This window comes from Sorex fumeus, unplaced genomic scaffold, assembly GCF_029834395.1.
Source record: "Sorex fumeus unplaced genomic scaffold, SorFum_2.1 ptg000093l, whole genome shotgun sequence".
NCBI lineage: Eukaryota > Metazoa > Chordata > Mammalia > Eulipotyphla > Soricidae > Sorex > Sorex fumeus.
Window position 1 is genome coordinate 8,602,189 of NW_026606150.1, and position 68,705 is coordinate 8,670,893.

Consider the following 68,705-nt stretch of genomic DNA (forward strand, 5'->3'; position numbering starts at 1 on the left):
AGGCCTACAGTGCCTTGTAGATCCCTTCAGACCAGAATTTAGTTTGTAGCAACAGTGGGCAGGGGTTAGAGTAACCGTATCAGGGCAGGAAATATCCAAGCTGCATGTACTGCTGCAGCGATTACACTGACTGGACCTCTGAAACTCCACACTGGGGAGAGGGGCTGCAGCTGGGAACATCCCCTGATATTGCAGGACCTGGGGCTGGCGCCCTTTCTAGTTTCCCGAACTGGGGTCAACGGCTGCATCAAAACTGAAGCGACAATCTGTGGCCCAGTGATTTCCCCTCTTACACCGGGGACAGGGCCCGGGAGGTGCAAGTCTGGCTCTGCAGTCTCTGGCCCAGTGGTTTCCCTTCTTACGCCTGGGACACAGGGCCCAGGAGGTGCTCTCACAAGAGCATGATCGGGACGGGCCCTGCAGTCCTTATGAAAGTGGCCTGGTTTTCCACAATTAAAACATCTTTTAACTAAGCTTGTTTTTGTGCGGTATAGACCTCAACAGGCTTCAGAATCTGCACCTTCCGTTTAACAGAACCAACATTTCCTGTACACTTTCAGTACCCCATTATGTCTTCCTTCTCTTTGATAGGGCGCAGAATGGCCTGGCAATCCTCATTAGCATTTTTTATTTTTTTTTGTTTTTTTGGGTCACACCTGGCGATGCTCAGGGGTTACTCCTGGCTTTGCACTCAGGAATCACCCCTGGCAGTGCTCGGGGGACCATATGGGATGCTGGGAATCGAACCCCGGGTCGGCCAGCTGCGTGCAAGGCAAACACCCTACCCACTGTGCTATCGCTCCAGCCCCCTCATTCGCATTTTCAAAGGCCAATGGTTTACTCAACTGTTTCCTTACCCTTAACCTGCATTTCAGTGGCTTCCATCAACCTTCCTATGAAGTCTGCATAAGGTCTGAGGCACCCTGAATAATCTTTGTAAAACTTCCCTGAAATTCCGCATCTGCATCAATCCTCTCCCACGCACTCGGGGCTGCAGCCCGGACAAGAGCAAAAGCAGCACGAGGCAAGGTGACTTGCCTTTTTGGGTTGCGCCATTTCCCTTCACCTATTAACATCTCATTCGATATGCCAGACACAGTAACAACAAAGTCTCCAATGGAGACGTTACTGGGCCCGCTCGAGCAAATCGATGATCAACGGGAGGGCCTTTATTTTACTTATTTTATTATTTATTAACATCTCATAAGTCCATTTAATTCCTGAAATTTTTCGTCCAGCACGGCCTAGGCCCTGAAGCTTTGCCTTGGCCGCATCCCTGAACCACATCCTCCACTGCAGGTACTGAGAACGGCTTAAGCACATCTTAGCAACCACGTGAAAGTCTTGAGGTACCCAGTAAGCCTTTTCACTCCAGTATGTAAGATACTCCTTACAGTACAGAGCTGTAGGCCCGTATGAGGCACAGGCCTTTTTTTTTTCTTTTTGGGTCACACCCGGCGATGCACAGGGGTTACTCCTGGCTCATGCACTCAGGAATTGCTCCTGGCAGTGCTCAGGGGACCATATGGGGTGCTGGGAATCGAACCTATGTCGTCATGTTGGCTGCGTGCAAGGCAAACGCCCTACCCGCTGTGCTATCGCTCCAGCCCCAGCACAGGCCTTTTTGAAACAACTGAGAGAATCTATTCTTAACCTGTGATAAGATGGAGGCTGCTTCTTCTCCGCCTGGGCTGGGCAGTTGGGAGCATGTCCCAAGCGGTCTGGAGGCCACTTTGCTGGGCTATTCTCGGACTCAGAATCCCAGGGAGAGCCAGCAGACTCATAATCCGCATCACTTTCATCTGATGCACTGAACGTGGAGCTATATTCACCAGCCTCAGATTTTTTTTTGTGTGTGCTTTTTGGGTCACACCCAGCGATGCTCAGGGCTGACTCCTGGCTCTGCACTCAGGAATCACTCCTGGCGGTGCTAAGGGGACCATATGGGATGCTGGGAATCGAACCCAGGTCGGTCGCATGCAAGGCAAACACCCTACCCACTGTGCTATCGCTCCAGCCCCTGATAAATATCTTTACTATGAAAACCCTAACGAGACTTAGATACAGGAGGAGCTGAGTCCGCACTATTCCTAATATTCTCCTCCTCCTCAACCGTGCTTTTCCAAAACAGGAGAACAGAATCAACAATCTCCCACGTAACCCAGAATTCCACGGAGATCTTAGTCCTTTCCTTAGATGCCTTATAGACATTTTTCTTAACTTTTTTTCCAAATCTTGGTCTCTAGAGTCCCTTCATCCGGGAACCCTGGGTTTACCTCATAAACTACTTTAAAGCAGGACCGGAATTGTCCTCTGGAAATGCAGCGTTCCGGGTCTCCTGTTCTGCGGGAGAGACACTGAATCAAATCCATGAATGGCTTGGCCCGTTTAGTCTGGCTCAAGAAACTATGAAAGGTCCTGGGAAGGCCCAGAATCTGCCCCAGCTCAGTGGGGGATTGCTGAGGATTCTAGGATTCTAACTCCCAGCACAGGATAAAATCCTGTTCTCCACTCACTTTCTAGAGTGAGGGTGCACTGAACACTATTCTTTTTTTTTTTAATAAATCATTAAGTTTTTTTTCCTCCTTAATTTTATTTTTTTCTTTTTTTAATTTAATTTTATTTTATTTTATTATTTTTTTGCTTTTTGGGTCACACCCGGCGATGCTCAGGGCTGACTCCTGGCTCTGCACTCAGGAGTTACTCCTGGCGGTGCTCAGGGGACCATATGGGATGCTGGGAATCGAACCTGGGTCGGCCGCGTGCAAGGCAAGTGCCCTACACACTGTGCTATCTCTCCAGCCCCTATTTTTTAATTTTATTTATTTGAACACTATTCTTACCTTCAGTTGGTAGTTCATGCCCACCCAGGGACACCAGCTGTATAATAATCTCCAAGCAGCCAGGGGAGGCCCCGGCAGCTCTCTCCCTGGCCGCCCAGGTTCAGGGGGGTCCTGGGCCACTCGCCCAGCTGGGGCTGCCCGGGTCATGGGGCAGACGGTGGACAAAATGAGGGCCAAGCCGTTTGATTGATCAGATGCCTTTTAGTCCATCTCCCATCTCACACACTCATCCTTCCTGGCCTCTCATTCCTGGGTACCATCTCTCTGATTCTCCTCCCAACTTGTCTCTCTCCCCCTGGCCCTCTGCGCCCATGCCACACCAGTCTGGTAGCAAAATCAACATAAGGAAGCCCTTCCTGAGGGCCCACCAGGTTCAAAGGAAACACCACCTGGGGGTATTCCAAAACCCTTCCAGACTGCCTTGGGCAAAATACCTCCTAAGGTGTTTTTCTCCTTTCCTCAGACCAATAACTATCAACATCTTAATACTAGTTCTTCTTGTATGGACACAGTAAGAGATACATTGAGGCTGGCAGGGCAGCTCTCCTGGGGACATCTTGCCACAGACTCAGACTACAGTGCTCAGGCCAGAGTAATCGTTCCTATCCCTAGCAGGGTCCGAATCTAGTTATTACTTTTTGGATCATGACAGCATTTGTCCATGACCAAGCTCTTAACTTGTAGTTAAGCATTATGGAGCTTTGGACAGGCCCACCTCGATGCCAGGGTAGCACAGAGCTTCCCGTTTGCCCTGGTTCTATCCAGTCCCTCGTGGGACCCTGCTTTTGGGGGTGCTAGCTCGGGTGCTAGCAGCTGAGGCTTAGGTCAAGAGAACAGATGCCCAGGAGGAAAATAACACTGAGAGCCACATTACAAAAGCATACTGTCTTCTTGTATCCATACAAAAAGGACATTGCTCTGAATAAACTATGCAAAAGACTTAGAGAGAAGAGAAAACTAATATTTACAAGTCAACAGAGCACAAAGTCTACAAATAAACACAGAGGAGTGGGAGCACTGTGATGGGAGCAACCCAATAAACCTAAGCTACCTGAGGCTATGCAGGAAGGACAAAACTGTTATCCTACAGCTGTCCACCCGCAGACAAGCCCCAGGAACCAGCCCAGAAGGAGTGTCCCAGAGGCCCTCAGTGCTCAGGGCGGCATCTGCCAAAGGTTTTAACTGAAATCAGGGCAGGGGCTGCAGGGCAGAAGCCACGGGCCTGCTCAGCACTCCCCCACCCGCTCAGCACCCCCACACCTCGTGGTCCTCAGAGCATCGCCCTGGAGACCCCCAGGACCACCGGGAGACCCCAATGCTCCCCAAAGCACAGGGCTCGAGCAGCAGCACAACCCGGAGCCCCCCTCAAATCCAGTCCAGCTACCAAGTACCCAGAGGAGTGGTGCCTAGAACCCTCACACACACACACACACACACACACATATATACCCACTCACACACATGCACACATACCACTCAGACATACTCACACACCTACACACTCACACACATACACCACTCACACATACTCACACTCCTACACACTCACACACACACTTGCACATAAACACACTCGCACACACTTGCACACATACACACATACACACTTGCACACTCACACATATCCAGTCTCACAAATTCACACACTCACCTGCATTCACACCTACTCACAATTTCATGCACCTACATACACTCACGTAGACACACTCATACACACATTCATACACACTAAAACACAAGCACCGAGGCCAGCTAGGAAGCCAGGACCCGGGGCCAGCAGGGGCCAGTCAAGGGTCCCTGGGGAAGCGTCCGGTCTGGGAACACCCCCAGCAGCCCAGACCAGCACCCCAGAGCCTGCCCACCCGGGCCCTAGGAGGGGGACACTGAGGCACAAAGAGGCGAGGTCACTCTCAGGGACGTGTGTGGCTCCCCACCCCAGAGCCGTCCCTCCCATCCTGGCCTGTGTCCGGGGCCCGGGACTGGCCGAGGAGGAAAGGGCAGGCCTGCCCCTGACAGTCAGTGAGCTCACCAGGAAGCAGGCGGACACTCTCCCACTTCCAGGGAACTGGCCGTGGGGCCCAGGGGACACGCAAGGATTTAAAGCCAGGCGGAGCCCCGAGGCCAGCACTGCCGAGAGGGTCGCGCGGTGGACGGGAAGGGCCCATGCCAGCCCCATGGTCCGAGTGAGGGGCACCCCTACAGGTCAGACGGGCAGGGGAGCCGGGGTCTACCAAAGGGTCAGCCGTCCCCTCTGTCTCTGCCCCTCTCTGCTGTCTGTCTCTGCCTCTGTCTCTGTCTCTTTCTATCTCTGTCTCACTCTCTCTCCATCTCTGTGTATCTCTGTTTCTGTGTGTCTCTGTCTCTCCATTTCTCTGTCTCTGTCTCTGTCTGTCTCCCCATCTCTCTGCCTCTGTCTCTCTCCTATCTTCGTCTTTGTATCTTTGTTTCTGTCTGTCTCTGTCTCTCCATCTCTCTGTCTCTGTCCATCTCTCTGTCTCTGTGTCTCTGTCTCTGTCTGACTCTGTCTCCCCATCTGTCTGCCTCTGTTCCTGTCTCTGTCTCTGTCCCTGTCTCTGTGTGTCTCTCTCTCCCTCTCTGTGTCGGCTTTGCTGTCCCTCTCCTCTCTCCCAGAGGCAGGGTCCCGTGGGCCGCCGGAGCCGGGGGTAAGGCTGCTCCAAGACTGCGAGGTACCCACACGCAGCCCTACCCCGGGGAGAAGGTCCGGGCGGGAACCAGGCCCGGCCCCCCACCCTCCCCACCCTCCCCACCCTGGGGCAGAGCGGCCCCCTGCTGGGGGCTCCCAAAGGCGAAGCCCCGACAGCCGCTTGGAGGGGAGCTGCGGGGACCCTCCACCCTCCGGGCCCCCCACCCCATCCTCCTCCTCAATCCCATCTGCACAACCGTTTCCTTTGGGCCCCTGGGTGCAAGCAGGAGTGAGGTCCAGGCCCCCGGGCGTCCCCTCTGTCTGCAGATACCTGGAGGCCACGCTGACAGCAGCTCACGGCGCAGTCCCCCTAGACCCTCTGGCCAGCAGTGGACGGAGACTTTGAAGCAGCCAAGCTGGACAAGCTCATCAACCCCGACAAACTCCTCAACCCCAACACCCTGTCAACGTTAGTGCCCAGGCCCCGTGCCCCGGGATTAGGGGTGGGGGTGCGGCTCCTGATCCTGTGTGGCTGTGCCACAGAACCCGGGTCGACCCCCCTTTCCCCCTGACCACTCGCCCTCACTCCATGGACACGCCCCTCGTCCTGTAGCCACGCCCTCATCTCCTCTGGCATTGCCCTTCCCGTGACCACGCCTCCATGGCACATGACCACGCCCCCTTCTTATTCATGCCTCCGCCCCTCCCGTGGCCACGCCTCAGCAACAACACGTGGCCACGCCCAACTCCTTCTTTGGCCACGCCTCTCAGGTGGCCACGCCTCCACCGCGCGTGGACACGCTCCATCTCCCCCTATAGCCACGCCCTCTTGTGGCCATGCCCCCGCAGCACCTGGCCACCCCCTCAAATAGCCACTCCCTCCTATGGCCACGCCCACCCCTCCCATTGCCCCGCCGCGTGTGGCCACGCCCTTCCTGTGGCCACGCCCCTGCCCTTTCACAGCCACGCCCACCCCTCCCATGGCCACGCCCCACCCCTCCCGTGACCACGCCCCTCCTATGGCCACGCCTCCGCCGCGTGTGGCCACGCCCCCGCCTCCCTCCCTGGGCCCGGGTCCCCAGCGCCCCAGCCTGACCAGTGTGGACTGTCACCCACAGGATCTTCGGCCCGTTCAAGATGTTCGGGCTCTGGGACTCCTTCAACAACGTGGTCTTCTACCTCATCCTGGTGGTCAGCGCCCTGGGCGCGGTGGCGAACGGGCTGGTGGTCTGGTACCTGGGCTTCCGAATACAGAAAGGCGCCTTCTCCGTGTACCTGCTGCACCTGGCCCTGGCCGACTTCCTCTTCCTCGCCTGCCAGCTGGGCTTCCTGGCGCAGGAGCTGGCGCAGGGCTCCCGGAACGCGCTCTACCAGGCCGTCACCTTCCTCTGGTTCTCCGTGGGGCTCTGGCTGGCGGCCTGCTTCAACGCCGAGCTCTGCCTGTCCGCCTTCCTGCCCGGCTGCTACAAGACCTGCCGGCCCTACCTCGCCTCGTGGGTCGTGTGCGTGCTCGTCTGGGCGCTGACCATGCCCGTGGTGCTGCTGCCCGCCAACGCCTGCGGCCTCCTGCACCAGAACACGCAGTTCTTCACCTGCCTGCGCTACCACACGGCCGGCGTCACCTGGCTGTCCATCCTGGCCGCCGTGACCTGCGTGTCCAGCCTGGTGCTGACCTGCTGGTCCCACTGCAGCCCCCCGAGCCTGCTCCCCAGGTTCTGCAACGTGGCCCAGAGCTCGGGCTTCCTCTTCTTCATCTGCGGCCTGCCCTACCTGGTGGTCTGGGCGCTGCGCCGCCTCCTGGGCTTCCTGCTGCCGTCCTTCCTGCCGCCCCTCTGCACGCTGCTGGCCTGCTTCTACTGCAGCTACCGGCCAATCACCTACTTCATGCTGGGCCGCCAGCCCGGGGCCTGCCAGACCCCCGGGATGATGCTGCGGCGGTCCCTGGGGGAGGAGGCCCCGCAGAGGGCCCGGGGCTTCCTGATACCCCTGCGCCGCCTGTAGGGGCCACCGGGCGGCCCCTCTCACGCCGCAGCCCAGGCCAGGGGGACAGCGGCTGCCCCGGAGCCCGCGGCCCGGCTGCAGAGGGAAGCGTGGGTGGCGCTGCCAGGGAGGAGGGCGCCGATGAGCGGAGGGCGGCGGGCACCCCGCAGGCAGTCGGTGCCCGGCACACTCCCGGCCTGGCCACGGCTCTCAGGACTCCGCACAGGGAGAAGCGGACGGTGGCCAGTCCTGGGCGCCCGGCCTGCAAGCGCCTCTCGGGCCACCAGATGGCGCCGTGCGTCCACCCAGCGCCCCAGTTCCAGGCAGAGACTCTAAGGGGGGCTCCTGGGATGACCGGCCATCCCCAGCCCCATGCTCGCCCTGTCCCCTTCCCTTCCAGGAGCCTTCGCTCGCTTGCCCTCCACCTCCTCACTCCCCGACACCCGTGCAGACCCTCCGGTCCCCCTCTCTTGAGAAATGGGGGAGCCTCGCTTTCAAAGCACAAGTCACTGCAAATGCCATCTGATGCCTCCGAGTCACTGCAAATGCTTTCTGATGCCCCGGAGTCACTGCAAATGCCATCTGATGCCTCCAAACACCAGAGATGATCCTTTGTTCCTTGGTTTCTGGTTCCTCCTGTTTGTTTTCCTCCTTGTGCAGGGATCAAACCTCAGGCCTCTCATGTGCAGGCAGGTGCCTCAGGCAACGTTCCCAGCAGGAATTGCCTGTTGCCCTTAAACACTCAAGCAGAAAAGCAACAATGATAGTGGCAGGCAGCTGGAGGCACCTGATGCAGAACCTGTTTTTGTTTTGGCCCTAAGGAGACCCTCATGCACGTGCAGATGGTCAGCACAGAGTGTTTCCAGACACCCGCGGTTCCACTCAGGCTATTTCCCTTTCTCACCCCACTCAGGGTGTGGCTTTATGGGAATTTGGGGGTCACTCGGAGCAGGAGGAGAGGGGCAGGTGGGCTAATCCCGAGGCTAGGGGCTGACCCCGGTTCGATCCCAGGCACCACTTAGGGGCCCCTGAGCACGAGCCAGGAGTCCACCCACCCTGAGCACTGCTGGGTATGACTCAAAACCGAGAAAGGGAAGAAAGATCTAAGAAGAGGACTGGGGCTGGAGCGAGAGCACAGCGGGGAGGGCGTTTGCCTCTCACGCAGCCGACCCGGGTTCGATTCCCAGCATCCCATATGGTCCCCTGAGCACTGCCAGGAGTAATTCCTGAGCGCAGAGCCAGAAGTAACCCCTGAGCATCGGTGGGTGTGACCCAAAAAGCAAAAATAAAAAGAGGGAAGAGGGACCCTCACCAGCTGCCCACCCCCCCAACCCAGAGCCACCCCAAAGGCCACCGCTGCTGCCCCCAGACTGGCCCTTGGCCTGGACTGTGTGACCAGGTGAACGAGTGCAGCAGGGAGACTCAGGTCCTCCTGACACTGCCAGACCCCAAGGACGGGCCCTCTCGGGCATTTCAGAGGCAGATGCCCGGAGGCAGCACCCACCTGCAGGGACAAGGACAGCCGGGCGGATGTGTCTGGGCTTGTCCCCCGCAGCCGAGGCTAGATGCTGGGGATGTGGGCCTCGGGGCACAGCCGGAGCCCAGGCAGCAGGCGGCTTCCAGACGCACGACAGATGGGCTGTCACAGGGCTGACCCCCGGCTGAGCCGCAGTGGGCTGAGAGCCAGGAGCCGACCTTGAGACCGTGCGTCCTCCTCTGCACACGGCCCGGGTCCCTGGGGCTGTGTCCTGCGTCTGAGGGCTCGGCGTGCCCTGCCTGTCCCTGTCCCCCTCGGGCAGGCCTCACCACCGCAGCCCCCACCCCACTCCGGGTCCCCATGCAGCTGGACACGGACACAGCTCACAGCACCCCCGAGGGTCCATGCAGGACCCAGGAGGGTGGGTGCTATTTGCCCCTGACCAGCCCCACTGATGACCTCGGCCCCTTTTCACTTGCAAGCGTGGACAGCAAATCACCCCCTGGCCCTGACATCAGGGGAGCTGAAGAGACCCCTGGTCCCACTCAGGAGGGCGGACTTCCTGGAGCAGGGGACACCTCTAGAACATTCTAGAACACCAGCAGCAGCTGAAAAAAAGAGAGAGACGCCCTCTGTTGGCAGAGGGGCTGGCAGGCCGTGAGCAGGGTCCCGAGACGAGGGGAGCGTGTGGTCTCCTGGGAGCCCCGGGTTTCCTGGGACTCTTCTCCAATAAAGGTGGATAGAGTGAGCAGAGCCTCACGCCTGGGAGTGTCGCTGGGGGTGGGGGCGGGGGGGCACAGGGAGGTGACAAGGCACTGGGGTCACCAGCCGGCACAGCCACCCACCAGCTCTGACTTCTGCAGGCTCTGTCTCTCCGGGCTTTTCCTATGTGGACTGACCTGCTCTGTTAAGTGTTATTCCAAGATCTTGGGGGCTTCTCTGTGGACTGGTGGCGGGGGCAGGGGACTCCCAGCCCTCGTCCTGGCAGTCCTTGGGCCCCTCCCTCATGCCCAGCGTGTGCATCCTGGATTGTAGAACATTCCGCCCATGTATCAGCAAGGCGACCCAGCGCATTCACCACAGAGCAGAGCACCCCTGGGTGCTGCCCCAAAGACCAGAGAGGCCAAGTGCGGGTTGCGAGCAGCCAGCGGGAAGCTTCCAGAAGGCGCGCTGACAATGTGGAGCAGGAACTGTCACCAGTGAGCCCGAGGGAGGGTGCCGGCTGCACGGTCAAGGGCAAGGGCTTAGGGGTCACCACGGACTCATAGCCACCAGCAAGACCGGGCAGGGGGCCGGCAGCACCCAGGTCACACCCAGCCACCACCGTCACCCCTACTGTCCCCCATCACTGCCATCCCCTCCATTCTTACCGGTCACATGACCCCCTGCATCAGCACCCCCCACCCCACCCCCACCCCAACCCCACCATTGCCCTCCATTCCCACCTCCGCCCTCTCACCTCCATTCCCCACCCCCATGCTACCATGGGGAGGGACCGGTAGCATCAGCCGCACCTCCAGACCTGCCATCAGCATCACCTCGACCTCCACCGTCCCTCCACAGTCTCCCTCCTCCTCCTCCTCCTCCTCCTCCTCCTCCTCCTCCTCCCCCCCCCATATCAAGGATGAAGGAGGAGAAGAGAGCGACCCTCCTGCCCCCACCCTCCCTCTGAGCCTTGGCTCACAGTCGACCCTACAACCACCTCCGAGCCCCTCAGTGCCCGCCCTGGTAGCACCTCCACCAGGCAGTGCTCCAGGACTTCCCCTAGCAATGCCTGAGTGCTGTTCCCCTCCTCCCTACCCCCTCCCCCTGCCTCCTGGCCCTCCCTCACACCTGCGCCCAACGGCCCTGTCAGGGGGTTAAGCTCCCCACACATCCACACGCACACGCACACACGCACTCACATGCACTCACACTCACATGCACTCACAAAAAGACACACTCACACACACTCACACATACACACTCACACATCACACACACTCACACTCACTCAGACATGCACTCACACACACATTCACATTCACACACTAAGACACACTCACACCGACACATACTCGCACATACACACACATACACTCAAACATACTCATACACGCTCACACATTCACACTCACATACGCTCAAACACACACTCAGACACACACTCATCAAACTCACACACTCGTACACTCACACACACTCATCCACACTCATCAAACACAAACACATCCACACCGAAACACGCATATGCTCATACACACACTCACACATAGACACACTCACATGTACACTGAGATTCACATCTACACACTCGCACACACTCAGACACACTCATCAAACACACATGCACTCGAACACACACACACTCGCACACACGCACACTCATAGGCACTTGGACACACACTTACCAAACTCACTCTCACATCCGCACTCACACTCACTCACACACACTCCCCACCCCAGCACCCACGGTCTCCCCAGGCTCCTGCAGCCAACAGTGCTGGGCTGGGCGGAGGGCTGCGGGGGAAGGGGTCAGGCGCGCGGGGGAGGGGACTGGGTGCAGGAGGGGACTGGGGGAGGGGCTGGGCTGGGTGCGGGGGGAGGGGGGCGCCCGCTGCGGGCCGGGCGGGCGGCGTTGGCGGCGCTGGGCAACGGCGGGTCCCGCGTCACGGCCGGAGCGTCCGCAGCGCCGGGCGCCCCGCAGTGTCCCCGCGGACGGGCGGCTCGCTCGGCCCCATGCCCTGCTGCACGGTGAGCGCGGGGGGCGGCGGGCCGGGCGCGGGGCCGGGGAACGGGCGCGGGGCCGGGCGCGGTGGCCGGGCGCGGTGGCCGGGCGGGGTGGCCGGGCGGGGGCGGGCGCGGGCGGGTCGGGGGCTGCGGACTCGCCGCTTTTCCTGCCGCTTCGGCCGCGTCCCCGGGCGACCCCCGTCCGCGCCACGTGGCGTCCCGGCCACTCCCCCTCCCCAGGCCCCCGCCGCGGCCCGGGGGCGCCCCTGGCCCGCTGACCCCGGCTCCCGCGCCCCTCGGGAGGCCGGTTCTGGTTTCTGCGCCGTCGCGCTGGAGCCGCCGGGCAGGGGTCCGAGGGCGGTTCTGGGCCAGAGAGGGGCAGGGCGGGGGCTCGCCGACCCCCGGAGCAGGGTTGCTCGCGGTCCCGGCCTGTGTCCCGGTCTCCAGGGGGTCAGCAGGAGGTGGGGTCCCCCCCTCCAGCTGCGGGTACTGGGGAGCGGCCCTCACTGCTCTGCAGACACCCCACGCTCCAGCCCTGAGCCCGGACCCTCCCGTGAATCGCAAGGTCCGGCTGGGCGTGGGTGACCCAGCGGCCTCTGAGCGGTCAGCTCAGGGGCAGGGACAGAGCCGGGGCCCCCCGCCCTCTGGGGAAGCCTGGGACTGACCACCCTGTTTGACCTGGACACGGGTGGGCAGGGACACGGGCAGTCAGGGGCCATGGGTCAGGCAGGGGACACAGGGGAACAGGGTATGCTGGCGGACACGGACAGGGGTGGACAGGGACACGGAGTGGCCTTCCGGCCTCTGCCCCTGTGCTTCCTTGCCCGGCCCGCAGCTTGGGGTCCTGGTCGCGGCCTCCCTCTCCCAGTAACTCGGGTGGACAATCTCGTGTTGTTTGTTTGGGGGCCATACCCGGTGGTCCCCAGGCCTGAGTCCTGGCTCTGCGCTCAGGTGGGCTCGGGGGACTCTGTAGGGTGCTGGGATCAAGCCCAGGTCGGTTGCCTGCAAGGCGAGTGCCCTGCCATGCACCACGGGGGACCGGAATCCAAAAGCCCCACCCGGACCCCAGGCCACGGCCCTCAGCGCGGCCCCCCACGCTCGCCCGGGGCCGCTGTCCCACCTGGCCAGAGGGGATGGCCAGGCCGAGACTGGGCCGTCAGGAGAGACCCTCCCCAGCCATTCCCTCCACACTGGTCCCAGCAGACCATGAACAGCACCCTAAAGTGGGGGTTCAGGCGTGTGCCCGGCTGCCGTGCCCACCTCGTCCCAGCCTGCAGGCTGGCGTTCTTGGGCTCAGCAGTGGACCTGCACGTCCTGGGACACCACAAGACCACCCCCCGGGGGTCTGCACAGACCCCCCCCCAGCCCGTGTCCTCATGGGTGTGGGTGCGACACATCCCCAAGGTTCCACTCAGAGGAGGCCACGGCAGAGCCTCAAGCAAGGGGACTCCGAGCAGGAGGGATGGGGGACACTGGGCAGGACGGACGGGGGACACCGGGCAGGGACAGTGGGCAGGCAGGATGCTGGGGGTCGGGTGTGGTGCCGTGACTACGATGAGTCCCAGGGAGGGACTCACGGGGTCTGAACCTGCCCTGTGGCCACCTGGGCACCAGCCTTCCGACTCCCTGATGTCACCGTGTCCCTGCCCTCTCTGCCCCCCCTCCAGGGGAGGCCCCCTGTCCCACCCCCTCTTCCTCCTGCTGGGGCACTCACTCCCAGGGGCACTGCTCTCAGCCACCCCCTGCCTCACCCTCCCAGACTCCTGGCCCTAAGGACGGGCCCGAAGGACATCTTCAAGGCCGCGGAGGGCGGGGGGGGGGGGGGGGGTCCACCTGCCCAGTGCCCAGCAAGTCCCTCCCTTCCTAGCAGGGGGCGCTGCAGGGCCCCGTTTGCTTCTGCCTGGGGCTGCATCTGCGGTCCAGTATGGCAGGGGCAGGGGGGGCGGCAGGCGAGCGAGACCCAGAGTGACCATCGGGGTCCCGGGGCAGGGGTGGCTGCAAAGAAATCTTGCTGTCCAGGTCCACGGTGGCACTGCCCTGGGCCACTGCTCGTCTGCACCCCTGCCGGGGAGGGGCCCGGCTGGGGCTACTCTGTGCTCAGGGGTCCTGGCAGGGCTCGGGGGACACTATGCGTCGTCCGGGACCGGACAAGGGCGAGCTGGGTTCGAGGCAGCTCCCTCCCACCCGTCTCTCCGGCTTTACTTGGGGTTTCTGTGAGCGGGTTGGGCTTAGGGCCGCACTCAGCGGTGCCCCCATGCCAGGCTCTGTGCTGGGGGTCGCCCCCAGTGATGCTCAGGGGCCACGCGTGGCCGGGGGTCAGGCCAGCCGCACGCCTGGACCCTGCCCTCTCTCCAGCCCCAGGGAAAGTGTCTCGATGTCCATCTTAGGGACAGGGTGGGGGCCACTGAGTGAAAACCAGGAAGGGCCACAGCCCCTGAGTGGGCTTCTAGCGGCGTGGGGACCCCCTCATGCATGAACCGCCCTCCCTCTGTCCACCTCTAGCCCACGGCCACTCTGCAGGGACAGCTCACTCGTTCCCACTCAGCCTTGGGGGTTCCGGTTCTCTCAGGAAGGCGAGAGTCAGTGCAGCGGGCAGAGGACAGTGGCCACTAGGCCCTGGGGGAAGCAGGGAGACCCGGTGGCAGTGGCCACTAGGCCCTAGGGGAGTCAGGGGCCCAGACGGAAGCTGGGGTGAGTCGGGGGACCGTCACCCACACCCAGGTAGACAGTGGGAGTGCAGAGTTCAGTGCGTCATCCTGGTCTCAGGGGTCCGTCCAGGCCCACCCGGCCGAAGGACGAGGGCAGAGCCTGCTGGCTCCTCCCAGGGGTCCCTGCACCCAACTCGGCTCTGTCACCAGCTGCTCTGGCAAAAGGGCATGTGACGGAGGGCACGGGGGTCCCGGGCTGTGGGTGCAGGGTCGTGGCTCCAGGGGCAGGACGAACACAGGCTCAGGATGGTCCTGCCGCCCCCAGCCCCCGAGGACACGCCCACCCCTGCCTCCCCCCTGCTGGGGACCCTGGTGCCCGCTGTGCAGTTCGGCGCAGGTTGAAGGTCAAAGAAGGGCTCCTGCTCCGGCCCAGAGTCTCTGGGGTGACCGGCTCGGGCCCTGGGCTGGCCGGGGGACACGCGGCCCTGCCACGCCACGCGTGCTCTCGAGAAGGTCGCCTCTCTCCCCTGCGGGCCCCATTTCAGAGAACCCCCCCAGGTCTCACGCCCAGCCAGGGAAGACCATACGCATCTGGGTGAAGGCATCTGCACGTGTGCAGGAGTGGAGTGTGTGTGTGTGTGTGTGTGTGTGTGTGTGTGTGTGTGCATGCAGGAGCAAGATGTGTGTGTACAGGAGTGGTGTGCATGTGCGTGCATGCAGAAGAGGGGTCTGTATGCGTGCAGAAGCAGTGTGTGTGTGTGTGTGTGTGTGCAGGAGCGGGGTGTGTGTATACAGGAGCAGTGTGTGTGTGTGTGTGTGTGCATGCAGGAGCAAGATATTTGTGTACAGGAGTGGTGTGCATGTGCGTGCATGCAGAAGAGGGGTCTGTGTTGTATGCGTGCAGAAGCAGTGTGTGTGTGTGTGTGTGTGTGCAGGAGCGGGGTGTGTGTATACAGGAGCAGTGTGTGTGTGTGTGTGCATGCATGCAGGAGCGGGGTGTGTGGGTGTACAGGAGTGGTGTGCGTGTGCGTGCATGCAGAAGAGGGGTCTGTGTTGTATGTGTGCAGAAGCAGTGTGTGTGTGTGTGTGCAGGAGCAGGGTGTGTGTATACAGGAGCAGTGTGTGTGTGTGTGCATGCATGCAGGAGCGGGGTGTGTGTGTGTACAGGAGTGGTGTGTGTGTGCGTGCATGCAGAAGAGGGGTCTGTGTTGTATGCGTGCAGAAGCAGTGTGTGTGTGTGTGTGTGTGTGCAGGAGCGGGATGTGTGTGTGTACAGGAGCAGTGTGTGTGTGTGTGTGTGTGTAGGAGCGGGATGTGTGTGTGTACAGGAGCAGTGTGTGTGTGTGTGTGTGTGTAGGAGCGGGATGTGTGTGTGTACAGGAGCAGTGTGTGTGTGTGTGTGTGTGTAGGAGCGGGATGTGTGTGTGTACAGGAGCAGTGTGTGTGTGTGTGTGTGTGTAGGAGCGGGATGTGTGTGTATACAGGAGCAGTGTGTGTGTGTGTGTGTGTGTAGGAGCGGGATGTGTGTGTGTACAGGAGCAGTGTGTGTGTGTGTGTGTGCAGGAGCGGTGTGTGTGTGTGTGCATGCATGCAGGAGCGGGATGTGTGTGTGTGTACAGGAGCGGTGTGTGTGTGTGTGTGTGTGCAGGAGTGCTGTATATACAGTGCAGACACAGTGATGTGTGCCTGGTGTATACTCAGTGTGCATATGCATGCAGGGACATGTATACTGGTGTACACGCAGGGGTGCAGAGGTGTGTGTACTTGAGTGTGTGTGCAGGGCATGTGTACTGGTGTGTGTGCATACCCCTATGTGTGCAGGGGTGTAGGGACCTGTGTACGGGGGTGTGTGCAGGGGTGCAGGGGCGCAGATACTGTATACTGCTGTGCGTGCACATCACATTCCCGTGGCCTGTGAGGGTCCGGCTCGCGGGGCAGCGGGGGATGCAGGCAGTGGGGTCCCGGGCTCCTGGTCCTGATGTCGCGGGGGGTTGGGAGGGGACACAGCCTCATGGAGCCCCGTCCTGTGAGCCCAGGAGTGAGCGCCCCGCGTGTGAAGAGAAATCTCCCCGGGCTCCACCTCAGCTCCCAGACCCACTGTCTGCAAATGTGTCACCCCACATGGCGCCTGCGTCCACAAATGTGTCACCCACGTGGCACCTGCGTCCGCGAATGTGTCATTCCATGTGGCGCCTGCATCCGCGAATGTGTCACCCCACGTGGTGCCTGCTGGCTCCAGGGGAGGGTCTCGTGCACGTAACCGGCGGGCACCCGCTTATTTGGGGGGTGCTGAGTTGGGGCGGTGTGTGAGAGGGTGCCGGAAGCTGGGGTCAGGAGGCTTTCCTTGCCCTCAGGCGTGGAGCAGGGCTGGGCCCGTGGGCCTGGAGCTGATTTAGAGGGTGTGAGTGGCCCTTCCCACGCAGGGTCACGTCTGGGCTCCGAGCCCGCCCCTCTCCGTCACGGCTCGTCACTGCAGTGGCCTCCAGCTTGGCCCACTCGAGGCTGTTTTCACCCGTCCCCGCCTTGGGAGTCCACGTGGCTGTTGGTGTTTGTGTTGTCCCAGAGCGTCCCTGGGAGCTGAGTCACTGGACAGACTGCGGTGGCCGTGGGGAGATGGCCGGGGCCCTGGGCCCTGCGCCCGTCCCGCCTGCCCCTGCGGGAGTGGGGCCATCGTGCCTAGCTCGGGACACAGGTAGTAGCCTTGGGGTGACACACCCACACCTCGTTGGTCTGCAGCTCCTGGGAGGCAGAGACAGGGGAAGGAGCTGGCCTTGCAGGCGTCCAACCCAGCAGCACACATGGCCCCTGAGTCCCCCAGGAGTGAGCCCTGAGCACAGAACTGGGAGTCAGCCCTGAGCACAGAGCCAGGAGTCAGCCCTGGACACAGAGCCAGGAGTCATCCCTGAGAACAGAGCCGGGAGTCAGCCCTGAAAAACAGAGCCAGGAGTCAGTCCTGAGCACAGAGCCGGGAGTCAGCCCTGAACACAGAGCCGGGATTCAGCCCTGAGCACAGAGCCTGGAGTCAGCCCTGAGCATAGAGCCGGGAGTCGTCCCTGAGCACAGAGCCGGGAGTCAGCCCTGAACACAGAGCCGGGATTCAGCCCTGAGCACAGAGCCTGGAGTCAGCCCTGAGCATAGAGCCAGGAGTCATCCCTGAAAAACAGAGCCAGGAGTCAGTCCTGAGCACAGAGCCAGGAGTCAGCACTGAGCACAGAGCCTGGAGTGAGCTCTGAGCACAGGGCTGGGAGTCAACCCTGAACACAGAGCCAGGAGTCAGCCCTGAGCACAGAGCCGGGAGTCAGCCCTGAGCATAGAGCCAGGAGTCAGCCCTGAGCACAGAGCCGGGAGTCGTCCCTGAGCACAGAGCCGGGAGTCAGCCCTGAACACAGAGCCAGGAGTCAGCCCTGAGCACAGAGCCAGGAGTCAGCCCTGAGCACAGAGCCTGGAGTCAGCCCTGAGCATAGAGCCAGGAGTCATCCCTGAAAAACAGAGCCAGGAGTCAGTCCTGAGCATAGAGCCAGGAGTCATCCCTGAGAACAGAGCCGGGAGTCAGCCCTGCGCACAGAGCCGGGAGTCAGCCCTGAGCATAGAGCCAGGAGTCAGCCCTGAGCACAGAGCCGGGAGTCAGCCCTGAACACAGAGCCGGGAGTCAGCCCTGAGCATAGAGCCAGGAGTCAGCCCTGAGCAGAGCCGGGAGTCGTCCCTGAGCACAGAGCCGGGAGTCAGCCCTGAACACAGAGCCGGGAGTCAGCCCTGAGCATAGAGCCAGGAGTCAGCCCTGAGCAGAGCCGGGAGTCGTCCCTGAGCACAGAGCCGGGAGTCAGCCCTGAACACAGGGCCGGGAATCAACTCTGAGCACTGCTGGGTGTGGTCCCAAAGCAAACCAGAACAAACCAAAGCGAAAGTGGTGGTCAGTGAGGGAAAGAGGAAGTGGAGCGGCGGGTGTGGTGAGCGGCTGAGAGGCCTCGGGAGCCCTGGGCGGCCTGTTAGTCGAGAAGGACAAGGAAGGGGGGCGGGGAGAGCGGCAGGAGACCCAGCAGGCCCTTGGGTTGGGGTTTGTTTTTCTGTTTTGTTTGTTTTGCGTTTTAGGACCACACATGGCTATGCTCAGGGCTTACTCCCGACTCTGTGCTCAGGACTGACTCCCAGCTCTGTGCTCAGGGCTCACTCCCGGCTCAGTGCTCAGGGCTGACTCCTGACTCTGTGTTCAGGGCTCATTTCTCTCCCCGTGCTCTTCGGGCCCACCTGCAGTTCTTTTTTTGTTGTTGTTTTTGCTTTTTGGGTCACAGCCGGCGATGCTCAGGGGTTACTCCTGACTCATGCACTCAGGAATTACTCCTGTCGGTGCTCGGTGGACTCTATGGGATGCTGGGAATCGAACTCGGGTCGGTCTCATACAAGGCAACGCCCTCCCCGCTGTGCTATCACTCCAGCCCCAACCACCTGCGGTTCTGACCCTGCTTCCTGCCCTGACATCCACACCTGCCCCAGCCCCCTTTCCCGGTCACAGGGACTGGAACCAGCTTCTCCCAAGTCTGGTTGCTGTCTGGCCCAGGCCCTCCTCCCGGCCTCACGAAATTTCTCCAGGGTTGCGGAGGTGGCCGAGGCGTTCCTTATCGCGCTGTGGTCTCTCCTGTGAAATGTCTCTCCTGCACGAGGGCCTGAGGGCCTGGGTGTCCCGGGCCCCGGCAGGATGATGCCATGTCACTTAATCACTTAATCACTTAACTTGCCGTTAGTCGTCGATTTGCTCGAGCGGGCGCCAGTAACGTCTCCATTTGTCCCTGTCGCGTGCTAGTGTAGCCCAATGGCATCTCTTCGCTCTGGGATCATGAAGAGCCTCAAACCGACCGTTCATGATCTTCACGAAGAAAGATGCCATGTCGGGGGAGGAAAACTGGGCTCATTCTTCGTGCCCGGCAACCGCGAGTAGCTGACTCCGCACTGGGCCCCTCATGCCGAGGAGAGTGTCCTGTCTCCAGTGGGGGCTTCAAAGGCTGCGGGCAGGCCACGGGGAACCCAGCCTGTCCCCGCACTGCCTGTGTTTGAGGACCTAGCTCAGGCCCTGGTGACGCAAAAGAAAAAAGATTCCATTTTAAGTAAGCTGTGATAAACACATTTCTAAAAACTATATATATATGCTTTTTGGGTCATGCCTGCCTGGCAGTGCTCAGGGGTTCCTCCTGGCTCTGCACTCAGGAATTACTCCTGGTGGTGCTCGGAGGACCATATGGGATACTGGGAATCAAACCTGGGTCGGCCGCGTGCAAGGCAAAAGCCCTCCCCGCTGTGCTATCGCTCCAGCCCCTAAGAATGTTTTCTTTGTTTTGTTTATGGGCTCCACCCAGCGGTGCTCAGGGTTCACTCCTGGTAGGGCTCAGGGGACCTTGCGAGGTGCCAGGGCTCGAACCCAGGTCCCCCGCATGCAAGGACCCTGCCTCACCCGCTCTGCCGTCTCTCCAGTCCCCGCAATGAAAGAAACTTTGTTCGCTTTGGTTTGGGGTTTTCTGTGGGAGGGACGAGCACACCCCGCAGTGCCCAGGGGCCGTGCCAGGTGGTGCTGGGGGACCGGACGTGGCCCTGGGGATCAGGCCGGTGTCACAGCCGCAGTCTCACGCCGACGGGCGCCTGATGCTCAGTGCTCTCTCTCTGTAGCCCAGTTTTGTTAAATAGAAAAGAGCCTCAGTGAATCCCGCGGTAACCAGACGCGCCCTCATTTCCGGAACACGGCGGGGCAGACGCAGCCCCTGTCCGGAGCGCCCGCAGAGTCCTGGATATGAATGGGCCATGGTGTTGGCTCCATGTGGCCAGCCGTGGTGTCCAGCAGGAGGCTGGCCTGGACTCTGGAACCCCGGAACCGGCTGCCGAGTCTCCTGCTGAGCGTCCAAAAGCGCCTCTCCACCTTCCGGCGTCCACTCGCCTCTGTCCACGGCCTCGGCTGGTCCCTGCACTTGCAGTGTCCCCTGCACCGCTGCCTCTTTCAGGCCCTCCGGAGAAGGTGCTTTCTGGGCAGCAAGCCCAGAGGCAGGAAAACCGAGGACCCGCTTGTTTTTTTGTTTTTTTTTTTTTTTTGGTTTTTTGTTTGTTTGTTTTTTGCTTTTTGGGTCACACCCGGCGATGCACAGGCGCTACTCCTGGCTCTGCGCTCAGGAATTACCCCTGACGGTGCTCAGGGGACCATATGGGATGCTGGGAATTGAACCTGGGTCGGCCGCGTGCAAGGCAAACGCCCTACCCGCTGTGCTCTTGCTCTAGCCCCAGGACTCGCTTGTTTAAGCCATGGCGAGAATTCTAGTTTTGTTTTTTTTGAGTTTGGGGACCACACCTGGCAGTGCTCAGGGAGCGTGTGAAATATGGGGGGCTTAGAGGGAAAGGACAGCGGGGAAAGGGTGGGCTGCAGACCAGTGAGTGCCGGAAGGAACTAGAAAATCCCCCGTGCTCCACTGAGTCCCACGGTCTTATCCGGAGCGTAAATGGGTAAGGGCTGTGGCCAGAGCCGGAGCACGGCAGGGAGGGCGTTTGCCTCGCACACAGCTGACCTGGGTTCGAGTCCCCCAGGAGTGATCTCAGAGGACAGAGCCAGGAGGGAGGCCCAAACCCGCAGGATGTGGACCTTGGGTTCGCGGAAGGAGCAGGCAAGGGCCGCTGGGTTTCACCCTGCCGTGGGCGTCTCTCCCCTTTCTCCGTCTCGGCCGCCTAGAACAGATGTGAGCGAGGGCCAAGGTCCGTTTGACTGTCTGTCCGGATGATGTCTGTATTCTCCAAGTCAGCCACAGGGCCTGGATCCCCCAGGGCAGCACTTTCTACCCCCTACTGGAACCTTCTATCCCCTTCTGGAACCTTCTACCCCCTTCCGGAACCTGGCATGGAGTCCCATTGCTGTGGGCAGCTGTAGCTCCCTCACTCAACACCATTACTCCTGGCTCAGACTGAACACGGTGGCGTGTGCTGTCGTTTGTGAGAATCTAACCACGGTCAGCCGTGGGTCACTGGTAGCATGCACTGAGCCTGTCCTTCCTCCAGAGCATCCCAGGCCCAGTGGGGTGAGTCACTGTCATCGTGAGCTTCCGAGACTACCCTGGCTGGGGAAATGGTGCAGGGCATGGGACACTTCCATGATGAGCCGAAAGCCCAGGGCTGATTCCGAGCAACACACGGTTCCTTGAGCACTGCTGGGGAGTGACCACCCCCTCCCCGCAGCCTGCCAGGTATCTTCCCCCAGGAGAAAAGAGATCACCATAGCAGGCAGGAGAAGGAAAAAGTGTGGAGTGTCGTGAGGGTTCCTGAAGAGGGGCACAGAGGCACAGATGAATACAGAAACGCACCCAGACCCGATGGGCATGGAAGCCCAAACCTCCCATCTGCAAACTAATAATAATAATCCATATTTGAAGAAAGCAAATGACAATACAGTGAGATATGCCTCAACCATGCCTGGCACATAGTATGTGCTCAAGCAAGGGGAAACAGTGATGAGGATGGTAGTGGTGGTGATGGTGATGATGGTGATGATGGCGATGATGATGGTGGTGATGGTGGTGGTGATGATGATGGTGGTGATGGTGGTGGTGGTGGTGGTAATGGTGATGGTGGTGATGGTGGTGGTGGTGGTGATGGTGATGGTGATGGTGGTGATGATGGCGATGATGGTGGTGATGATGGTGGTGATGGTGGTGATGGTGATGGTGATGGTGACAATGGTGGTGATGGTGATGATGGTAATGTTGGTCATAGCTGTGGTGGTGATGGTGATGGTGGTGATGCTGATGATGGTAGTGGTGGTGATGGTGATGATGATAGTGATGATGATGGTGGTGGTGATGGTGACAATGGTGGTGATGGTGATGATGGTAATGTTGGTCATAGCTGTGGTGGTGATTGATGATGGTGATGGTGATGATAGTGATGATGGTAGTGGTGGTGATGGTGATGATGATGATAGTGATGATGATGGTGATGATGGTGGTGGTGATGGTGATAATGATGATGGTGATGGTGGTGACGATGATCACACTTCATAGCTGTGGTGGTGATGATGGTGATGGTGGTGATGGTAGTGGTGGTGATGGTGATGATGATGATAGTGATGATGATGATGGTGATGGTGGTGGTGGTGGTGGTGACGGCGATCACCTTCTAGCATTTTCTGCATCAGTGGGTTTCAAGCCTTCCATTTTAGGATCCTTTCTCTTTCTTTTAGCTGGGGGTGGGGTTGGGTTTTGGCTCAGTAACCTCCAGGCAGCACCAGGACTTCCCAGTGAAGAGCAGCGTTTCCTGGCGAGAGAGGGGCCGTTCGATGTGTCGAGGAACCTGTTCATCCGTCTCAGCAGAAGCCAGCTGGGCCCCATCTGCCGCCCAAAACTCTCACTGCAAGTTAGTAGGAGACGGGAAAAATCACTGTAGGGCCGGGACGGCAAACCAGGGTGTCTAACAGCTGCAGCCCTGAGCCGCCCCAGCCCCTGAGGGCTCGGCCCCCTCTTAGAGTTGCTGTCCTCCAAACTCCAAAGCCAGTGTAGACATTCTCTGCAGTGTCCAGGCTTCCTGCTGGGGCAACAGAAATGCCCCCACGTCCATGCGGGCTCCGTGCCACCTGCAGTGGGTCCTCTGGGTGCCCCATCAGGGTTCCTGGAGAGATGCTGCATGCCCTCTACCTGCCTCAGGTTCGCGCTCAGCCCCTGAGCCAAAGTCCAGCCCCAGGCTGCAGAAGAGGAACAGGGACCCAGGGAAGGCAGCGCCTCCCGGCACTCACAGGGACTCCCAGCCTCCAAGTCTCGCAGCGTCCTCTCCTCACTCTTCTTCACAGACCCTTCCAGAGAAAGTTCTGGAATCCTCAAGTTTTCTCCAAGATGGGCTGCAAAGAGCCAGTGTTTGCCCCCTCCCTGCCCTCGTGGGTTTGTCAGAACTCTGCTCCTCGGGGGCCTCAGGTGGTTGCCGGTGGACAATGGTCACCAAGCAGAGAGGCCTGAGTCCCACACCAGCCTTCCACCGTCCTCTGGGTGACCAGACCCTGCTTGAGGCTCTGGGATCAGAAGGAAAGGCAGGTGGCCAGGCCAGAGCGAGGAGGGCAGGGACGCAGGTTCAGTGCCCGCACCGCCACAGCCCCCGAGCACAGCCGGGAGTCAGCCCTGAGCACAGCCTGGTGGGGCCCAAGATTTTAATTCCCTTTAGAAGGGAAAGAAGGGGCTGGAGCAATAGCACGGCAGGGAGGGCGTTTGCCTGGCACACGGCTGACCCAGGTTCGATTCCCAGCATCCCATAGGGTCCCCCGAGCACCACCAGGAGTAATTCCTGAGTGCAGAGCCAGAGTCAGGAGTAACCCCGGTGCATCACCAGATGTGACCCAAAAAAACAAAAAACGAAACAACAAAAAAGGAGCAAGGGGCTGGAGAGAGCAGAGCGGGGGCACTGGCCTTGCATGCAGCCAACCTGGGCTGGATCCCCGGCACCCCAGATGGTCCCCTGAGCACAGAGCCAAGAGAAAGTCAGCAGACGTGGGGGAGCGCGTGTCTCTGTCTGCCCCTCCATGTGTGCTCCCCAGGGACAGCCTGCGTACGAGGGGGCACTGTGGGGAGGGGACCCCAGCCTCAGGCCTGCACAGGGCCCCAGAGCCCAGGGGAAAGTCTGCTCCCACCGTGCCCGGGGACACGGGCCAAAAGCCCCGACAGCCTCGTCTCGTCCCAGTTCCTCCTGTCTCCCGGCTGCCCCCACAGCACCCCGTCCTGCGGGGTAAGAGGCCTGCTCCTGGCCCATGGAGATGCGAGGGGACGCAGTGGGAGGCGGGCACATGTGCAGAGCGGTGGGGCGGCTTTGCTCCGGCTCATCTCAGCCCTGGCGTCCACAGGGGCGGCGCCGTCAGGGAGACTGCAGAATCTGGCACCATCTGGGCAGCGCCGCGTTCGGGCCCACTTTCCCAACTGGGCAATGCAGAGGCCTGTCCACTGCCTCACGGCCCAGCCAAGTGCAGAGGCGGAGCGTGGGAGCGTGTGTGTGTGTGTGTGTATGTGTGAGTGTGTGTGTGTGAGTGTGAGTGTATGTGTGAGTGAGTCAGTGTTTGTGTGTGAGTATGTATGTGAGTGTGTGTAAGTATGTGTGTGAGTGTGTGTATGTGAGTGTGTGTAAGTGGGTGTGTGTATGTGTGTATGTTTGTGTGCATGTGAGTGAGTGTGTATGCGAGTGTGTGTGTGTATGTGTGTGTGTGACTGTGTGTATGTGCGTGAGTGTGTATGTTAGTTGTGTGTGTGAGTGAGTGCATGTGTGTGAGTGTGTATGTGTGTGTGTCAGTGTGTGTAAGTTGTGTGAGTGTGTGTATGTGTGTGAGTGAGTATGTGTGTGGGTATGAATATGTGTATATGTGTGTGTGAATTTGAGTGTGTGTATGTGTGTGAGTGTGTGTATGTGAGTGAATGTGTGTATGTGTGTGTGAGTATGTGTGTATGTGTGTGAGTGTGTGTATGTGTGTGTGTGTGTGTTTGGAGGTGGGGTGTGTGCAAGGCACAGCCGTGCCCCCTTGTGGCCGGAAGCAGTGCTGCTGGCCCCTGGGAGGCCTTGGGGACCCTGGTGGTGCCTCTGAATGACTGGAAACTTCCCGGCCAGCCCTGGAGACGGTGCCCAGGGACGGGTTTGTTTGCCAGCCTGTCCCCTGAGGACCAGCCCCGGCAACCGGCAGGTGCCAGACTCCGGCCGCCACGCTGTGTGCAGCTTCTCTGGGGTCCCCAAACGGGTGGCACAGTCCCCCAGTGCCGAGCACCCGCAATGGCCCTGCGCCTCCTGTCTGAGCACTTCTGCATCCAGGCACCCCGAAAGGTGAGGGGAGCAGGGCCAGGCCATGCTGGGGGGGCAGGGGAGCTGGTCCCCCGCGCCGAAGCCGCTAATGAGCACGGCAGGCTCGTGGCTGTCTGTGAGGCTGGGGTGCAGGGCAGAAGGCTGGACACTGTCGGGGTCCCCACTTCACTGGCTGCGGGTGGCAGCTGGGGCACAGATGTGGAGGTACCCCCAGGCCGGGGGACACAGCTGTGAGTTCAGGGCCATCTGGGGCTCCCAGCTCCTTCGCGCCTCAGCCCACGTCTGTGGAACTGGGCTGTTTGGTGGAATTAGTGTCTTTGCTATGCAAGGGATGTTGGGAGGAGCATCAGAAAGGGGGGCAGGAGAGAAGAGGGGGCCGGAGGGAGGCGTAGGCAGCAGCTAGTGGGCAGAAGGGGGCTTCTGCAGCGCGCCCGTAGGATGTGGACAAGGACTGGCTTCCACGATAGGGTTAGAAGCGGTGGCTTCTGCATAGTGCCAGGGTTGAGGCTCTTGCACATGTGTGACCCCTGTTTGACTTCCAACACCCCTTAGGGTCCCCCAAGAGCTGCCAGGTGTGGGCCCTGAGCACAGCTCCGTAAGGCCCCAAGCCAGCCCGCTGAGGAGCAATGGGACTCTGTGGCTCAGAGAGGGGACAGCCCACTCTGCACACACAGCCCTGATGCCCCGAGTCCCGCACCCCTAAATGAGGAACCCAAGGAGGCCAAGCCCTTGGCACTGTGCACCCAGCCTGTTGCCTGTCTGTGCTCCGACCTGGCCCCTGGCCCCTACATGGCATGGGGCCCCGGGATGTGCCTGAGGGGCCAGGAACCCAGAGCCCGCTCCAGCGCGGTGGAGCGCAGCCGCGATTTGTGGGCACCGAGTCCTCCTCTGACCTTAGGACTGCCCCGCCCAGACCACGCCCGCCGGGAGGCCCCGCCCCTTCCCACAGGCCCCGCCAAGGCCCCGCCCCTCCCGCGCCGCGGCGGGCTCGTCCTCTGCCCGCGGCCCCGCCCCAGATCCCGCCCCTGCTCCAGGCCCCGCCCCTCCCGCGCCGCGGCGGGCTCGTCCTCTGCCCACAGCCCCGCCCCAGACCCCGCCCCTGCTGCAGGCCCCGCCCCTCCCGCGGCGGGCTCGTCCTCTGCCCACGGCCCCGCCCTCTGCCCGCGGCCCCACCCCAGACCCCGCCCCTGCTCCAGGCCCCGCCCCTCCCGCGCCGCGGCGGGCTCGTCCTCTGCCCACGGCCCCGCCCTTTGCCCGCGGCCCCGCCCCTCCCGCGCCGCGGCGGGCTCGTCCTCTTCCCACGGCCCCGCCCTCTGCCCGCGGCCCCGCCCCTCCCGCGCCGCTACGGCCCCGCCCTCTGCCCGCGGCCCCGCCCCGCCCCGGGCCCCGCCCCGCCCCGCCCCTCCCGCGCCGCGGCGGGCTCGTCCTCTGGCATTTCCTGCGGCCCGGCCGCCGCCAGCGCAGCCCGGAGCTCGCGGTAGGAGCGCGGCGGGCCGGGGCGCGGCGGGGCGGGCGCGCGGGGCGGAGTCCGGAGGGGACCGAGGGCCCCGCGGGCCGCAGGCTGCGGGGATGGGGCAGCCCCGCGCCGCAGTCATCACCCCCGCCTGGACCCGAGCCCGGGAAGCGGGGCGGCGGGGGGCGCGGGGAGCCTGGGAGACCCGGAGGACCTGGGGACGCGGGGATCGCGGGGGGCGAGGGGCCCAGGGGGAACCGGGAGCGCGGGGGACCTGGGGGGCGCCGGGGAACCTGGGGACGCGGGGATCGCGGGGGGCGAGGGGCACAGAGGGGGACGGGGAGTACGAGGGACCTGGGGTCGCGGGGGACCTGGAGACGCGGGGATCCCGGAGACGCGGTGCGGGGCACGGGGGGCCGGGGGCGTGGGGGGCGCGGGTGCGGGTGCGGGTGCGGCCGGGCGCGGGGAGCGTCCGCAGAGCGCGCGCCGCTGGGGCTTGGCGAGAGCAGCCGGGGAGGGGGGACAGGTGACCCCCAGGACCCGGCGTGCGTCGCCCGGCTGCGGGCGTGCAGGTGTGCTGGGCGGCCGCGGGCCGCTGCCCACGCCCTGTCCGGCACGGCTGGGGCCCTCCAGAGGGATCCAGGTGACCCCGGACTTGAGTGGCCGGTGGGGGCTCCTCCTCCCTCTCCCCAGGCCCTTCTCCGCCCCCTGGGCCGGCAGCCCACGCTGACCAGCCCGCCCCCTGTCCGCCCTGGACATCCCACCAGCTTGCCCCCTGGTCTACACGGCAGTTGTGTGCGTGCCCACCAGCTGCCCGGGTTTCAAGGTGACTTTTACTGGCAGATCCGGGTGTCCCCCTGGGACCACCCCCTGCCCAGGGGCAGCGCTGGGCATCGCGGGGACATGGCTTCCGCTCCCTGACCGTGTTCCTCAGGGAGTCTGGGTCCCAGAGGGTGGAGTCCCCGCTGCAGCCCTGTGGCTGGTGTGGCCGCCGACCGGCTCCATCCCATTGTCTGCTCCCACGTGCCGGGAGCAGCCGGCTGCCAGCGAGGGAGCGGGCAGTGCCGTGTCTGCCACCAGCTGTGTCTGGGAAAGGTGGCAACGCAGACGGGCCAGGCCAGGCCTGGGACCCGGGGCCTCCTCTGGGGACGCTGCCCAGCAGCCCGGAGCTGCCCTGCCCGGAGTGCCCGGATCCTCCTTCCTGCGTCTTCACACTTGCCCGTGGCACTCCTGAAATCTCCCAGACGCCGCCTGAGCCAGAGAATGATCTGGTGACTCCCGGGGGGAAGGGAAGGAGAGTCTGCGACAGGCCAGAGTGTGGACAGGTGGGCGTCTGCGACAGGCGTGTGTGGACGGGAGGGGTGTCTGCGGTCGCTGTGTTTGGGGTACTCGCGCCTACCGTCGATTCCACACCTCGGCACGTGAGTGCATACAGAAACGTATGCACACACACACACTGGGACATAGACACACATTTACACATACAGACGTGCTCATAGACACGCACCTGTGTGCACATACGTGGTCGCTCATGTGCACAAGTACACACAGATGTGCACACATGCACACACATTCACATATGTACATGTGTGTACTCATGTGTACATGGCACACACATGCACGGGTACGTATCCACATGGGTGCACATACATGTACACATTGCGTATATACATGTACGTACACACATATGCATCTACATACACATGTGTGCCCATGTACGCGTGTGTGATTGTGCAGGGGCACATATATGTGTATGCATGTGTGTTGTGTGTACATGATACCTGTGCGTGTGTGTGCAAAGGTACACACATGGTTAGTGCAGGCGTGCATGTAAACTTATACATGTCCATGCCTATTTGTGTACACAGGACACACATATATACACACATGTACAAATAAAAGCATGCATACACATAAGGGGAGGACAGATGTACGTGTGCATTGTACACACACATACCTACACGTATACAAATACACTCACATATGCACACAGCACACAGACAGGTGCACTGCACACACGTACGCATGGGGCAGCTTGTGCACACTTGTTGTGCACACATTGCAACTTGTGCTCTCAGGCGCATACGTGGACTCTCCGTTTCCGCACACCCGGAACATGCCTGCGTGGGCTGCCTGCTCCAGCCCCTGTGTCCAGGGCCAGAGTCTGTGCACGCCTGGGCGAGCAGACCCAGCTCGGCCTCCCCCGGTGCGAAGCGTCCGTTGGTCTCCGGGTGCCAGGGTGCCATGTTCCTGCCATCAGCGCGGCTGGCAGTGGCAGGTCCCACGTGGGCTGGGGCTGGCGAAAGCTCGGGGGACACTGAGAAGGAACTTCGGTGGGGGAGGGCGGCACAGTGCCTCTCGCTTGGGTGCTGCTGGGGCCCCTGGTGGCTGTGGCTGGTTTGGGTTTGGGTTTGGGGTGCTCAGGCCACACTCCCAGCTCTGCCCTCTGGAAGCATTCCTGGCTCTGCACTCAGGGATCACTCCCGGCAGGTTGGGGACTTGTGAGTCAGGTGTCTGGCCCATTGTCCTGTGGCTCCCACGTAGGCCACTGACCCCCAAGCCCGCCCGGGCATGAGGGGCATGAGGCCAAGGTTGGCAGTGGCCAAACAGAGACCTGACCTTGGAGTGGCGTCCTGTGAACATGTCACCGAGACGCTGGCCCAGCAGGTGGCTGGGGAGCAGCCCCCCAAAGGAGGACAGCCTGGAAGCCCCTCTGCAGTCTCCGAGGAGGGACCCCGCGGAGACGGGGGGCAGGCACATCCGGGGAGCAGCCGCTGGGCCCAGCCTGTCGAGGCGACCCCCATGCGCCCCACCCATAGGAAGCAGAGTGCCCGGGCAGGGCCTGTTCATGCCCCGGGAGGAAGCCCGGCTCCCCCACACCCACAAGGAATCTGCCGGGCCCAGCACTGCACCCCGCCCGAGACCACTGCCCAGGCCTGCCGCTGAGGCTCAGATGCCCCCAGTGCCCCGTGCCCGCCTCCGCTCAGGCGCCCCCACACCCCACATTTAAAAACAAAGCGTTCTCTCCATGCCCGGGGCCAAGGGGCCCCTTGGCGTCGCCCCGGCCGGCCAAGCCTCAGGCCTCTCAGAAAGGGCAGGAACCTCGGGCCAGCCCGGCAGCGGGCAGCGACACCCGTGGGGTCCTGGCGCCCGTGGCTGTGTGAACTTGGGTTGGAGGCCGTGGCTGTGCCAGAGCCACACATGCCCGGTGGGTGGGAGCTGAGGCGTGCTGGGTGGGTGGGCGCCCCCGTCCCGAGCATGGCATGGGAGGGAGTGGGGGAGGGGCCAGCTGGGGCCGTGGCCACACCACCAGGTTCCCCGGGCTGGGACACGGCCACGGGGACAGGGCCTGAGGGTGGGCAGGACCGGGAGACCCCCACACAGTCTGGCACTGGTGGTGTCCTGGGCCCCAGTCCAGCTCTGGAGGGGCTTCCAGCCCGGCAACCTGCCCCTCCAGCCCCATTCACGTGTGTGCGCATGGTGCCTGTGTGCATGTGTGCGCACGTGTGTTCATGCGTGTACTTGTGTGTGCCTCTTCCCTTAGGCGGGTCTCCCCGACCCTGGGTGGGGGGTCTGACCCGGGGGGCATACGTGGTTTGACCAGAGCCCAGGGGAGCCCTGCAGCTGGCCTGGAGCTCCCGGTGCAGGCAGAGTGGGGTCTGGCGGCCAGGCTGGACAGTCCTCCTGGGCTCGGGGTCAGGAATGAGAGAAACACCCCCACCCTCCGTGCTGTAGACTTCATTCCCACCTTCTAGAGGCTTCCGTGAAGGTGTTGCCCTGGCAGGGCGGGCAACTGGCCCGCAGCGGCCTGGCTGGGCCTCACCTGCCCATGCGGGCATCCAGCCCCTTCCGCCCCCGTCACTCCCAGATTGGCGTGCACACGCGTGTGCATTGCCCCCGCCGCGTTATGAACACACGTGTATTACCCCCAGCCCCCTGGCGTGAGCATGCGTGGGTGTCTGGGCCGTCAGCTCCTCTCAAGCACAGCTCAGGGCTGTCCCTGCCTAGGGCCACAGCAGCCACGCCCGGTTCCCTTCACTGTCGCTGCCCCCTAAGGGCTGCGGGGGCCGCAGGTCCCCACTGAGGGTCTGTCCGGCCCCACTTAATGCTGTGGGGGCTTGGGGGGACCCTTCCTGCTGTGGGGCTCAGAAACACAGGGTCTGGGATCTGCGCGTGGGATACCAGCAAGCAGAGGCCAGCCAGACTCACCCCACCCACCCCGGCTGGTGGGGTGGCAGCCTTGGGGCCCTGCCATCATGGGAAGCTACCTCCTCCAGGAAGCCCTCCTGTGATGCTCAGCCTGGAGCCCCCCATCTCCTTACACCCCACAAGGAGATTTTGCCCCTTTGGTCCATCCTGGTGAAGCCAAACGCCTGATAAGGAGGCTGTCGCTGAGGGGCGCGGCAGGGGGCAGCTGGGCTTGGGGGCCCAGGAAACCAGCCCTCACACCTCAGCCCACTTCCTGGGCGGTCCCCCAGGCAGGTCAGGCAGGAGCCTGGCCCAGGGCCAGCATGGCCCTACCCAGCTGACCGCTGTGGCCGCTGCCAGCCTCCAGGGTCTGACAGAGCCTGTTTCCTGACCCAGCAGGCAGGGCGGGGTGCGGTCGACTGGGTGGGGACGCCCAGAACTTTCCGGAAGTCAAGGCGCCCACATCACCCCTGGGATGACGGGCGCTGGTGGGGCTGCAGCTCTGTGAGACCCCAGGCCGATGCCCCCCCACCGTAGAGCTGGGCCCCGGGTCGGGGGTCACAGTGCTGGAGGCGGGCACAGGATAGCTGGGGCGGCAGGCACATGAGTCGGGTCCCTCCCTGGGCCCCTTCCTGGCCCGCAGGAAGGTCTGGACGGAACCCAGGGCCCCAGGTGAGCGAGTTGGGGCAGTTTCCTCCCGGCGGGTCGGGCTCCAGGCTGGGTCCCAAGAAGGGGAGCTGCCCGTGGGGTCAGCGTCAGGGGCGCTGCAGGGGTCCGGCTCGGAGCCAGGTCGCACGTGGTGAAGACGCCTGCATGGCACACAGCCGACCCATGGGACACCCCCAGCACCGCAGAGTCCCCCCAGCACCTCCGGGAGTGACCCCTGAGCACTGCCACGTGAGACCCAAAGACCAAGAAGAAAATAGAACGGAAGGACCTGAGCGGCAGCGAGGGTGGGGGCAGGGAGGGGTTTGCCTCACACCCCAGGTGGCCCCCTAGCTGGCCAGGAGCCATCCCTCAGCACCCCCAGGTGTGTCCCAAAAACGAAAGAAAAAATCTAACGGGGCCACTTTGACCCCAGGAAGCCGGGGCCTGTCCCCCCTGCCCAGTCCTCAGGCTTGCGCCTGCTGGACTTCCCAGGGGGCCATGGGGCTGGGCTCATGGATTACCCACACACCCCCCGCACCCCAGAACAAGCTTCTGAAAAACCAGAACAGTGTGTCTGTGGCCGTTCCAGAACCTTCCCGGCCTGCCTCCACCTCCACCACAGACTCCATGGCTGTTACGGGCCAGGGCTCTGGACCCTGGGGGTGGACACACTCCCCGGCCTGAGCTTCAGGGGCTGGCACCGGCCTTGGTCCAGGCCCAGCGCTCCCAGCCCAGGGAGGCGCACGTGTGCCCGCGGGTGGGGGGGAGGGGTGACGGTCTGGGCAGAGGGGATGCCTCGAGCACCCCCGACTCCCCATGGGGTCAGCAGTGACCCTGCAGGCTTGTACTGGACCCCGGGAGGGAGCAGGACAGGTGGGACCTCGTCAGGGCTGCGCTTCTGCCTGTCCTGCGAGCCCTCACCCCCGGGGGCACGTTCAGGGCAGCAGGGCCTGGCCAGGGAGTGTCCCCCGAGTGTTCCGGGCGTGGGACTGAGGCCAGCCCACAGCAGAGGGGGGACGTGCGTGACGCCGGGGGCCAGACCCGCCTCTGTGTCGGGGGTGGACGCAGAGGCCAGTGCCGGTCATGAGTGACCCCAACCGTCCGCTCCCTAGTCGGGAGCGCCCGACAGGGACATGAGGGGGACACTCTTCCAGTTGGACACGCCAGGACCCTTCCCCACGGCCGGGGCCTTCCTGGGTCGGGGATGGGGGGGCTGTCAGGGCACCGCAGAGGAGGGGTGGGCGGGGCAGCTGACCGCGGCACCCGAGACTAGCACCAGCCACCGCGCCAGCACCTGGGCCGGCTGAGTCAGCCTCAAACACTCAGGCTGGGCGCCACCCGTGCCCCTGCGCAGGGCCGGACGCTTCCTGTCCCCGCCTCCCGCCAGCCCCCTGTGGCCCTGGCCCAGGAGTAGGGGGGCTGGTGACTGGCCCCCTGGGAGGGACCTGGGTGGCTTTCTCAAAGAGGACGAGGTTCACTCCCAGGCTGGTGGGGTGGCAGCCTTGGGGCCCTGCCGTCCACGGGATCCGAGCGTGGCTCTCCGCTGCCTGCCGTACCCGGGTCCTGCCTCCCCGCCCGCACACACTGAGGGTGCTCAGGGAGGCTCATCTTTGAGCTCTGCTGTTTGGGTTGTTTTTTTGGGGGGAGCCACACCCGGCAATACTCAGGGCTCACTCCTGGCCCTGCACTCAGGGGTCACTCCCGCAGGGGACCCTAGGGGTGCCAGGGATCGAGCTCAGGCCGGCCGAGTGCAGGCCAGCACCCTCTCCACCGTGCTGTCTTTTTTTGGACCTTTTGGGCTTTTCTGAGGGGCAGATTTGGGGCTACCCCGAGCGGTGCTGGGGGCTCGTCTTGAGTCCGCTCAGGAGGGAGCCCAGGAACAGCCTGGCCGCCCTCCAGGAGGCCAGCGCCCCCTCCAGGCCGTCCTCCCAGAGGCCAGTGCCCGCCCCATGCCGCCCTCCGGCCTCCCCTGCGTGGTTTGAGTGTGGCAGCGGCCCTGCTGCTGGCCCTGCTGCTGCCCCGTGGCCAGGGCCACACCTCCCTCCCCCTTCCCGGCACAGCTGAGTCACCCAGCACAGAGGCCAGCTCAGCCCGGGTCTGCTGTGGGCCTGGACCTCACCCCACGCCTCAGGTCGCCTGAGGGGATGGGACTGGGCACACACTCGCCAGGGTCCCCCGGCGCAGGAAGGGGAGGGAGATGAGGCCAGTCTCCCATTTCCTGAGCAGGGGCTGCTGAGAGACCCCCAGAGACAGGTCCCCAAAGACAGACCCTCAGAGACAGACCCCTAGAGACAGACGCCCAGAGATAGGCCCCCAGACAGACCCCCAGAGACAGACCCCCAGAGACAGCCCCCCTGACAGACCCCCAGAGACAGACCCCCCCGAGACAGACTCCCAGACAGAACCCCGAGACAGGGCCCCCCAGACAGACCCCCAGAGACAGACCCCTAGAGACAGACTTCCAGAGACAGGCCCCCTGACAGACCCCCAGAGACAGACCCCTAGAGACAGACTTCCAGAGACAGGCCCCCCCAGACAGACCCCCAGCGCCAGACCCCCCAAATCCGGGCCCCCCAAAATCCAGACCCCCAGAGTCAGGTCCGGAGTCAGGCCGTGACTCTAGCCGGGACTTCCCTGATTCTGCCCCCCACAGTGTGCCCCCCGCACTGTGCCCGTTACTCCTGCCCTCCCCACCCGGGCTGGAGCAAGCTGGGCACTGAGGCGGGAGCTGTGCCGGGGAGCACAGGGAAAGGAGTCCACCGAGAAGAAGGGGGAGCGGAGAGGCACCCAGAACCTGCGTGTCTGTGGCCCCTCCGCCCAAAAGGGCCACAAGTCCCCGGCCTGGCAGAAGGGGGGGGTTGGGGCATTCCAGGGGCACTGGCAGCTGGGAGTGGGGGCGAGAGATTGCTGGGTGGCATAAAGGGTCTTTGTGGCCGGGAGCGCATGGGGGGCCATGCAGTGGGGGGCAGGGCCTGGGAGCACGGGCGGGGGGGGCAGCGATGCCACTGGGGGCAGGACCTGTGGGACAGAGACGCGTGTTCTGAGCCTGCTCTGGCTTCTGGGCAGGGCAGGGCCAGGGCTCCGGCCACTTGGGCTTCCCTTCCACAGCTCTAGCCCGTGGACTGCGTCGCCCAGGACTTGGGGATGTGCCCAGCTCAGCTGGCACAGCTGCAGGCGGGGGCACGGACGCATGCGTGCATGGAGGACGCAGGCACAGAGGCGCGGGTGGGTGATGCATGGACCAAGGGGTCATCGGATGGGTGAATACATGGGCCAGTGGCTTGCTGGGGGGGGCAGTGACTGGGCTAATGATGGGTGAGGGGGCGGGCGGATGGGAAGAAAGGCAGGTGGACTGGATGCGAGTGAGGACAGTCGGAGGCGGGAGGACAGCAGGGAAGGTCCCCTGTGGGCAGCAGCCAGAGAGGAACGGCTCCCCGTGACCTCCGTGCCCACCCCTCCTGTCCTGGGGGACCCTGGGCAGAGACAGCCTCAGGCTGTGAGGGGCCTTGGGGCTGCCAGGTCTGCTGGCCCCAGCGCCTCAGGAATCCCCCAGGCAGGATGACTTTGGCCTCGGGCTGGCCGGCTCTGGGGGCCGCTGCAGAACCAGGCCCAAAGCCAGTGGAGCAGAGGGCAGTGAGGGAGCTGTGCCCTGGACCCCCACGCCCGGCACAGCACACGGGAGGTGCCAGGTCGGCCAATAGAAGACCCCAAGCACCAGGGGCCCCCGCCACACCCACCCACACAGCAGGCCAGTCTGGGTGACCCCGCCCCTAGCCCCGCCCGTCCATCCAGAAGGCCAGGCTGGCTGGATGACCCCGCCCCCTAAGGCCCCGCCCACCTGCCAGTAAGCGCCCCTAGAGCCCCGCCCACCCGTCACAGAAGACCTGGCTGGGTGGCCCCGCCCATAAGGCCCCGCCCACCCATCACAGGAAGTCAGGTTGGGTAGCCCCGCCCCTAGGGCCCCGCCCACCCGTCACAGAAGGCCAGGTGGGTGGCCCTGCCCCTGAGGCCCCACCCACCCGTCACAGCAGGCCAGGCTGGGTGGCCCCGGCAGGGGCTGCTCCAGATTTGGGGCCTTTGTCCTGGTGGCTGAGCCGGAGGACACCGGTCACCAGAGAAGTAGTGGGTGGGCAGGGCCAGGGAGCGTGGTCCGGGGGCACTTATGAAGCTCCCCTCAGAAAGGAGTCAGAGCACAGGGCCAGAAGCACAGGGTGTGTGGGTGCCGACCCTGCAGGCCCTGACTGCCCACGGGCCCTCTGGCGCCATGGCCTCTTTGAAATGGACAGGGACCGCACCATCACCTGCCACCTCAGCAGCTCGGCCCTGCTTGGGGTAGGACTGAGGACAGGAGGGGGACAGCCTGGGGGAGGTAGCGGCCAGGGGCCCGTATGGGGCGTGACCCGCAGGCAGGAGGGCTGGCTCCTGGGGTGGGGAGAGGACGGGGCTGGGGCGGGCTGGGGGCTGTTTCTGCTGGCCTGGGCCTGGGCGTGGGCAGAGCCCACTGGAGCTAAGCAAGGGTGCGGGGTGCCGGGCCGGGGCTCAGGCATGGCCAGCTGGGGTCAGCGTTGGCCTCTCCCCACCCTGGGCCCATCTCACGTCGGGGACGCCTGCTGCTGGTGGCCTGCGGTCAGGGCCCCCCACCAGGCATGTCCAGTCCACAGAGCGCCCGGCCTGGGGTCCACGGGCACGCGGGGACGAGACAGGGCCTGTGCCATCACGACCCTCACTGGCCCTGAGGGGCAGAGCTGCCCCCGGTGCCCCGTGTTGCCACGTTCCCTTTGCTGAGCCAGCCCCGAGGACATCTGTGTCCATCGGGGGCCCTGCCCAGCAGCCCCATGTGACCCCCACCCCAGCAGTCCCCCCGTGTGACCCCGTGTCAGAGCCCTGTGGCCCCTTCCCCAGAAGCCCCCCGGCGGCCCGGCCATGAAGGAGGAGGCCTTCCTGCGGCGCCGCTTCTCCCTGTGCCCAGTCGCGTCCACCCCTCAGAAAGCCGAGCCGCGGAGACTCGCCCGCCACCTCCTCCTGGGCGCCGAGAATGAGCCTCTGAGTGCAGGTGAGCCGGCCGGGCGGGCGCCGCGGACTGTGCCCCCACCCAGGCCCTGCCCCGGGTCTCTCTGGGGAGCAGCTGGGTGCCCTGCAGAGGTGGGAGGAGGAACGGCCCAGCCCCTTGGGGACACCCAGTCCCAGCCCCTCGGGGACAGCCGGGTCCCAGCCCCTCGGGGACACCCGGGTCCCAGCCCCTCGGGGACAGCTGGGTCCCAGCCCCTCGGGGACAGCCGGGTCCCAGCCCCATAGGGACACCCAATCCCAGCCCCTCGGGGACACCCGGGTCCCAGCCCCTTAGGGACACCCAATCCCAGCCCCTCGGGGACACCCGGGCCCCAGCCCCTCGGGTCAGGTGGGGTCTGGCCCGGCCCGCCCTGGCACCAAGCTCCCACTGCGTCTGCCACGCAGCAGCCCCCTGGCCATCCGCCCTGGACAGTGGTTGGGCAGTGCGTGTGGGTGCAGAGACCCCATGTTACACGCGTAGGGACCCTGTGTCACCTGAAGCGGCGGTTCCAGGGTGTCCCACAGTGCCCCAGGGTGACCTCTCTGTCCCCAGGCTGCCCCCTTCATCTATGCCCGGGACCAGCCTTGGGCCCCAGTTCCTCGTGCAGGCTGGGGAGCCCAAGATGGGCTCTGGGCCCACGGTGAGGACCCCCGGCAGTGGCGCTGCTCTGGCCCCCGCCTCACCCAGCCTGGCCTTCTGTCCACCCCTGCACCCTCGGGGCACCTGTCTCCCTCCCCTCGCCCTCCCCACAGTTACAGGGAAGGACATGGAGTCCAATGGCCAGTCACTGACCAGGGACGAAGGGTTCTCAACACCGGGCTCCGCCACCACCCTGCCTCCGGTAAGAGCTTGGGGAAGGCCCCGGGGGGTGGGGGCGGTCCCAGGAAGAGGCACCCGCAGTGCAGCCCCAGGGGCTTCTGGAAGGAGGGTCCATGGGCACATGGGGGTGAGACTGGGCGGGTACTGCAGATCCAGGAGCGAGGGGCGATCAGGGAGCACCGACAAGGCACCCCTCAAGGCCTTTGCCCCTCAAGGGCTCCCCCTCCCTGCCTGGGTGATCACTGAGAGTAACCTGCCCAGTCACTGATGGGGTCCCCCCCACACCGGCCACTGTGAGCCCGAGCCCAGAGTTACAAACCACGCCCTCTCTGTCCAATTTGGGGTGGGCACCGGGCCTTGTCCTCTGTCCTTGTGTCCTCAGGAGGCTGCCGGGCGTTGCGGGGGGCCCAGCCTCCAGCATTGCCCACCCTCGCCCCCCTGCAGGAGCCCCTCCGAGATGCGCTTCCTTGTTTAAAGTCAGTTACTTACTGGGGGGCAGGGTGGGCACGCCCTGCAGTCAGGGTCACTCCTGGCCGGGCCGGGGACCCTCTGCATTGTGGGGCATCAGCCCTGGGCTGGCAGGCGCCCCCGTAAGGCCTGGAGACCACCCCGCTGAGCAGGAGAGCTCGTCTTCACTGCACCATTCCATTACGAGACTTAGAATAAAGCCGAGATAAAGACACAGTTATGGACACACGTGCTACCACGGAGGGCGGGTGTGCACGCGAACACCGCCTTACTCGGGGGCCTGGGGCTCCCCGTGGCTCTGCTCGCAAGGGAGCCCTGGCAGTGCTCGGGGCTGGCACGTGGTGGCGGGTTTGAAGCCGGGGTCTGTGGGCTGCAAGGCGAGTGCCTTAACCCCCGTACAAGCTCTTGGGCCCTTTCAGGGACTTGGTGATGCTGTGATGGTTGTCACCATGTCCCCGGCCCAGGCCCCGGGCAGCAGCTCATGCACACAGTCATGCAACCACCCCCCTGCATTTCCAGAACTTTCTCTCCCACACTGAACCTCTGGCCCAGCCAGACACTCACCCCAGCTCCCTGTCCGTCCCGAGAGTGACCCGTGGGGGCCACAGATGCATCCCAGCACCGCTGTTAGAACATCCTTGGGGCTGGAGCAATAGCACGGCAGGGAGGGTGTTTGCCTTGCATGCAGCCAACCCGGGTTTGATCCCAGCATCCCATATGGTTCCCCGAGGACCGCCAGGGGTAATTCCTGAGTGCAGAGCCGGGAGTAACCCCTGTGCATCGCCAGGTGTGACCCAAAAAGAAAAAAAAATTCTACCTCTTGAGGGCTGAGTGGGGGCTTTTTTCCCCTATTAGTCTTTCTTTCTTTCTTTTTTTTTTTTTTTTTTGCTTTTTGGGTCACACCCGGCAATAATGCACAGGGGTTACTCCTGGTTTTGCACTCAGGGATCACTCCTGGTGGTGCTCAGGGGACCATATGGGATGCTGGAAATCGAACCTGGGTCGGCTGCGTGCAAGGAAAACGCCCTACCCGCTATGCTCTTGCTCCAGTCCCTAGTCTTTTTTTTTCTCCCCCCCCCCCCACGTTGTTTCCTCTGACTGGATATAAGACAAACACCAGTTTACTTGAGTTTTCAAAGGACACTTGTGTTGCCCCATCTGAATGGCCCCTTAAGGCAAAATCCCACTGATAAACTGAGAAGAGGGAACCCGCCTCCAGGTCCTGTCCCTCAGAGCCACTGGGAGCATCCCTGGAGTGCAGACCTGCCACAGGCAAGGTCGCACTGGCCCCTCAGGAAGGCCGGAATGATAGCACAGCAGGTAGGGTGTTTGCCTTGCGCGCAGCCAACCCGAGTTCGATTCCCAGCATCTCATATGGTCCCCCGAGCACCGCCATTGGTGCATCGCCGAGTATGACCCAAAAAGCGTGACAGCCTCGCAGACAGCCAGATTGGGGATTGCCCGCCAACTCCAGTCCAGAACGTTCTCTCACCCAGCATGGCAGCACCTCCTCCCGTGTGCCTCTCTGCAGGGGGAGCACAAGCTGCACGATGGGTCTGACAAGGAGTGTGCGTTCCCCACGGCCAAGGTCACCAAGAAGGAGACGCTCAAGGTAAGCGGGCCTGGGAGGAAACTTGGGGAGAGGTGGGGGCCCGGCCCAGGGAGGGCACACAGGCCCAGAATGGGGAGGGGTGTTTGCTGGGTCTGCAGGCCCCTCCACACATCCCCCTGCCCTGACCCTGTCCCCTGGCCCAGGCACAGAAGGAGAACTACCGGCAGGAGAAGAAGCGGGCCTCAAGACAGCTGCTCAGCGCACTCACCGACCCCAGCGTGGTCATCATGGCTGACAACCTGAAGGTAGGGCCCGCCCCACCGCACCCTCACCTCAGCTGCAGACCTGCAGGGAGAGGGCGCGAGGACATGCACCCCCACGGGCTCCCCCAACCCCACCAGAGTACACAGTCCTCAGTCAAAGATGAGATGCAGGGCTGGAGCAATAGCACAGCGAGTAGGACGTTTGCCTTAAACGCGGGCAACCCAGGTTCGAGTCCCAGCATCCCATATGGTCCCCTGAGCACCGCCAGGAGTGATCCCTGAGTGCAAAGCCAGGAGTAACCCCTGTGCATTATTGCCGGGTGTGACCCAAAAAGCAAAAAAAAAAAAAAAAAAAAGATGAGATGTAGGCTGAGAGTTAAGAGCTCATCTTGCATGCCGCTGACTCTGATCCCCGTGGGGCCTCTGATCCCCACCACGAGTGATCCCTGAGCACAGAGCCAGGAGTCAGCCCTGGCCACCAGCTCTGGCCCCAAAAGCAAAGCAAAGCAAAACAAAAAAAAACATGAGCACTGTTGGATGTGGCCCAGAAAATAAGAAGGAATAAAAGAAAAAAATAAAAAGAAGAATCAGCAGTTTCAAAAGTTACCAGCCTGGGGGCTGGAGCAATAGCACAGCGGGTAGGGCGTTTGCCTTGCATGCAGCCGACCCGGGTTCGATTCCCAGCATCCCATATGGTCCCCTGAGTGCAGAGCCAGGAGTAACCCTTGTGCATCGCCAGGTGTGACCCAAAAAGCAAAAAAAAAAAAAAAAGCAAAAGTTACCAACCTGGTATGTCCCCTGTCACCCCTCCTTCCTCCCAGGACCCTGGGTCACGGTGAGTGTGGTCCTCAGCTGAAGTCTGTCCTGGGACTTCAGAATTTTTTTTTAAACAAACAATGAGGCCACGCCCCCTTTCAACCTTGGCCACGCCCGTTTCAGTCTAAAGCTCCGCCCCTCCCAGCACGAAGGACCCGCCCAGTCCAGGACCACGCCCATATCAGCCTAGACTCCGCCTCTCCCATGATGAGGCCCCACCCATCTTGGCTTGAGTCCCCGCCCGTCTCAGCCTGAAGCCCCACCCACCAGGAGGCCCCTCCCATCTCAGGCCGAGACCACGCCCAGTCAGAGGCCCCGCCCACACCCACCTGTGGCTCCGCCCCTCCCACCAGGAGGCCCATTTCCACTACAAGGCCCCACTGCCCCTTGGCTCCCTCCTGCAGATCCGTGGGACCCTGAAGAGCTGGACCAAGCTGTGGTGCGTGCTGAAGCCTGGCGTGCTGCTCATCTACAAGACCCCCAAGGTGGGCCAGTGGGTGGGCACGGTGCTGCTGCACTGCTGCGAGCTGCTCGAGCGACCCTCCAAGAAGGACGGATTCTGCTTCAAGCTCTTCCACCCCCTGGACCAGTCCGTGTGGGCCGTGAAGGTAGCGCGTCCCTGGGGGCCGCGGGGGCCGTGGGGGGCTGTGCCTGGCTGCAAGGGCCTTGCAGGGCAAGGGGCGCCCACAGGCGGGGGGGCCTTGCACTCAGCCAGCCCTGGTTTGGTCCCCTGAACCCCGCCAGGAGTGGCCCCGAGCACGAAGCCCAGATTGACCCTGGACACGGCAGCCCTGGCCCCAAACACGTTCACGAAACGTGGATTCACCTGTTTGTTCCCAGCGTCTCTGATGCTGCAGGAGCTCTGCCTGGGCCTTAAAGCGCCGTTTATTGTTTCTCTGAGACTCCGATTTTGCTGGGGGTCCTGGGGTGCGTGTTCTGGCTCAAGGCGTCCTGATTTGGGGGACCTCCACGCCGCCTGCTGGCCTCGTGTCTGCATGGACAGTGCCTGAGCGTGCAGGTCCTGGTCGGGTCTGGCCAGCAGGTTCCCACGTACCCTGGTGTCCCTGCGCCTGACCCCGCCCTGTCCTCCCCAGGGCCCCAAAGGTGAGAGTGTGGGCTCCATCACGCAGCCGCTCCCCAGCAGCTACCTGATCTTCAGGGCCGCTTCCGAGTCGGATGGTGAGTGAGCGACCCCCGCACCCAGGCATCCACGCTCCTGCCTCTCCGTGAGACGATTTCCCCAGGGCCCATGGTGGCCCTGGCTCTGGCACCGGGCTCCCGGGGCGCAGCCAGGGCAGGTACCGGGAACAGGTGTGCAAACTGAGGCACAGCCAAATTGCCCCCAAGAAAGCCAGGGCCCCCACGTGCGCTGTGCGTTGATGGGGCGCCCTCCGGTGGCCACACCGGAAAGTGCAGCTGCTCCTCTAAGGTGCTCCTGGGGTCCCCATCCCTCCTTGTGGCCCGCGAGCTCAGGGCCCCGCCACAGGCAGCCTGGTCTGATCTCTGAGTCCTGTCTTGGAGTCCAGCTGGCTTTGGTTTGGGTGACCCGAGTCCCTGTCATTCTGTCATTTCAAGCTCAGCACTGAGCTGGCAGGCCCATGTGGGCCCCAGAGTGAAGGCCGGCGTCAGGGAGCAGAAAGCAGCAAGGCCATCAGATGGGCATCAAGCGCCTGATGGGGCTGAAGGGCCAGGTCAAGAGGGAAGGGGACCCGTGACCCCCATACATACCAGGGTGGGCTTCCTGGAGGAGAAAGCCTGGAAGAAGGTCCAGGAGAGGCCTGGTGTTCGGGACACATATCCCTTGGTAGTATCCCAAAGCACCCGTGTGCAGAGCCCAGGCCCAGCTCAGTGTGGTGTCTGCATGCCGCTCCTAGGACCCCCCACCCTAGCTGTGGTGCCTACAGGGGTCACCCACGTGCACTGGGCCTCCTGGAGTCCCTGCAACCCCTCCAGCATGGTGCCCAGGGCGCCACACTCAGTGCTGGACGGAGGTGGGAAACTCGCGTCTCTGGGTCAGTGGGCACCCGGTGCTCGGCCCTGCATGGGGTGCGAAACACGAGAGCCGCTGGAGCTGCGGTTCTGCCCTCCACTTCCTGTGGGACATGCGGGCTCCGTGAGCACTGGGGGACTCCCTTTGAGACCCTGAGCTGACAGTCAGGAATGGGCTGGCCAGCGCAGCAAGTGCTTCTCCAGGTGGGCCTCACTCTGGGAATAGGAGGCCGCCCCCCACCTCCATAGGAGCAGGCTCGGTGGTCTCTGTGGGGCGGGACCAGAACCCTGGTGTGGGCGGGGTCATATTCCGGTGGGTGGGGCTATAATCCAGTGTGGGCGGGGACAAAGTCCCGGTGTGGGGAGGAGCAGCACCCGGTAGGCAGGGGCAGAATTTGGTGGGCGGGGCAGAGTCCCTGTGTGGGCGTGGTTAGAATGTTGGTGTGGGCGGGGCAGAAGAAGGTGGGCGGGGCTAGAACCCAGTGGGTGGGGTAGAATCTCGTGGGCGGGGCCAGAGTCCTGGTGTGGGCATGGCCAGAATGTTGGGGTGGGCGGGGCTAGAACCCGGTGGGTGGGGTAGAATCTCGTGGGCAGGGCCAGAGTCCCGGTGTGGGCGGGGCCAGAATGTTGGTGTGGGCGGGGCAGAAGAAGGTGGGCGGGGCTAGAGCCCAGTAGGTGGCGTAGAATATCGTGGGCGGGGCCAGAGTCCTGGTGTGGGCATGGCCAGAATGTTGGTGTGGGCGGGGCAGAAGAAGGTGGGCGGGGCTAGAACCCAGTAGGTGGAGTAGAATATCGTGGGCGGGGCCAGAGTCCTGGTGTGGGCATGGCCAGAATGTTGGGGTGGGCGGGGCTAGAACCCGGTGGGTGGGGTAGAATCTCGTGGGCAGGGCCAGAGTCCCTGTGTGGGCGTGGTTAGAATGCTGGTGTGGGCGGGGCAGAAGAAGGTGGGCGGGGCTAGAACCCAGTGGGTGGGGTAGAATCTCGTGGGCGGGGCCAGAGTCCTGGTGTGGGCATGGCCAGAATGTTGGGGTGGGCGGGGCTAGAACCCGGTGGGTGGGGTAGAATCTCGTGGGCAGGGCCAGAGTCCCGGTGTGGGCGTGGCCAGAATGTTGGTGTGGGCGGGGCTAGAACCCAGTGGGTGGGGTAGAATCTCGTGGGCGGGGCCAGAGTCCTGGTGTGGGCATGGCCAGAATGTTGGGGTGGGCGGGGCTAGAACCCGGTGGGTGGGGTAGAATCTCGTGGGCAGGGCCAGAGTCCCGGTGTGGGCGTGGCCAGAATGTTGGTGTGGGCGGGGCAGAAGAAGGTGGGCGGGGCTAGAACCCAATCGGTGGAGTAGAATCTCGTGGGCGGGGACAGAGTCCCGGTGTGGGCGGGCCGAGCCCGGTGGGTGGGGCTAGAATCCCAGTGGGGCGGGGCCAGATCCCAGGGTGTGGGAGGGCGGAGACTGAGGGTCGGTCCGGGTCCGGCTCCCTCGGAGGCAGCTCAGGACCGAAGCTTGCCAGGTCCTGAGCCGGGCCCCGTGTCCCCGCAGGCCGCTGCTGGCTGGACGCCCTGGAGCTGGCCCTGCGCTGCTCCAGCCTCCTGCACCTCAGCGCCAGCCGGCAGAGCCGGGACGGGGAGCCCGGGTCCTCGCCGGACGCCTCCCCGACCTCGCTCTGCGGGCTGCCCGCCTCCGCCTCCATCCACGCCGACCAGGACCTGTTCGCGTGAGCGGGCCCGGGGTGCTGCGGGGGACGGGCTGGGGTCTCCCAGCATGGCAGCCCCGACCTCCAGGCCCGTCTGTCCATCCGGGCCGAGGGGTGCATGCAGAAGGAGGCCGGGGGACAGGGGCAGGGGCTTCAGCGACCCACGTCCCCACGCCCCGCAGGACGAACGGTTCGTCCCTGGACAACGACGCCTTTTCCGACAAGTCGGAGCGAGAGAACGCGGAGGAGTCGGACCTGGACACCGAGACCCCTGACAGCCGCTGCCCGAAGACCGAGACCGAGAGCAGAAGTGACCAGGTGGACCCGCCGGGGGGCGCTGTGTGCATGGGGACCACGTACGTGGAGCAGGCGGAGGAGCTCCAGGAGGTGCGCCCCGGCAGCCTTTGGGGGTCCACACTGCCCGGGCTGGGAGTCAGGAAGCTGTTGGGGGGCAGGGTGTGGCAGGAAGGCCCTGCTGGGGACGGGGAGCAGGGCTCTGGAAGCACCCCAAAGTCACTGCCAGGATGTGGGGTCCCTCCGGAGAAGGATCCGGTGGGAACTCAGGGGGCAGGACTGTGGGGGTCTCAGAGTCAGGATACCTGGAGAGGGGCCGCAGGTGGGAGTCTGGGCCCAGCACCTCAGTCCTGGGCTGCACACAGGAGTGCTCAGAGAGAGGCCCAGGAAAACAGCGCGTGGCGAAGTCGGGTCAGGGTCTCAGAGGAGTCGCCATGGACGGGGAGGAAGACAGGGTGACCCCGAACCGGCCATCACCAGCTGGCCCCCTCCAGGCTCCCTGTCCCTGAGCTGTCCTGCGGGGCAGGGCAGGCCCAACCTCCCCTCTGCTGCCCCCACCGAGAACACTGTTCATCTCCACCTCGGGGCTCCATTGGGGGGCAGGGGGGCGGGGTGCGTTCTGAGCCCACTTCCTTTTTTTTTTTTCCTGCTTTTTGGGTCACACCCAGCAATGCTCAGGGGTTACTCCTGGCTTTGCACTCAGGAATTGCTCCTGGCAGTGCTTGGGGGACCATATGGGATACCAGGGATCGAACCCGGGTCAGCCACATGCAAGACAGACACCCTAGCCGCTGGGCTTTCGCTCCGGCCCCCTGAGCTCACTTCCTGCCGGGTCCATCCACACCCCAGGCATGAGGCCGGGGGTCACAGAGAGCCCTCCGCCCCGCGTCCTGACAGCAGGAAGATGGGGTTCCCCGGGAGGGCCCGGCCCTTCCTGCAGCTCTGTGGCTCCCTCTGGTGGACAGGGGCTGACAACATGCCCGGGTGAACAGGGGTCAGGGCAGCGCGACTGGGGGTCACTTTGGAAGCCGCGGGGGCAGGGCCCCGATGGGAGGGTACCTGAGTCATCCCGGTCCCCCGCCCCGCAGCCGGTCCCCGACAGCCAGGTGGAGGCGGTGTCGGAGGAGAGCAAGAGCTTCCTGTGGCTGTTGCTGCGACAGCTGCGTCCGGGCATGGACCTGTCGCGTGTGGCGCTGCCCACCTTCGTGCTGGAGCCCCGCTCCTTCCTCTCCCGGCTGGCCGACCACTACCACCACGCCGACCTGCTGTCCCGGTGAGCTGGGGTGCGCCGGGGAGCCCAGGCGGCGAAAGTTGGGGTGCCCTGGCCCCGGAGGTTTCCGGAGCACGTCCCGGGGGCCCCCCTCTCCAGCGCCGGCACCCCTGTGGCCCGAGCCCTGTGCCCTTGGCGGGGAGCGGGGGTCCCGGCCAGCAGCCGCGTCTCCCCCCAGGGCCGCCCAGGAAGAGAAGCCGTACAGCCGTCTCAAGCACGTTCTGCGCTGGTACCTGTCCGGCTTCTACAAGAAGCCCAAGGTGAGGCACAGGGAGCCCCCTCCCCATCCGGGGCCAGCCCCTCCCCACGTCGCCTCCACCTGCCCCTTCCCCCGACCCTGAGGGGCCTGGAAACCTTCCCTGAGCACCCCATGAGCCCCCACAGCCCATCACAGGCCTCTCTGGTCTGGAACCCCACATCCCCCCCATCCCTGCCCCAGACCCCACCATGGAGCCCTGGAACCACAAGGCTGGCTCTACCTTTCCATGGTGCAGACAGGGAAACTGAGGCCCAGGTAGGCAGAAGCCCAGCCCCAGAGTCACAGGGCAGTTCTCCTGACCCGCTCTGGGGCTCCTCGTGCAGTGTCCCCACTGCTCACCTTTGACAAGTCAGGCGCGCACACACTTAGTCATGCTGGGTCTGCGGGCTGACCCAGCAGAGGAGGCAGTCCAGAGGACTTCTCGGAGGACGTGGCTGCATCCCAAGGGCCGTGGGGACAGGACAGGAGGTGCAGGAGCAGCTCAGGGACAGACCCGCGAGCAAGGGGGCAGAGGGGAAGGCAGCATCTGCAGAAGCAGCTCAGGACCCCAGTGGGTGTCCCTCGGGAGCCCACGCTGCACTGCAGGCTCCAGGGCGAGCCAACAGGCACAGACAGCTGAAGGCAGAAGGGAAGGGGATAGGACGGGGAAGGTGTCCCCTGCCATGGAGACGGGGGCCACTGGGACGACAGAGGGGACGCGGAAAGGATGGAGCAGGAGAGCAGGAAAGAGGGTCAGGGTCATCCTTAGACGGTCCTCGGGGCCGAGTCCAGGGCGTGGAGCCCGTCAGGGCCTCATCCTCGGAACCCAGAGAGAAGTAGGCTGCTCCTCCTGTGAGCTGGTGTGCGCCCAAAGCGTGAGACGCGCTTCCCGGGGATGCGGCAACCACCGGTGTGGGGGGGGGGGCCTCTGCGGAGCAAGCTCTCCTCCCAGGGGCGTGGCCTGTCCTTCCTATCTCCTCCCAGAGGCGTGGCCTAGCCCGTCAGTCTCCTCCCAGGGGCGTGGCCTATTCTTCCAGTCTCCTCCCGGGGGTGGGGCCTGTCCTTTCTGTCTCCTCCCAGGGGCGTGGCCTGTTCTTCCAGTCTCCTCCCAGGGAGGGGTGGGGCCTGTTCTTTCTGTCTCCTCTCCCAGGGGCGTGGCCTGTCCTTCCCATCTCCTCCCAGGGGCGTGGCCTAGCCTTCCAGTCTCCTCCCAGGGGCGGGGCCTGTCCTTTCTGTCTCCTCCCAGGGGCGTGGCCTGATCTTCCAGTCTCCTCCCAGGGAGGGGTGGGGCCTGTTCTTTCTGTCTCCTCTCCCAGGGGCGTGGCCTGTCCTTCCCATCTCCTCCCAGGGGCGTGGCCTAGCCTTCCAGTCTCCTCCCAGGGGCGGGGCCTGTCCTTCCTGTCTCCTCTCGGGGGCGGGGCCTGTCCCTCCTGCCTGCTCCCAGGGGCGGGGCCTCTCCTTCCTTTGTCCTCCTGGGGCGAGACCGTCCCACCTGACTGCCCCTCCTTGCTCCCTAGCCCACTCTCCTCCCCAGGGGCCCCAGGCCCCCATTTCCTCACAGCTCTTTTGCCCGCTGCTTGCAGGGGATCAAGAAGCCCTACAACCCGATCCTGGGGGAGACCTTCCGCTGCTGCTGGTTCCACCCCCAGACCAACAGTCACACCTTCTACATCGCTGAGCAGGCAAGGGCGGGCAGGGCCAGGCTGGGCTGGGCCGGGCTGTTCTGGGTGGCCCAGGGTTGACTCAGTCCTCTCTCAGCCTGAGACTCACGACCGGCCTCCCAGGACAGCAGGGATGGGTGGGGCTCCTGTCCACTGCGGGGTTTCCCACGCGTGGCCACTCAGGCCCTCTGTGCCCACAGGTGTCCCACCACCCACCCGTATCCGCCTTCCACGTCAGTAACCGCAAGGACGGCTTCTGCCTCAGCGGCAGCGTCACTGCCAAGTCCCGGTTCTACGGTGAGGGGCTCTGGGGGTCCCTGGGGTGAGGGCTCAGCTTGGCTGCACATCCCTCCCGTCCCAGCCGCTCAGGGTCTCCGTGGGGACTGAAGGCTGGCCCCTCTGTGAGGGGAGGACCAGGACTACCCCCGCATCCTACCCTGCTTGGCCCAGAGAGGTCCAGACCCCGCCTGCAGTCACCCAGCTAGGGGGGGGGATGCCCAGCTCCCCTCAAGTAAAGGCGCCCAGGGGAGCCTTGGGGGGCGCCCACGGGTGCTGATGGCCACCGCCCTCCCTGCAGGGAACTCTCTGTCGGCAGTGCTAGACGGCAAGGCCACGCTCAGGTTCCTGCAGCGGGCAGAGGAATACACGCTGACCATGCCCTACGCCCACTGCCGAGGTGAGCGCCCCCCCCCCCCCCCCGCCCCGCTAGTCAGGGCCCTGGCCTTTGCTTCTCTGTCCCCTTGCCCCTCTCTGCTGCCCCGGTGGGTGCCCGCCCTGCTGCAGCCCGGCCGGCTGACCAGAGCTCACCGGCTGACCGGAACCCAGGGCTCTGGCCTGCCCCAGGGCCGCCCACTCAAGGTCCTGTGTCCCACCCGCACCCCCTGCAAGCCCAGGTTTCCTCCCAGGAGGAATGTCGGGGGCATGGGGGCCAGCAAGGGTCAGTGTCTCTCTCTAGGGCTTTCTGGTGAGTTGACCATGAAGCTCCCTTTTCCATGATGGGAACCGTCACTTCTGGGCCTGATCCCCATTCTAGTGGGCGGAAGCTTCTCAAGCACTCACACCCCCCCCACACACACACACCCTCTCTCCTTTAGGGAGAGGGTGCTCAGAGGCCTGACCACAGGCCAGGAGTGCACTGGGTCAAGGAACTCAGCACCACATACGCCCCCAGGCACTGCCCAGTGTGACCAAAACCCCCAGAACTATTAGAAAAATCAGAGGGGGCAGAAGAACTAGCCCAGTGGAGAGCACTTCGGACCCAGCTCACCCGGGCCGTCCCCAGCACCAGGGTGGGCCCCCGGGAGTGACACCCTGTAGACATATGAGTTAATAGAAATCAAAGGACGTGGCCAGCCCAGGCTGCCGGCCGGTCAGCGTGCAGGGGTGGGGCTCCCAGGGAGGGTCCACGGGGCAGTGGCTCAGCGTGGCCCCTGTCCCAGGCATCCTGTACGGCACGCTGAGCCTGGAGCTGGGCGGCCACGTCACCGTGGAGTGTCAGCAGACGCGCCTGCGGGCCGACCTGGAGTTCAAGCTGAAGGTACCGCGCACACGCCCTGGCCGGGCCTGGGGGTCCCTCCGAAGGGGAGCCCCTCCACGCTCTGCCCTCGCCCACAGCCTTTCTTCGGGAGCAGTGCCAACATCAACCAGATCGTGGGCACCATCCGGTCAGGGGATGAGGTCCTGGCGCGGCTCACGGGACACTGGGTAGGGACAGGGGCGCTGACTGTGGACACTGGGGGACTGGGGGGGGGGGGCTCTGGCCATGGGCACAGGGAGGGTGCTGACCATGGGTGCTGGGGAGGGGGCAATGACTGGGGATGCTGGCAGGGGCTCTGGTCATGGGCGCAGAGAGGGCCACTGGCCGTGGATGCTGGGGAGGCGGCCCTGACCGTGGGCTCTGAGGAGGGCCACTGACCGGAGGCACTGGGAGGACCTCTCACCCTGGATGCTGGGAGGGCGCTAACCGTGGCGCTGCCTGCCCCAGGACCGAGACGTGTTCATCCGGGAGGAGGGCCGGGGCGCGGAGCTCTTCTGGAGCCCCAGCGAGGGGCAGCGGCGGCGGCTGACACGGCGCGTGGTGGTGCCCGAGGAGCAGACGGAGCTGGAGTCCGAGAGGTGAGGCCAGCAGGATGCTGTCCCACCGCGGGTGGACGGCGGGGCTGCAGGTGGTCCAGCTCACACCCCCTCCCCCCCCCCGCAGGCTGTGGCAGCACGTGACCAGGGCCATCTGCGAGGGTGACCAGCTGCGCGCGGCGCGGGAGAAGCTGTCGCTGGAGGAGGCGCAGAGGCGGCCCCGGGCGCCCAGGCTCTTCCAGCTGGACCCCGCCACCCGCGAGTGGCGCTACCAGCACGAGAAGTGAGTGAGTGGGGACCCGGGGGCACGCGCGGGGGTGGGGTGGGGGAACGTTCCCCCCCCAGCCTCAGCCCGTGCTCTCTGCCCGCAGCTACCGGCCCTGGGACCCCCGCAAGGATGTGGCCCAGTTTGAACGCGACGGGGCACTGCACACGCTGCAGCGGGGGACCCCGGCCCACCAGGGACGCACCCCGGCCAGCCCTGGCCGCCGGCACAAGGTCAGCACTGGGCCCGCCACCAGCTTCCGCCCAGGGAGACACTTAGGCTGCAGATTCGGGCACCAGCCCTGCGCTGTGCTTCCTCGGACCCACACCTCCGCTGCCCCCAACCCTGCTGCCCGGGTGGGGGCCCCCAATATGGCAACCCCCACACGGGATGCCCCAAGGCCGAGCATTGCCAGGAGCTGCCCTAGGGCGTTGGCACGCTCTTTCCTTCTACAGATGAGAAAAATGAGGTTCAGGGCTCCCCGGGGACCAGCCCAGGTAGGAAGAGGCAGAGTCTACCCTGGAGAGGGCTGAGGGGGGCAGGAGGAAAGAGGGGAGCAGGGAAGGGGGAGGGGAGGAGGGAGGGAGAGGAAGGGAGGAGAAGGGGGCCGAGGGGAGGGAAAGAAGAAGGGGAGGGAGGAGAGAGGAGGGGAGCAGGGAAGGGGGAGGGGAGGAGGAAAGTGGAAATGGGGCGGAGGAGGTGAGCTGGGGCCTCCCGGGTCAGGAACCCCAGGGTCCGGGACCAGCGTGGCGAGAACGTCCTCATGGGTACCACCAGCAGGTGTACCCTCCACACTCACACAGTATCCCCCACGCCGCCCAGGGACAGGGCCTCAGAGCTCACGGCCACCATGGGCAGGACGCAGAAGGACCCGGGGCGGGCTGTGATCGCGGCCACTGCAGGCTGGGGAGCTGAGCCCCGGGCACTGCCCCCCGGAGCGGCCTGCGGCGCAGCTGTCCCCCAGCCCAGCGACCTCCCTCTCTCGCAGAGAACCAGCTCGGAGCAGCGGCTCCGCAAGGTCAGTGACCAGCCCTCGGGCCACAGCCAGGGGACGGACAGCAGCATGTCCACGCCTGAGTCGGACGAGGGCAGCGACTTCACTCAAGGTGAGCCCCGTGGGCCGGCTGGGTGGTGCCAGAGGCCCCGTCCCCACCGCGAGGGACAGGCCGTGGACTTGGGACGCCCCCCTGGCTGTCTTGCCCGTAAGACTTTGCAGTGGGGGGAGCCTGGACCCCCCCACACACACTTTCTGACGGCTGGCCTGTGCCCCCCCGCCCGCCCCAGGTGGCCCGAGCCCATGTCCACGGTGTAGGAAGGAGACGCGGCAGCTACAGGTGTTGCATGAGGCTGTCCTGTCCATGCAGGAGACCCAGCAGGAGCTGCAGAGGTGGGTCCTGTGCACGGGTCTCCACGGGTAGAGCCCCACAGATCCCCGTGGGTAGATCCCCTCAGATCCCCACAGGTAGATCCCCTCAGATGGGTCCCCATGAGTAGATCCCCACAGATCCCCATGGGTAGCTCCCCATGGGTGGGTCCCCACAAGTAGATCCCCTCAGATGGGTCCCCATGGGTACATCCCCACGACCTTCATAGGTAGGGCCCCACAGGTGGGTCCCTATTGGTAGAGCCCCACAAATCCCCACGGGTAGATCCCCACTGGTGGGTCCCTATGGGTAGAGCCCTACAGATCGCCACGGGTAGATCCCCACAGAGGGGCTCCATGGGGAGGCCCCCGGGCAGATCCACACTGGTTAGTCCGGTTCAGGCCTCCTGGGTGAGGCCCGAGCGATAGGACAGTGGGGAGGGCGTTTGCCTGGCATGTGCCTTACCCGGGTTCGATCCCCGGCATCCCTTACATTCCCCTGAGCGGCGCTAGGAGGAATTCCGGAGCGCAGAGCCAGGAATCACCCCTGAGTATGGTCGGGGATGCCCACTCCCCCACAAAAATAAATCAGGCTGCCGGGTCCTGGGGACGTGGGGCAGGCGGCTAGCTGGCGCTGGGCTGGCATCCTGGCGGCAGAGGGCCCGGGGTCAGGAGGGGGGAGAGCCGGGGAGGGGGTGGGCGGGTGGGCACCCGGCGAGCCCCTGTCTGTGGCTGCAGGCACCTGGCCTTCATGCTGAGCTGCCTGCGGCAGCCGAGCCCCGCGCCTGCCCTCCTGCACAGCGCGCGCTCCTGGATCCTGCTCTGCGTCCTCCTGGCCTGCCAGCTGCTGCTCACCTACCTGCTCAAGTAGGGCCCACGGCCACCCCCTCCCCGGCACCCGCACTTTCAGCCGCCCGTGGAGGCAGCGACCCGGCCACGGCGGCACCGGGGCCCCCACGGCCCCTCCTCGGACAGGGAGACGCATGGCCCCTGCAGACCCTGTCCCCGCGCGGCCTTAATGCTAAAGCCAAATGACAGTGACGTGGTTGGTGTCCCCAGCGCCTCCTTCACAGCCCCCGTCCCAGGGCGGCCTCTGAGCACGGCTACGAGACACCGGCAGCTGTCAGGGCCCCTGAGCCGGCTGCCGAGGCTCCGGGCCGCTGGTGTGCTCAGAGCTGGGGATCACCTGAGAGAGCCCCGTCTCCCCCAGCCCGGGGGTGCGGTGGGGCTGGGTGGCCGGGTCCAGGCCAGGGTCACCCTCCACTCGGCGCCCCCCACCCCCGCCTGGGCCTTCCAGTTTTACACTTTTGTAATAAACGCGATCACGGTATTGTAGGCAGCTGCACGCCGCGTCTCAGCTCTGTCCCCGTGTCCTGGGCTGGTGTGCGTGTGGGCCTGTGTGTATGTGTATGTGTGTACACACGAGAGCATGTGTGAGCATGTGCCTATGTGTGTCTGTGTGAGTGCATGAGAGTACTTGTGTGCACATGTGTAAGAGCATGTGGATGTGCATGTGTGTGTGAACACGTGTGTGCCGGTGTACGTGAGAGCACGTGTGCCTGTGTATGCAGTGAGAGCACATGTGAGCAGGTGCCTTGTGAGAGCATGTGTGTGTGTGCATGTGCACACGCGTGAGCCTCTGTTCTTGCTCTTGTTCCACCTTCTAGTCCAAGTCCATGACCCGGTTCTAGACGTAGAAATACACACACTGCAGTGACCTTGGGGGGTTCAGGAAGTGGGCGGGGGTCTGTGCCGGGGAAGGTCATGGTGGGTTGGAGAGTGTCGGTAGCTGGACATGTCCCAAAGGTCTGAACCCAGAAGCTGGGGGGTGGGGGGCAGCGGCTGCCTCAGGAGCCCCGAGACAGTGCAGGGGTGAGGCACTTGCCTTGCATGTGCCCCGAGCACTGCCAGGTATGGCCCCACCCCCCAGAAAAACTAGTGACTGATGGGGGTCGAGATTGCACAGGAGGCAGGGTGCTTGCTTTGCATGGGGAAACCTGGGTTTGATACCCGCACCCCACCTGGTCCTCAAGTCCACGGGGCGTGACCCCGAGCACAGAGCCAGGGGTGATCCCTGAGTGCCACCAGGCGTGACCCTGAACAGAGCCTGGGGTGATACCTGAGTGCCACCGGGCATGACCTCAACACAGAGCCGGGATTGAGCTCCAAGCCCCTAAGCCCTGGGCGGAGCTTTGAGCAGTGGGTCAGGCTCTCATTCCCCAGTGGGGTGGACAGTGTGTGGGGGTGCCAGAGATCAGGGTGGGAGCCCGCTGACTGTCCCTGATCGTTCCTGTCGCCGCATGGAGAGTCCCCACGAAGCCCTCCGATCCGCCACGACCCCCCCCCCCCACACACACACACAGCAGCTCAGGAGACTGAGTCTGGGGGAGCCGCTACAAAGCGCGAGCTTCCGACCTGCGACCCGCCCCGCGGTAATAGCCTAGAACAGGCGCGACACAGAGGGACGGACGTTCGGGCCGCTGCTCGGGGCACAGGTGGGTACGAGGCGGCGGCGCGGGGCTGCAGGCAGGCAGGGAGCTGGGACAAGCCTCGAGGACGCTTGGCAGGAACCCAGGCTGGGCAGTGCGGTGGGGGGGAGGGAGCGGGGCGGGCCGGGATGGTGGGCGGGGCGGAACCTTCGGGGCGGGGCCTGGGGCGGGGCTGAGGGCGCTAAGCTACGGGGCGAGGGCTGTGGGCGGGGCGGGGACTCTGTGGGCGGGGCGGGGACTCTGGGCGGGGCCGGGCCGGGGCTGCAGGATCTAGGCTACCTGGGCGAGGACTGTGGGCGGGGCGGAGCCCTCGTGGGAGGGGCCTGGGGCGGGGCTGCGGGCGCTAAGCTACGGGGCGGGGACTCTGTGGGCGGGGACTCGGGGCGGGGCGGAGCTCTCGGGCGGAGCCTGGGGCGGGCAGCGGGAGCGGAGGAGGAGGCGGGCGGTGAGCCGAGTCCCGCCCGGCGGAGCGGGCCCTCCTCTCCCCTCCTCTTGGTTGATTGGATGCCTTTGGAGCTCCAAGGTCGAGTCCAGGGCGCCGCTGTCACTCGTGCTGACCGGACTGCCCTGCAGAGGTGTATCAGAGTCCAGAGCGGTGCAGAGGCGTTAGGCCCCGGGACGGGTCACAACGGGGCCCCTTGCCCAGTGTGTGCGAGGCCCCGGGTCCCATCCCGGGGGCACACACAAAGCAGAAGCAGTCAGAACAGAGCCACCTGCAGGTAGGGACATTCATCCGGGTCTGCTTCCCCGCCTCCTCCTCCTCCCCTTCCCCTCCCCCTTCTCTTCCCCTTCCCCTCCCCAAAGGCGTCTGTGATTTTTAGAAAGTGGGGGCTCCCATTTCTTTATTGTTGGCTTGTGGGGAGGTGGGTCACTCCCAGCTGTGCTCAGGGCTTGCCCCAGGTGCTGGGGATTGATCCCAGGCAGGCGCGTCTGCGAGGTGCTGTCTCTCTAACCCCCAAGGGCCACTGGCCCGTTTCAGCCTCCCAGACTGTATTTCCACAGTTAGTGCCATGGTCCATGCTCGTGTGACCCAGGCAGTGGGCATCGTGGGGAGAGAAGGGCGTCCTTTGGAATTACCAGTGAACAAAGATGAGCCCTGCTCTGAGGCTGACACCCCCCACCAGGGAAGGGACACGAGGGTCCCCATCATTGGCAGTGACTGGCCGACACGCGCCCCTCTGGGCAGGCAGGTGGCTCCGTAAGGGACTGCATGGCAATGGAACTCCTGGGAGGCCATCAGTAACCCCCAGGCTGCAGAAAGCCCACCGGTGGCACAGGAATTAGGTTGGATCAGATCTGCACCCGACCCCAGCGCAGCCCCTGGGGAGGCGGGACCCCCGCCCCCTCCAAGAGAAGCTCCAACAGAACAAAGGCCAGGAAAGTAATTTCAAAAATAACCATCAGCTGCTCCCAACTCCACACACTTCAGCCACCCCAGCAACAGACTTGGACCTTGGTGACCGGCCCACATTTGTGTTTGTGAGGGTGGCACTAGGCGGCTCGGCAGAGGTTCCGTAAAGTAGCCTGAGACCCCTGGGCATCTTGGCGAACATAGCAGTGAGTGCTGGAGGGCACCACAGCGCCGGAGATCTCTCTGGGCCCCACACCGAGCTGATTTGCCCAGGGCACCCAGACAGAGCAGGTGCAGACTCCCCGCCTTCTCCAGATGGAACCCTGGCAGCCATGAACTTCCACAAGCCAGGCCCAAGTATGCAGGTTCCAGGACTGAGTCTCCAAGCAGCATGGTGGCAGCAGAGCCGGGCAGTGTCACCCTGGCTCCCAGCACACTCCTGATACTGGATGCCATGCCCACAACCACCAAATGCTCGGGGTCAGCAATTCCCAACTGGATCCCAAAATGGAATAGCTCCTTCTAGAGCTGTCTCTGGAACCCAACCATGTACAATCTTAGAATTTCAGAAGCACGTGGCTGCCATGAATATGTAAAACAAGCAATGGAAAAATAAATGATCCTGGGGCTGGAGCGATAGCACAGCGGGTAGAGTGTTTGCCTTGCACATGGCCGACCTGGATTCGATTCCCAGTATCCCATATGGTCCTCCATGCACCGCCAGGAGTATTTCCTGAGTGAAGAGCCAGGAGTAACACATGAGCATTGCTGGATGTGACCCAAAAAGAAAAAAAAAAAAGGAAAATAAATGATCTAGCATCTGCCCCTGGCAGGCAGGCCTAAATGGTGGTGGAAAAATTCGAGCAAAACATAATGCCCCAAAGTAGAGGGAGAATACTGGGGAAATTGTCTGCCATGGAGGCAGGGTGAGGACTGGGATGGGGGTGGGGGATATACTGGGGACACTGGTGGTGGAGAATGTGCCCTGATGGAGGGATGGGCGTTTGATCATTGTATGGCTGAATCTCAAACATGAAAGCTTCGTAACTGTGTCTCACAGTGATTCGACTTAAGAAAAAAAGTAATTGAGTTCATGCCCAATTCAATCAGCTTCATCATTGTCTGAATAAAGAGCAGTACTCCTACATTAAAAGAAAGAAAGAAAGAAAAAAGAACAGTACTGAGAGCAAAACTCCAGCTCAATCCCTTTAAATTGCCGTGTGTGCAGACCCCTTTCTTTCTTTCTGCTTCTTTTTTTCTTTTTGGGTCACACCTGGCGATGCACAGGGGTTACTCTTGGCTCATGCACTCAGGAATCACTCCTGGCGATGCCCAAGGGACCATATGGAATGCTGGGGATCGAACCTAGGTCGGCCGCCTGCAAGACAAACGTCCTATCCACTGTGCTACCACTCCAGCCCCTGCAGACCCCTTTCAACTCCAGGTTCCTTCCGAGATACAAAACGCTGAGACTAAGGATGGCCTTGCCCCAATGGAGGTCCAGCTGCCAAGGCCTGGGCTCCCGCCAGCCTCAGGAGCACTGGCCGGGGGCTAGGCTGGCGCCGTGGACGCAGACTCACCCACGGGTGCGCCCCAGCCATGACCACTGGCTGAGGAGTGTGGAAGGCCTGGGCAGAGAGTGTCCAACTGCTGTACACACAAGGGCACTGCCCTCCAGGCCGAGGGGCCTGGGAGATGACTGGCAGGCAGGAAGTGAGGGAGTGAGACACCAAGACTCTGGGCAATGGGGCACGTGAGCTGGGCCAGTACAGTTGGGAGAAAGCCCCTGGCCTGGGCCCCCAGCCCTCGGAGCCCCTGCCCGAGTCCTGCCCTGCACGGACTGAGGGGCGCTAGCCTCGGGGGCCCGGGTGGGGCCCGAATGCCCCAAGTACCGCGTCACCCCAGTCCAGCACACCTCTCCCTCTGTCCGAGGAATCTGGCTCTAACCTCAGCCCAGACACAGGGTGGGGGTCAGGCGTGTTTTCACACTGTGACCCCTGCTCTCCGACCCTGGTGCATGGGCAGACCCTGCAGGAGACCCCACTGTCCCTAGGGTGCTGGTGACAGCTGTCCCCAAGCTGTTCCGTGAGGCGAGTGTCTGGGCCCCTTCCCTGACCTGGCCTGGTCTCTGCCCGCTGCTCCCACGAGGGTGGACCCAGGGGCCAAACATGCAGCCCAGGATCAGCTGCCCCACAGTGAGAGGGCTACAGGGCAAGGCATGCCCTAGCCCACCTCAAGGTGAGGAGGCCATGCCCGGGTCTGCGAGAGGGCCCAGAATGTCCACTGCCTCAGAGCTAGTGCAGGCCAGAGACATAGTACAAGGGTGGCCACTTGCCTTGCACGCGGCTCACCTGGCTGCGTTCAATCCCCAGCCACAAGCAGAGCCAGGAGTGAGCCCTGACCGTCTCTGCTGGTTGTGGCCAAAAACTAAAACGGGGAAAAAAAAGAGGCCTCTTTTTGTTTGCTGTGTCAGAGGTAGTGTGGCGGGAAGGCACGGACTGGGTCCCTTCCTGAGAGTCAGGGGAGTCAGGTGGGTGTGGGGCCGGGCGGGGGAGGATGTGCACCTGCCTTGTGTGCGCTCACTTTTGTCACCGCCAAGAGGAGAGAAATAATCCATCTGACAGAGGGCCCCGGGCGGGCCCTGTGCCTCAGGGCTCTGCAGACACTGCAGACCCGAAGACCTGAGACTGGAGGCCAGGCGCGCCTGGCGGGTGGAGGCCCCCGAGTGTTGAGTCCCTTTGGGCTGTGGATTTCCTTTCTCGTAAATCTCATTTTTCTAAAGTTTTTGATGTTCTGAAGATCTGAGCTTCCAACCTGCTCTCAGATGCTGCCGCGCAGAGGGGGACCTCACAGCTGGAGCCCCCAAGTGCCCCAGTCGAGGGGTCCCATTCTAGAGACTTTGCAAAAAAAAAAAAAAAACAGGAAATAGCCAGGTCCCAGGCATATCCGAGTGATTGAGCTCCAGGGCCTCCAATACATCTAAAACCAGTGGCAGCAGGGCAGAGGAAGGGACAGTCGCACCTCGCACACGGGGAGAAGAGCAGGAAGGGAAGGAGACGCAGGGGTCCTCGGCAGCGGGGAGGGACAAGGGACCTGCCACCTCGACGCCTGTGCCACGACTCACAACAGAAGGGTCCCTGCGTACCACCCCACTGAGTGTGCCCCCAAAACAAAGTGATGAAAGTCACTACTCTGATGTAGCTGCAGGAGTGTTGCAGGGCAAGAACGTTGCAGGGCAAGAACGCTTGGGTGGTGGGTGGCGGCAACACCCTGAGCTGGGCCTAGGGGGAGCTTGGCCTGGTGCTGCCCGGGTGGGGCCGCGCGGTCGGGGCGTGGCCTAGCGGGCTCGGCCGAGATCTCACGCTCACGGGGCGTGGCCTAGCGGGGCCAGGGGCGTGGCCTGATGCTATTGGAGGCCGGGGCGCGGGGGCGTGGCCATCGGTACCGGAACTATAAATACCGCCGGCGCTCGCGGACGGATTCTGCTCCGCGATGCCTCCCCTCGCGCTTTCGTCCCAGGTCGGGCCATGCCTCGGCTTCTCGGGCTTCTCGGCCGGCTGTGGCTGCTGCCGCCGCTGCTGCTGCTGTTCATAGCGACGGTGGGTACGGGGCTGGGGGCGTCTGCGCCTTGGCGGTGAGTGCGGGCTCCAGGCGCCGCTCCGCGCCAGGTCTGGCTGCGGGGGCGGCGCGCGCGGGAGTCGGCGCTCAGGAACCGCTCCTGGCGATGCTGGGGGACCATATGGGATGCTGGAATGAACCTGTGTCTGCCGTGTTGGCGACATGCAAGGTAAACGCCCTGCCCGCTGTGCTATCGCTCCAGCCCCAAGTCATGTGCTTTTTTTACATTTTCCTACTGTCCCCGTCCAGTCAAGCCTTCCCCCCGGCGGTGGCGTCTGGTCCTGGTCCCCAGTGGGTGTCTGTGATGCGTTAGGAGTCGGGGGCGGGAGAGCCAGCAGGGGACGGTGCTGGCCTCGCCCGGGCTGACCCGGGTTCTCTCCCTGTCCTGCAAGGATGCTGCTCCTGTCTGCGTGACCCTGAGAGCAGAGCCAGGGGTGGGCCCCAGACAAAAAGCCCGAGCTGCTCTTGCAGAGATGCTTTTCAGTTTAGTTGATTTCCTTATTTGCGTTTCTGGGGCTGAAGTCCAGCACGCAGGAACATAGATGGCCTGGAGGGAAAGCTGCTGTCCCCAAGTGCCTGGCACCAAGTCCGGTGCCCACTCCCTGCAGGGACCCTGCCGCCCCCTCAGCACCAGAGTGCCCCTGACTGCCGGAAGAAGCCGCGCTGATGGGGGCATGGACTGAGGGGACCCCAACCCAGGCACTGACTGGGGGAGGAGGAAGGAGTGGCGACACGGCCCCCACCACCTAGACGGGGTGGATACTTGGACATGTGGGGAGTGACCCGGCCCGGGAGCCACACATGGTCAAACCAGGCACGGCCACAGGCAAAGCGGCTGCCTTAACCCCTGTGTGACCTGCAGCCCGGAAATGACCATCAGGCTGGGGGGCCCCAGGACCCTCCCAGCAGGACACGGCCTGGGGTTGCTGGGGCCACACTCTGCTCAGACGGATCCAGGATGGGTCCAGAGTCGGTTTCACAGAGGATCTGGAATCTGTTGGGCTGGATCCCAAGTGGATCTTGATGGATCTGGGCTGGACTCAGATGGACCTGGCGTGGGTCTCTGTCCTCGTGTGTGCAGGGTGACACCTGTGGCCTAATCCTTCTCCCTGGCCCAGAGAACTAACTGGTGGATCCAGGTCAATATTCAAGCATGCGCACAACTCGATTTTCTTGTTTAGATTATTTTGGTACTTTTTTTTTTTTTGCTTTTGCTTTTTTGGTCACACCCGGCGATGCTCAGGGGTTACTCCTGGCGGTGCTCGGGGGACCATATGGGATGCTGGGAATCGAACTTGTGTCGGCCATGTTGGCTGCGTGCAGGGCAAACGCCCTACCCTCTGTGCTATTGCTCCAGCCCCTATTTTGGTACTTTTTTTTTTTGCTTCATTTTCCCGAAGTTCATTTTCATTTTCCCTACGAGATGGTCAGACTTCTTCGTCAAGTCCCTGAATGATCAGTTTGAGAGTCTTTGCATTCCTAGAACAAGCAGGCACCATTGGGCCACACTAGCAGCGACAGGGACGAATGGAGACCTTACTGGTGCCTGCTCGAGCAAATCGATGAGGAACAGGATGTCAAGTGATCAAGGGTGTAAACACACAAAGAAGGGCGGGCAAGGGCCTATCCCGCCGCCCTTGTGCCGACCTTGTTCGGGAGTCTCAGGCCGTTTCCCCACTCCACGGAGGTCGAGGTCATGGCGATGGTCAGGCGAAGGAAGGAAACGCGAGCCAGGCTGGTTGGTCTTAGCAGCAGTTTATTACATGGAAGAGATGTATGTCATGGAGGCCCCAGGATCTCTCAAGCACGTGCGCCTTTGTCTCTCCGCTTCTGTCCTCAGCCCCATCTTCCCAGGTTCTCTGATGCACGTGTCCCCAGAGAGCCCTGAAATCTCCCTTATATAGATCATGGTACCTCTAAAGGGCGCAATATAGTGATGTCATCAAGGGGAGTTACAGAAAGAACATTGAGGCAAAACATACATTGTTTCTTTACATCCACAGGCCAGTAATCCTTTTACAAGCTACAAGCACTTGGGTTAGCACATCAAAGACCAGTCTGCTAGAGCTTGGAATCCACATCTCCAAGATCAGCCTGCCTGGAGCCAGGCATCTACATCCCAAAGACCAGGCCTGGCTTAGCACCTGGGATCTGCATATACCTAAGACCAGCTAGGTTCCTGTGAGATAAAGGAAACTGCCTCAATATACTGAAATCACTTACTGAAGGCAGTTTGAAGGGGAGAAAGTTCAGTCTCATCCCAGCTAGTCAGGACACACAGGAAAACTGCTTCTAGGGCAGATTCTCATCTAGCAGATCAACTCACACTAGAACAGATTTCCCTGGATGTGTTTCGCCTCTCCTTGTCCGACCAACATATAAGCATACATGATATAAATCATTTCGTATGGACACAGGAAGAAATACTTCAAGCTTATAGAATTGCTCTCCTAGGGCCATCTCGATCTCAGACTGCAGTGCTCAGGCCAGGTACCTTTCCTATTCCTAGCAGCAGGGTCCTAGTCTCGTCGTTACGCTTGGATCATGACAGCATTTGTCTATGATCAAACTCTTATAGTTCAGTATCGTGGCACCTTGGCCTGGCCCATCGCGATGCCAGGGTAGCACATAACTTACCGGCCTGCCCTGGTTCCATCCAGTCCCACGTCGGGACCCTGCCCATGGGGTGCTAGGAAGTGACAGCAGCAACTGAGGCTTAAGTTGAGAAAGCAGATGCCCAGGAGTGAATAATATTCAAAGCCCATCAACTCCTAAGTTACAAAGCATAATATTAATTGTCTTCCTGTGTCTATACAAAAAGGACATTGCATTAAACTATTCAAAAGACATGGGGAGAGGAGAAAGGCAATATTAACTTACAGTACAAGTTCAGTGTCCTAGAAGGAAGAGACCTGACAAATTGGTTGGGGAAGAGAGCATCGAAGTGGTTACAGACAAACAAAGTAATGGGAATGACTCGGGAGCACTGTGATGGGTGCAACCTGATAAACCTGAGCTCCTTGTACTCCAACAATCAAGTGATCCCCAAGTTTAGTGAAACACCCTAGACATCGAGTCAATTCACTTTTCTAGGGAAGGGGGCAAGAATCTAAGGGCGGAGGCGGGAGGCAAGCAAACCCCGAAGGAAAGAAGACAAGGAGCCGGCCCAGCGCGAGCAATCAGGCACCCATTGGGAACCGGCCGGCGGAATGGGGTGTGCATGTGTACGTGTCCGTATGTGTGTGTACTTGTGTATGTGTGTGCGCGTGTGTGCGTGTGTGCGTGTGTGTGCGCGCGTTCAGGGACTGATCCCAGGGACTCCACAGATGCCAGCCCCCGGTCCCCCCTGGCATACTCCTGAGTTGTGGCCCTCAGGCCTGAGCGACAGCTCCGTTGGGGCGGCTCTCGCCTTTGGCCCCTGGCGCCCCACCTGGTCCCTGATTGGGCCGAGAGTGACCGCTGAGCGGAGCGCCAGGAGAAAGAGCGCTGTGTAGTGCCAGGCTTGGCACAAGGCAGAACAAGTTGTGTTGTGGAGCAAGTGAAGGGCGGCAGCAGGGGGGGCCGGACCCGGCAGGAGGAGGGGGCTGAGCCCCCACGCGCTCTTGTTCGCTCGGAGGAGGTCGCGGCCACAGTGGCTGAGCTGTGACCCTACGGCCGTCGGCCTGTTGGCGCGGCTGTGGTCGACCCGAGCCAGCACCGCCGTGTGGGCTCCTGTGCTGTGGCCAGGAGGGCCGCAGGCAGGCTCCTGCAGTTGGCGTCCACTCCCAGGTCAGGCTCAGTGCAGCAGGTGCTCCCGACCGGCCAGAACTCCCCAAGGCTGCTCCAGCCACTGGGTCCTGGGGCTGACGGAGACCCACGGGCTGCGCTGTCTCCCGGCGCCTCAGAAACAGGAAGGGCAGGAAGAACAGGAGCCAGGCACAGAGGAGCACACGCGTGTGAATGTGTGTGCCCAGGCCCCAGACACTGGCGCCTTTCCTCACATTCATTTGTGGGATGCTCGGGGCCGTGCTGGCCATGCTCGTGGTGGTGGTCAGTGGCGGGCCTGGGTGGGCTGGGTCCCCTGGGGAGGTCCCTGGGGCCGTGCCCACCCTGCCCTAAGCCCGTCCCCCTCTCGCCCTAGCAGGCCCCTGGGCTCCCTAGTGCCGGCAACTCCAGCAACAACTGCTGCAAGCAATTCAGATACGGTGAGTACGAGAACACACACAACTGATCTGCGTGAACATGCCTGTCCACGCTCACACATGCACACCCACCCACAAACACAGAAATCACATGCCCAGTCTGTGTGAACACGCCTGGATACTATCACACATGCACACACAGCCCAGGCCTCCGAGCCCCATGCCCTGCTGGCCCTCTACATGCCTGCACATGTATGCACACCAGCGCTCACCTGACCTGCACACAGTGCACACATGTCTCTGTGTATCCCTGCCCATGCACATGACCCACTCGTATCTCTGCGCATCACTATCCCTGCAAATGGCTCACATGTGTCTTTGCATGTTCCTTCCCTGCACAGGGCTCACACATGTCTTTGCGTGTTCCTCCCCTGTACATGACCCACATGTATTTTTGCATGTTCCTCCCCTGTACCTGGCCCACCCATGTCTTTACGTGTCCCTGCCCCCTGCGCGCAGCCCCTCGGGCGGTGAGAGGCACGTGGGCTGCCGGAGAGCAAGGAGGCAGCCGTGGACAGGGGGGAGCTGGCGCGTGTCCACGACGGGGACCCGGCATCTCTCCGCCCTGCCTCTGTGCTCTAAACGGTGCCCTTGACATTGGAAACTGTCAAACCAAAATGGAGATGGGGAGAAATCTGGCAAACCACACATCCAATGAGGTGAGCCAACAGCGTGGAGGTGCCTGCACGTGGCTGACCCAGTTCAAGCCCCAGCATCCCGCTTGGCCCCTTGACACCGCCGGGACTGAGGCCCAAGTGCAGAGCCAGGGGTCAGCCCTGAGCAAAGCCGGGCGCGCCCCTGGAAAACCCCCGATGCGAGGAGAAATGCCAGAGTGTTCTCCAGGAGGCTTGTCAGGGCCTGATGGGGGGAGAGGCTGGAGGGGAGGGGCGGGCTGGGGCTGCCCACGCTCACTTCCTCCTGCATCTCCAGGACTGGATCCAAAGGGGTGGGAGCCACAGCTCAGCGGGAAGAGCGGCCCCTGAGCATGGCTGCCCCGCAGATCCCTAGTACCCCAAGGGTCCCCCCCGCCCCGAGCCCACCAAGAGTCCTCCCTGAGCACCGCTGGGTGTGGCCTCTAAAACAGCCAAGCAAATACAAGTCACTGTGTCAGACTTGGAGACTTCAACCAGACACTTGAGATGTGGACTGGCCAGGGCCAGAGCTGGCTGGGGGCGCTCAGTTACGTGAGGATCAACACGCAGGCGCTGTGTGGCCTTTGGAGGGGACAGTGGGAAGCCACTCACTCGGCAGAGATAAAGGGGCTAGAGAGATAGTCAGTGAGTGGGCTTCTGTCCTACATGCCCCCGACCATGTACAGTCATTGAATCCCTGCCAGGAATCAGCCCTGAGCACAGCGCCAGGAGTCAGCCCTGAGCACATAACTGGGAGTGAACCCTGAGCACAGAGCCTGGAGTCCTGAGCACAGAGCCGGTAGTCAATCCTGAGCACAGAGTCGGGAGTCAGCCCTGAGTACAGCCCTGGGTGTAGCCCAAAAAGTAATATTTATTAAAGATAAAATGTGTGCAGTGTGAGTGAGCGTTTCCCCCAGGCCGCCCTCACTCCCCTGTGTGTCTGAGTGTGACAGAGCTGGCCTGGGGCTGGGGGCTGCTGTCAGGCGGGTGCGGCCTGCGATGTTTCGTGCCCCCTTACAGCCCTTTTTTGGGAGTGCTCAGGAATTCCTCCCGCTCTGTGCTCAGGGGTCCCTCCTGGCGGTGGGCTGCACTGGCTGCGGGACTCGGGATCGGCTGTGTGTAGACCAGGGCAGAGACATGGACCCAGGGCATCTCCCCGCCCCAGGATGCAGGTTCCGGCGGGGTCTGCCTCCTGACAGCAGGGTCACCTACTACCGCCTGCCCTCCCCCCGCTGACCGTCCCCCACTCCCTCTCTTACAGGGGAGGTCGTGTGCCTGAAGAAACACTTCAAAGACCAGAACTTCCCGGAGATGTGTCACCCGTGCAGAAGGTACCCGCAGGGACTGGTGCGGCGCCCCCCACCCGCCCAGGCTGTGGGCCCCCTGAGGGGCCCCCTGTGCCCAGATGGCGCCTTGGGGTGTTCCTCTGCTCACCCGATTCTGTGCGCACTGTGCTGTGGGGGGCTGGAGGCACCCCAGGCTCCCCTCGCCCACCTGCCTGCATCCCATACTCGTGGGTGCACATACACACACACACACACTGTGCATACACGCACATATGTGCACACAATTGCAGCACACACATGCACAAACCCACACAGGCACACACATGCACACATGCATCCACACGTCAGCTGGCTCACGCAGCCCACTCATGCACTCTTGGGTACAAGTGTCTCAGTGTGCGTGCACACATGTGTGCTGGCGTGCTCATTGCATACGTTCGCATGTGTCCGTGAGTCTCTCCACACACAGAGCCGTGGCTGAGCAGAGGCCCCGGGGGAGGAAGGAGGAGCGGCGGCCTCTCTGGCGGGTGGGCTGGGGACTGAGGCATCCGGTCCTGGCCCAGGCTCTGCACTGGGAACCTCAGAGACCCCGTCTCACAGCTCGGTGGATGGGGCGTCTGTGTGTCCGTCCGCGCTCTCCCTGGCGGGTTCAGAGCTGCGGTGACGCCTCACAGACTCCTGGCTCGGCCTCCGCCTTCCAACGCTTCTCTTCGGGCTCTGCTCCATCTCCACGCCGTCTCGCGCCCATCCTGGGCTCTTCCGTCTCTGCTTGCTGCCATCTGTGTACGAATCTCCCTCTATCGGGACCCTGGTCATGCGGCCCCGCCCTGGGTCTGCCGGACATCTGAGCCTTGTTACGTCTGCAGACGTAGGTCCAATAAGGATCCTCCTGAGGTTCTAGGTCGGAGCGGATATGGGGGTTCATTTGCGGGGAGGCGTTTACAGCCAGTTACAGATAGCTCCTGCGGGCTGGGGCGATAGCACAGCGGGGAGGGCATTTGCCTTGCACGCCGTCCACCCGGGTTCAATCCTCAGCACCCCATATGATCCCCCTAGCACCGCCGGGAGTAATTCCTGAGTGCAAAGCCAGGAATAACCACTGTGCATCACCAGGTATGACCCCAAAACAAGCAAACATAAAAACCAAATAGCTCCTGTGTAAACTCACACAAGTAGGGGGCACGGCACACAGCGGCGGTGGCTCTATCTCTCCCGCCGCCTGCGTTCGGTAGTCTCACCCTTCTCCTGCCCCGGGGAGGTTGATGGCGATGATCAGGTGGAGGAAGGAAACGAGGGCCAGGCTGGTAGGTATTAGTCACAGTTTATTTCATTCCTCTCTCCATCTACACCAGTCTCTCTTGTCTGTCTCTGCTTCTGTCTCTGCTCCCGTCTCTCTCTCTCCATGCTACTTCACTCTCCTTCTCCATCCCCCTTCATCCTCCTCTTCCTTCTGATCCTCTCTGAACATCCAGCCCACTCCTACAGTCTAGTTAAATCCTCTCTCCATGTGGAATTGGGGGAACAATTACACATAGGTGCGGTCACAATCAATAGGGGTAGAGATCAATCACAAATCACAAAAATCACAAATCATCCTGTTATTCGTCAATTGCCTCGAGCAGGCCCCAGTAACGTCTCTTTCATCCTAGCCCTGAGATTATATTCAAGGCTCTTTAGGAGAATGAGACCCATCATTGTTACTGGTATTTGGCATATTGGGTACGCCACAGGGAGTTTGCCAGACTCTGCCGTGTGGGCAGGCTACATTCGGTAGCCTGCCAGTTTGTCCAAAGTAGGAGTGAGATAATGAGATGTCATAATAAGATTACGTCATAATAAGGTTCCGGTAGCTGGTTTTTATAGTCTAGAGATCAACAGGGGTAGAAATCTTAGCCTCGGGGAAGGCCTCTCCTAGGACAGATCCTTTCTCAGCAGGAGGACCCGCCCTAGAGCGGAATCCCAAGGGTGTGTCTCTCCTCTCCTTGTCCGACAAGCATTTCATTTCATTTCATTTCATCATCCTGTTAATCGTCGATTGCCTCGAGCAGGCCCCAGTAACGTCTCTTTCATCCTAGCCCTGAGATTATATTCAAGGCTCTTGAGGAGAATGAGACCCATCATTGTTACTGGTATTTGGCATATTTGGTACGCCACGGGGAGTTTGCCAGACTCTGCCCTGTGGGCAGGCTACATTCGATAGCCTGCAAGTTTGTCCAAAGTAGGAATGAGATATTCTGATAAGATGTCGCGCGGCCGCGAATGCATGTAAGCATATAAGCATATAATATAAACCATTTTATATGGATACAGTAAGAAATATCTTAAACTTATAGAATGGCTCCCCTAGGGCCATCTCGATCTCAGACTACAATGCTCAGCCAGATAGTCTTTCCCACCCCTAGCAGGATCCTAGTCTCGTCGTTACTTTTGGATCATGACAGCATTTGTCTATGATCAAACTTATAGTTAAGAATCATGGCACTTTGGCCTGGCCCATTTCGTTGCCAGGGTAGCTCACCGCTTGCCCTGGGTCCATTCAGTCCCTCGTCGGGACCCTGCTTTTGGGGTGTTAGGAACTAAGGGCAACTGAGGCTTAAGTCGGAAAGCAGATGCTCGGGAGTGAATAATATTCAAAGCCAATCAAATTCTAAATTACAATGCATGATGTTAATGGTCTTCCTGTATCTATACAAAAAGGATATTACTTTAAGGTAAAATGTTCATAAGGCGTAAGGAGAGGAGAAAGGCAATATTTCACTCACTTAACTTAATCACTTAACTCCCCGTTAGTCGTCGATTTGCTCGAGTGGGCGCCAGTAACGTCTCCATTTGTCCCTGTCGCGTGCTAGTGTAGCCCAATGGCATCTGTTCACTCCGGGAACATGAGGGCCTCAAACCGATCGTTCATGATCTTGACGAAGAAGTCTGACCATCTGGTAGGTGGGCGGCCACGCGGTCTTTTGACATCCCGTGGAATCCAGTCGGTAACAGCTCTAGTCCAGCGGTCGTCTTTAAATCTCGTTACGTGACCAGCCCGTCTGATTTTCGACACCTTGGCAAATGAGACAGTGTCCCTGATTCTTGATCGTCGACGGATGTCAGAACTCCGGATTCTCTCTCTCATTTGAGTGAAACGTGATATTCCAAGCATAGCTCTTTCTATTCTTCTTTGGGAGACCTGAATGGCATTCTCATCTTGTTTGCGTAGGGCCCAGGTCTCTGAGGCATATGTTAATGCAGGAAGAACAGTGGAATCAAAGAGATGTGCCCGGAGCCAGAGGTTCTGCGTCCTCTTAGCTATTTCTTCAACGTTCTTGAAGGCGTTCCAAGCCGCTCTCTTCCTCCTGCGCAGCTCGGGTGCCAGGTCATTTGTCATGTTGACCTCTCGACCTAGGTACACATAGCTGTTGCATTCGGAGATGGTCGTTCCATTGAGAGCGAATGGGGCGTCAGGAACAAGGCTGTTTCTCATAAACATTGTCTTCGTAAGATTCAGCTGTAGTCCTACCTTTCCACACTCACGGTCAAAGTCGACCAGCATTTGTGCCGCTTGGCTGATGTTTGGTGTTATTAAAACAATGTCATCAGCAAAGCGGAGGGGGTGTAGTTGCCGACCATCTCTCTTCACTCCCATTCCTTCCCATTCCAGTCGTCGCATGATGTTCTTGAGGGTGGCACTGAAGAGTTTCGGTGAAATGGTATCACCCTGCCGCACCCCTCTCTTGACATCAACGATCACTTCTTTGTAGAATGGTGAGATCCTGGTAGTGAATCCGCAATACAGCTCACGGGGGATCTTGATGTATTGGGCTTGAATGCCCTGATTGGCTAGGGCTTCAATGACCGCTTCCGTCTCACCAGAATCAAAGTCCTTCTTTAAATCAATGAACGTTAAACAGAGCGGCATCTTGAACTCCTGAGAAACCTCAATGAGCTTTGTTATTGTGTGGATATGGTCGATGGGGGGCAG

General features: G+C 62.4%; 2 protein-coding genes and 1 non-coding gene across 3 annotated transcripts in view; 2 read left to right on the forward strand and 1 right to left on the reverse strand.

The window, feature by feature from the left end:
• Positions 1–26,478: 26,478 nt before the first annotated feature.
• Positions 26,479–52,049, forward strand: OSBPL5 (oxysterol binding protein like 5). Its single transcript, XM_056131752.1, has 22 exons — positions 26,479–26,560; positions 36,275–36,425; positions 37,181–37,263; positions 39,241–39,321; positions 39,465–39,566; positions 40,745–40,948; positions 41,435–41,519; positions 43,861–44,035; positions 44,197–44,401; positions 45,397–45,581; positions 45,757–45,838; positions 47,400–47,498; positions 47,678–47,774; positions 48,055–48,153; positions 48,917–49,014; positions 49,092–49,181; positions 49,462–49,592; positions 49,678–49,833; positions 49,922–50,048; positions 50,804–50,921; positions 51,100–51,202; positions 51,917–52,049. The coding sequence occupies exons 2-22, from the start codon at positions 36,296–36,298 to the stop codon at positions 52,047–52,049; spliced, it is 2,583 nt and encodes an 860-aa protein (XP_055987727.1). The 5' UTR covers positions 26,479–26,560; positions 36,275–36,295.
• LOC130040086 (small nucleolar RNA SNORA27) lies at positions 38,793–38,917 on the reverse strand. Its single transcript, XR_008794983.1, has one exon. It is a non-coding gene; the product is annotated as a small nucleolar RNA SNORA27 (small nucleolar RNA).
• A 3,301-nt stretch (positions 52,050–55,350) lies between the features above and the next one.
• The window catches only part of LOC130039717 (uncharacterized), a 17,342-nt gene continuing 3,987 nt past the window's right edge, over positions 55,351–68,705 (forward strand). The window contains exons 1-4 of the mRNA XM_056131592.1: positions 55,351–55,375; positions 58,538–58,617; positions 62,757–62,820; positions 64,711–64,780. Of these exons, the coding sequence (XP_055987567.1) occupies positions 55,351–55,375; positions 58,538–58,617; positions 62,757–62,820; positions 64,711–64,780 (239 nt within the window). The remainder of the gene's footprint in view (positions 55,376–58,537; positions 58,618–62,756; positions 62,821–64,710; positions 64,781–68,705) is intronic.

What these genes read in the sequence shown, in the direction of transcription:
- OSBPL5 (XM_056131752.1), top strand. Translation starts at nt 36,296, where the DNA reads ATGAAGGAGGAGGCCTTCCTGCGGCGCCGCTTCTCCCTGTGCCCAGTC. An exon ending in AGTCCGTGTGGGCCGTGAAG is followed by an intron (nt 40,949 to 41,434) that starts GTAGCGCGTCCC and finishes TGTCCTCCCCAG; the next exon opens with GGCCCCAAAGGTGAGAGTGT. An exon ending in TGCCAAGTCCCGGTTCTACG is followed by an intron (nt 47,775 to 48,054) that starts GTGAGGGGCTCT and finishes CCCTCCCTGCAG; the next exon opens with GGAACTCTCTGTCGGCAGTG.